General features: G+C 42.1%; 4 protein-coding genes across 15 annotated transcripts in view; 2 read left to right on the plus strand and 2 right to left on the minus strand.

The window, feature by feature from the left end:
- The window catches only part of R3HDM1 (R3H domain containing 1), a 78,449-nt gene extending 77,360 nt beyond the window's left edge, over window positions 1-1,089 (plus strand). For all 12 annotated transcript variants that reach the window (XM_035331963.1, XM_035331971.1, XM_035331966.1 and 9 more), the window contains one exon: window positions 1-1,089. This exon is cut by the window's left edge and continues 319 nt beyond it. In XM_035331963.1, the coding sequence (XP_035187854.1) occupies window positions 1-49 (49 nt within the window). In that variant the 3' untranslated portion in view covers window positions 50-1,089.
- Window positions 1,090-7,402: 6,313 nt separating this feature from the next.
- On the plus strand, window positions 7,403-20,236 carry UBXN4 (UBX domain protein 4). Its single transcript, XM_035331978.1, has 13 exons — window positions 7,403-7,561; window positions 11,475-11,577; window positions 12,453-12,481; window positions 13,113-13,231; window positions 13,741-13,909; window positions 14,333-14,435; window positions 15,753-15,807; window positions 15,953-16,117; window positions 16,899-17,026; window positions 17,795-17,897; window positions 18,236-18,367; window positions 18,706-18,914; window positions 19,632-20,236. The coding sequence occupies exons 1-13, from the start codon at window positions 7,480-7,482 to the stop codon at window positions 19,768-19,770; spliced, it is 1,536 nt and encodes a 511-aa protein (XP_035187869.1). The 5' UTR covers window positions 7,403-7,479; the 3' UTR covers window positions 19,771-20,236.
- An 85-nt stretch (window positions 20,237-20,321) lies between these two features.
- Window positions 20,322-40,855, minus strand: LCT (lactase). Its single transcript, XM_035331979.1, has 17 exons — window positions 39,371-40,855; window positions 38,190-38,269; window positions 36,868-36,951; window positions 35,410-35,512; window positions 35,052-35,127; window positions 33,358-34,045; window positions 32,471-33,116; window positions 29,986-31,545; window positions 29,408-29,676; window positions 28,662-28,952; window positions 27,203-27,401; window positions 26,785-26,987; window positions 26,331-26,440; window positions 24,160-24,294; window positions 23,101-23,324; window positions 22,085-22,321; window positions 20,322-21,427 (listed from the first exon to the last, which is right to left on the minus strand). Exons 1-17 carry the CDS (start codon window positions 40,032-40,034, stop codon window positions 21,216-21,218), a joined length of 5,781 nt encoding a protein of 1,926 aa, XP_035187870.1. The 5' UTR covers window positions 40,035-40,855; the 3' UTR covers window positions 20,322-21,215.
- A 2,076-nt stretch (window positions 40,856-42,931) lies between these two features.
- MCM6 (minichromosome maintenance complex component 6) lies at window positions 42,932-55,566 on the minus strand. The gene is made up of 17 exons (XM_035331977.1): window positions 55,401-55,566; window positions 54,218-54,364; window positions 53,929-54,039; window positions 53,183-53,432; window positions 52,303-52,468; window positions 52,076-52,221; window positions 51,095-51,245; window positions 50,296-50,437; window positions 49,152-49,293; window positions 48,924-49,031; window positions 48,180-48,335; window positions 46,994-47,122; window positions 45,859-46,020; window positions 45,148-45,283; window positions 44,713-44,880; window positions 44,212-44,351; window positions 42,932-43,465 (listed from the first exon to the last, which is right to left on the minus strand). Exons 1-17 carry the CDS (start codon window positions 55,505-55,507, stop codon window positions 43,352-43,354), a joined length of 2,475 nt encoding a protein of 824 aa, XP_035187868.1. The 5' UTR covers window positions 55,508-55,566; the 3' UTR covers window positions 42,932-43,351.
- Window positions 55,567-60,790: the final 5,224 nt, after the last annotated feature.

Consider the following 60,790-nt stretch of genomic DNA (forward strand, 5'->3'; position numbering starts at 1 on the left):
CAAGAAGCACTACGACTTTCACATTCTGGAAAGGGCTAGTTCTCAGTAGCAGTTCCATCGGTGGACTCTCAGCCTTTACTACTTCATGTCCTCCTCCTCCTCGATTGGCTTGATGTTATGGGGTTTCTGCTCTCTTCAGAGAGACTCCTGGGGTGTTTTGTCATGTGACATTAACCATTGAAGAATAACCCAGTGATCCAGCGAGATGAAAAAAAATACAGAGTTGATCCCAGACAATAGCAAGGAATCACCTTTGAGACAGGCAGCTTTCTATAAGGAATGCCGCTGAAATGCCCCCTACTTTTATAATAGTTTTGTTTTATATTTTTGAATTCTTGTATCAGATCCAAAGTTCTATTGTACAGCAGACATTCATAAAATCCCACATTCAGATTTGTATTTTATAATCCCTTTTCACAGCCAGCACGCAGCTGTCCATTCCAAAGCAGGAGCCTGAGGATTGGTGGAGGGGAAAAGAGAACCATGTCCAAGGAATTACACTCATTTTCTAGCAAAGTACCCCAAATCTTCAAATTCACCTGTTCCTTTTCCCTTTTCTTTTTTGTTTTTTAAAGAAAAAGATATAATTTTAGTAACTAGCTAACTCCTTAGATGGTTTTCTTTTGAGATTCATTCAAGCAATGTCAAAAGAAATTACAAGTTGGTTGTACCCTTGAAGGATTTGCTTCTGATCCAACAAGTTTAATAAGTATTTAAGGGGGAATATGAATAGATTACAAAGAATGTTCACTGAATCACATTTTAATATTTCTTTTTAGCAAAAAGGTGAAGAAACTAAAATGTATCTTCACAAGTGACAAAATGTTTGCACTTTAATTGTGTTCCCACCAGTATGAATCTCTTTCTCTTCCTTTTCACGCTAAGATAATTGTATTTGATAAGTGCTGGAAACCTTTTTAATGGTTTAAGTTTTCATCATTTGCAGATGCTCACTGGACATTAAGGACTTAATTGCACATAAAAATGAAACAAACATTTTTTTTTCCAATTTGTGTAATTTGCAAGGCTGTACAATGTGTGCTGATGCAAGCCTTTTTCAGTTCAAGAAAATAAATGTTTACAAACAAACTTTTTTAGTGCACTTGTTTAAACTTCTAGGATTCTTCTGAAACCTGGATGAACACACTGATGGTTTGGATCCCTTTAATGTGAGAAAAGAACTTGGTAATAACATAAATACTAGAATTTCTCAAAGAACTACTATCTGTTCCTCTTCTTGAAGCATTTATTTATGCCAGCCTCCATTTTTTTAAATGTTTCCTTATATATATAAAACTACGAAGAAATTGATCAGAGACCACAAGGTGCTGCTCTTTTTTTATTCTTAGCATGAGCACTGATTTGCTTTGTATACAAGTAATAACTTGTTCCCTTCCTTTACAGCTGTACTTTTGTAAAACATGCATTTGTAACTTCCATAAGTGGAAACTTGAGGTAAATGTTATATTTAAAAAATGTATTTTACAGAGGGAAAGAATTTAGAGGCATTAATTTTCACCTTGTTCTGAAAATGCTACTGCTCAACAACCGACTGTAAACATGTGAAGTGGTAGTAAGAGTCCTATGCATGTTCAGATCCTTCATGTGATTAATCAACGCAGAAGAAAATTGATCCATCTGGGAAGGATGCAGCCTAATGAACAGGCATATGGGACTTGATCCTGCAAAATGAGGTAGTGACAGGTATTTACATGACTGAAGGTACACTTATGCTTGGATGCTCTCCTGAAGTACAGGGAAAATGTTCAACTTCAAGCCCTTAGCCAAAACACAGATCTACTTATCAACAGATAAGCAGATCCACTTTGCTAAGTCCATTTTGCTAAAAGGATGGATGTTTCTTGGCATTCAAGTTCACTTGTTACTACTTGAATGAAGAGTCATACCTGAGAGGATGTATTTCTTCCTCCTGAGGTGGGAGTGCTGTAGCTTACTGCACCCCAAGCCAGTGCCTCTATCACCCCCAGGTTAGGCAGATTACAATATTCTGCTCCTCTGGACAGCACAGAGGTGATAACACAACCATTGCACAGGCTACATCACTGCTGCTTGTCAATTTTCCAGCACTAGCTCAAGATTACTGTTTTATTCCTGTAAAAGTAGTTAACGAATTAAATGTCTGTACTGACAGGTGTTGAAACCCAGAAAGGCAACTGCTTCCTGTGGCTAAACATGTCCAGGATATTGTTCTATAGATGTAGAAGAAGAATGAATAACGGAGAGTTTTCACCTATTCTGAGTGACCTAAGAACACAGCTAAATGTAACATTAAATATTTCCAAAGGATGCTGCATGACTTGCGTCATTTAATAAACTTTCCCCATAATAACCAAAGGGAAGAAAACAAAGAGGACAGAGGTAAGCATGGAGAACGTGAGCGAGGCAAATGAGGAGGAGAAGAATAAGTCTCAGCCAATATTTCTTAACAAGCGTGCTGTAAATTTGAGTGAAAGTTACTCCAGAAGAAAAAAAGGATTTAGTAAGTCAGTCATTGTATTCTAATACAAAGTCAGTCAAGTATTCTAATCCTGAACATAACTCTTACCTGCTCCTACTACAGACAGGTCTGCCTTTCTGGGCATGCTTCCTTTCCTGTTAACTAGGGGCCGTTAAAGTTTTTGATCTGGATATGCTGATGTGTACCTCATTGATTATAATAGGACTTCAAGGGTGTTAAAGGCCTCTGATGTCTAAAATGGGCACAAACTAAAATACTTCTGCTTTATGGTCTTTGTTCATTCCAGATGTTGTACCATTTCTTCCTGTCCCTAGCAACTGACCAGGGTTCATCAGACATCAGCTCTCAAACTTGTTGAACCAGGAGCAGCCACACTTCCCTGGCTTTTACACTTCTGTCCCTTTTGGTTCCCTGAAACACCCAAGTCTAGGGTGTTTCCAGAAAACACAAGATAATCTGGCTATTATCTGGCTATTACCTACCCCCTAAGTGGTAAGGCTACTACTTCAGTTTTTATTAATGCAGTAACGTTACTGTATAGAATACATCCCTGAACTGTGGACAGGTTCAATGTTCCTTATAAAAGTACGATGGAAATGATTGCTTAAAATCAAGAAAACAAGCAAGCCCCATCCTTTGGGAACACTGAAACATCCGGAAGAAATACTCAGTGCTGCAGAGCTGCCAAACTCTGCCCTCGTGTGCTTCATGTTTCATTAAGTCTGGAGTGGTATAAAGTAAAACGTCAGTAAACTGCTCTTGCACATTACCCCAGACTCCTCCCTGAGCAAATGTAACCTATTTTAATCTGAAAGCCTCTTCTTTTGCTCACACGTGTAGAAGATGACTGTAAAAAGAAAAGTAGCTCAACATCATCTACAAAGAAAAGACTTGAATGTTGTTGTGTACTGGCTACTGAAGACAACAACTTGGGTGTTCCTACCTGCAACCGCCCCTAACCTCACGGGGCCTGGGCAGACAGAAGCCCATCCCTTATGTTTCAAGGTCCAGCTGAGGACGGTGGTACAGAGATGGGAGTTAGTTCTGTTGAAGCATGAAAAGAATCATTTAGTATTGAGGAAGGCACTTCGATATGCAGCATGCCTTCCACAGCGAGACCAGTTTTGTTGTCCTGTATTATTCAAACAGCTCTATACCCTTTTCCTATCCAGTGATGCAAGCCATTTCCCTCTGAAGGTAGAATAAAGTTACATTCTCATGCTTCCACACTCATTTGTGCCTTAAAACTGCACATCCGACATGTTTGTTGTTTTGAGCTGATGCAGTAGTAGCTCGTTTGGATGTCTGAAAGGGAGTCAAAATTGCAACTAACTTCTGTGAAGATCTAATTTAGCTCCATGATGTTCTTTTTTTCCTAAAAAAAAAAAAATGGTGTGGGCTGCAATTCCTTGTATTTAGCCCTGAGGCAAGAAACACTTGTATGAAGTTTTAGAGAAAATTGATCAAACCACTTTTATGTTAAGGGTCATGAAAAATTATTGTAGCTCAGAAAGGACTTATTTCAATCCCTTTGGTGTTTCTACAGCTCAGTCTTGTGCTGTATCTTGTGACATCACTGATGTGCCATCTCTATTCGAAGTCTTGATCCTGCTCACATCCAGAATGTTTTGGGTTTGGATATTTTTGGCTAATGATGTCAATAAGCATAAAAACTAAACAGTGCACAATGTTAATGTGACTTCATTTTGGAAGTCTTAACTCTCGTGTGTAGTCGAGAATCCTTAAAAGGGTCCAATTTCTAAAACCTGAAACTTAAGACTCTTTAAGCTACCTTATTCTGGAACTGAAAGTCACTGTACACATCTGAAAATTTTAGATGCGAGGTCCAGCGTAAATGAAGTTCTCTCTTGGTTGCCTTGAAAATGATGCAGTTACGTTGTTACCATAACATGTACTAGCCTCCCTTTGGTTCAGTGTCTGCCTTCTGTGTTTAGGCTTGTAGGGCTGGAGTTGGGACCTGACTGTCTGGCAGCCCCTTGTTAGCAAGGTTTGTTTTTTATCCTGCTCGTATCTACTTGACTACTTTGCAATGTTAGCAGCTTGTCAAAAATTGTCAGGTGGAAAGTGGGTTTCGCTTCAGAGATGATTAAGAAGCATTAAAAATTGGTACAGGGCACAAAGACTGTACCAGTTGCTGCTTCTTTATTTTTCAGTCTTACTGTTATAGCAGACAAGCCTAGTCATTATATGGGCTGCATGCAACTGTAATGAACTGTTTCTGGACTTCTGAAGAGAAATCTGAATGTCAGATAAGACTAGTGCTGTAAACCAAAGAGCTCTGTAGGAAAACCTGTATGTTGCTGACACTTGTTTGCTTTTAAAACTGGTAAAAAGTATAAAAATAAACTGTGCTGCTGTGTATAATTCTTAACAGTGAAGTTTATTGTTAATTCTGATCCCATGCCCCAGTTAACTGCAAATCTGAGTTAGACTAAGGATTGGTGATGATAAACCACACTGACAGCAGTGAAACTTCTCAGATGTAGGCACAGCAGAGGTAGAAGAAATGCGAGAAGATGGCTGCAGTATGTAGTGGCTTCAACCCTAAATGAGCTGCTACATTTGTTTTCCTAAAATCACTTGACAACTAACTTAAAGAAAATATATACATATGTTTCTAAAAATGGACTATTGCACATCATGCACAATTTACAAAGGACCTCAGATGGAACTTGAAATGGGGACACAGACATTCTTCTTCTTTCTAACACCTAACTTGCAACTTTTTTTTTGCACTAGCTATAAGATTAGAAAGATGGGTATGCAGCACAGCCTTGCCCTTCTTACGGTTTCCAAATTGGTTGCTCTAAGAAATAGCACCATTAAGTGTGCTGTGACAGCCTACAGTATTGGTTGATAGATACTCGGAAGTACACCACAGCTTGTCTCCACGTTCAGTCACATTATTTGCCTTTTAACCTGGCTTAAATTGATACTTTGAACTGTTAATGAACCACTGATTAGTGTCAAGTCACAGTGCAATTAAAAATAATTCACTAATAAAGATATTTTCCTGTACAAAGTCAATCTGCACTGTTGTTGCTGCTTTTTATTGCTTGGTGGTTTTTTTTTATTGTTTTTTTTTTTGAGAGGGGATGGTGATTCACCCATCTCTTAAAATGTAAACTAGTCTCTTGCATTGTTTCCCATACTGATTGCCAAATGCAAGTTTTGTGTATTTATCTTAAACTAGCTGAAATTTCCCCAAGAGCAATAGAAGTGATTTCCATCAAATCTGGATCCATATGTTCTGAAAAGTTTCAGACTTGCAATAGCAAATGGTGGATTGTGGGTGGACTGTGAAGCTACCTCACACATTATGCAATGTTGCGATTACAAGTAATTTGGGAAGCAGGCTGGATGTGAGAGAACCCTTTCAAAAATCAGTTGAAAGAAAGGCTCAGGAAGGTTCCCTAATCCACGTTGTTTTTCTTTCCCGTAGGGTTCTTATTTGTATCCCTGCCTAGTGTCTGAGGAGGTGTAACCCACCCAACTCCATCCCTCTGCCCTGCACTACAAATGCTCCCTATGCATGGAGTGTTCTGCTGCTCAGGGACACCTGCTCGAGGGGCTCTCAGATTAATTAATTATGCCTGTAGAGGCATGTGCAACTGCAGCAACTCAGTGACCCCACAGTTAGAGAATTATACTCGTTACATTTTAATTATTTGAAAATGCAAATACTTCTTCATGATGTAAAGATTTTACACCCCCACCAGACGTACACCCTCACAAAAGTCACTATTCAGTCAGTAAGCCCTTCACTTTTATGTTTTAACAAAATTCCTTTCTTGAAGTGGTATAAAGTTTTTTGAGAATCATACTTGCAAAATAATTTCCCGAACAAGTGGTGTTCAGCACCTCACTCACCCTTCTCGTGCAACTCAGCTTCTAACTGGAGGTTCCAAATGCAGGGCGGGCAATAAATGCAAACTGCAGCTGCTGGGAATGCCGTGAGAATGAGCACAGCAACCTATCAAACTTCTACATCGAGCTTAAGATGCTTGTAGACATTATACCCTAACCTCTTCCTTTACATGAGGTGCGTAACAGATACGGCTTTTTGTTCATCTCTAAAAGATGTGTATTGTTCCCATTGCTACCATCCAACCTTTGGCATTGCTCTTAAATCCAGAAAATCCAAAAGATGCAATCTCAGCAGAAAAGCTGCAGCATTCAGCACTCGGTGACTTTCAGAAGCCTGCAGAAGCGCAGTGTGTGTATACAAAACTTACCCACTAAACAGGATGACCGTGGCACGTTTTCCACACGCTGCACCTTGAGACAGGTAACACAATTTTTGTGTGTTGTTAACATTGGTTTGCCCCTTGCCATTACTGAGAAAGGCCCCTCTTTTAGTCATCACTCTCTGGTACTTTTCTAACTACACTTCTGGTTCGGTGTGACTGTGCTCTTCCACTGCTCTTTGACAGAAACACACACTCGTTAAGATTGGAAAAGCCCTCCCAGACCATCTGCTCCAACCACCCCCTACCACCAGTATCACCCACCAAACCCTGTCCCCAAGCACCACGTCCAACCTTTCCTTGAACACCCCCAGGGACGGTGACTCCACCACCTCCCTGAGCAACCCGTCCCAGTGCCTGACTGCTCTTTCTGAGAAGAAATGTCTCCTCATTCCCAACCTGAACCTCCCCTGGCGCAACCTGAGGCCGTTCCCTCCAGTCCCGTCGCACACTCAGCACGCAATTCCCCCACTTTTCCCTCAGGAGCGCCCCGCGCTCTGCCACCCCTTCTCCCCCTCCTTTCCCCCAGCTTTATCCCGGCCCCCAGGCTCCAAGATGGCGCCCGACCCTTCCCCCGCCCCGTCCCGGCGCGGCCAGCGGGCGCCAATCGGGAGGCGGCGTTCGGCGCACGCACGCGGGGGGCTCTTGGGGGCTGTTGGGAGGGGGCGGTGCCGCGGCGCATGCGCCCCGGCGGCGGCAGCGGCGGGCCGGGAGCGGGGCCGTGCGGGCGCCATGTTGTGGTTCGGCGGCTCCATCCCGGCCGCCATCGCCGCGGCCAAGCAGCGCAGCGCCGTGTTCGTCGTCGTCGTGTCAGGTACCGGGGGGCGGCCGCGGGGAGCCGGGGAACGGGGGACGGCTCTGCCCGGCCCGGCGCTGCCCCGGCGGCCGGCCCGGCGCGTTGTGCTGTGTCAGGGCCGGGCGGTGCGCCCCCGCCGCCCTGCCTCGGCTCCGTGAGGGGACGGCGGCGCCTCACAGACCTCTCGCGCGCGGCCCCTCACAGACCCTGCCCGAGGCTGAGGCGGCTCCGCGGGTGCCCGGAGAGCGGCGTTTGTCTGTGGGTAGGGAGCGCCCCGCTGGAAACCGGGGCTGGAAAGGCAGGTGGTAGGCGAGAGGGAACTCCCGGACAGGTGTGGGGCGACACCGGCATCTCCACCCTGCAGCACCGCCCGCTGGGACCGGCTGGCGGCCCCGCTGCCCCTCGGCGTTACAGCTTTCTGCTGGGTTTCCCAAACGTTTCAGATCCGTGGAGATTTTTAGCAGTAGCTCAGAGCCTAGGACTGCTTTGGACTCGATACGTGTGCACGGGGGGTTGAGAAGTGAACGTCGTGACTTGTTTACGGGGTTTTTGTGAAACTAAAACCGCGCGCAGAGCTGTCCTGTTCCCTCAGGTGTGGCTGGCGGCTGGGGAAATGGGGCAGATGCAGAGTGGTGAGGAGCCTCTGATTGCAGGGACTGTAGCCTAGCTTTGATGTTGTAAATACCGTGTTTGTTTTTATAAGCCCTGAAGAGAGGGGGGTGCTGCTTAGGGAGGCTGTACCCCAGGGTGACAGGTCCGAGTCCTGCTGATGTCTCCTAGGAGCCGCAGGATGGGGCAGGCAGCCGGTGCCACGGCCCTGGTAAGGGGAGTGGGAAGCCCAAGAGCCTGCTTTGACACCCCTTGTGGGCACGGGGTGCTCAAAGGATGCTGAGTGCCAACGCTCCGTGCTGGCCATGATTGGGGTTATTGCTCGGGTAGATCCATGTTGAAAACCCCACGCTTGGTGGTGGCGGTGGCCTTGGGTCTTTGCACTGCATGCTTGGCCGTGGGCATAGAGGAGAAGAGTTCAGGGCAGCTTCTGTGCAGGTGTGCTACTTCCAGAAATGCTCTGTTCTGCTGCTGTTTCGTGCGCTTTGCCCGATAAACTCTATGTGGACAAAAATAAAGGGGAAGTTAGTAAGAGAAATGGCAACTATAAATCAGTTGTGATTTTAGGGTGGCCACTGTGAAGGACAGTTATTAGATTCAGTCCTTATGGAAATTACTGAAGTCTGTTAGGTTCACTTTATTTGCTTTGATTTCTGCTACCGTCTGTCTGTGCCTCTCATCCTGCCCCCTGCACTTCTCTAAACAAGACCTAGAACATGAAGAACTGGATTGTTTGTTCTGATTCTAGAATATTTTGTAGCCAAGCAAGGAATAATGTAGCTATTTATCTTAATGATGAGGAGGTCCTGTGTGAGACTGCAGTTGCACATTGTTCAGCAAGTTTTTTTTCTTTAACATTTTTGTTCACAGCTGTAATCCTCACACTTCTAGTTTAGTTTTTAAACCTTCACAGCATAGTTCTGATGATGCGGTTGTATGAGCGTGTTAAAGATCCCATCTCGTGAACGCCCCTGGTACCTTGGAAGAGGTTCTGTAGATGATTTTTTTGCCTTCAGGGTTAGAAGACTCCTTTAACGGTTTGAGTTACTTCATCTGAAGTTGTGTTTTTTTTTTGTTGCTTGTTTTTTGTGTGTGTGTTTTTTAATGAAACTTCCTCAGATGCCTCCTCTGTTCTGACTGAGGTGTTTGAGATTATCGTTTCCAAAAGTTTGGCATGTTCTGATGCACTCATAATCAGTGCATTTTCAGGACTGGAAAAGGAAGGGGAATGTGTAGAAAACACTTCAAGCTAGAATGTTTGTTTTTAGAAACATTTGTAGAAAAGGTTTTGCTTACAACTTTATTTTTAGTTGATTTTTTTAACAGAACCCTGATTTTTAATCCCAAGTTATTTGTTAGTGTTTTCCATCCAAGCTTTATCAAAGCACTTTTCAAGTTGGCTGTGTGGGATGACGCGAGGAGGAGGGGGTGAGCAGCTCAACGTTCCAGCCCGCGGTCAGTCCCTGAGTGGGCAGTCCTTACCCCGACTGGGTAGTTATGAAACGGTGAGCGTTTTATGTGAAGTCAGCTGGACTCGGCTTCTGTAAAGGAGACATTTTTCCCTGATGACTGTGTGCTAAAGTTGTAACTTAGGACGTTGTGAATTTTGTCAAGTCCTGTTGAGCTCAACCTCTGGACTTCTGATACTTTTGGGCACCGTTTTCAGAATGTAGTTACTGCTACAACACCATGACAAATGAACCTTAGCCCTCAAATGGGACAGGGTGATTAAATCAAAAAGCTATACGAATGGTTATTCCGGGGGTAGTGACAACATTAAACCATGCTCCATGACATATGATTCTGTAACACACGAGTTACCAGCATTTTCGTTGTCGGGGCACATCTCTGAGATGTTCTGTGAGTGATCCCCAACCTGCTTTTGTCTTTCAACATTCTTTTGCCAACTGCAGCAGTTGTTGGGATGGACAAGTTAGCGTTAGGCAAGCACTGAGATATTTTTAGTAGCCTAATCGGATGAGCACATGTGCTCCGAAGAAGTGTGTGCTGTGCAGGGGCTGCCGGTCCCTGAGCATTTGGGAACGGAGAGGAGGCTGCGCTGCTCTTGGCACGGCAGCTGCATCCATCGGCCGCAGTGGGAAGCGCTGCAGCTACAGGAGAATGAAAGGCTCCTGGGTAAATCATGCTAGTTAGTAACTCGGGGTGTACAGACTAAGAGCAACGGAGACGAGTGCTTTCTTAGTGTCCACAATCCTTCCAGTGAAAAGCCATGTTTCCAAAATCAGTGTATTTTAGATGCCTTTCTTACTGAGCAGTGTTGTGTCCAGCCAGCCATAGCCTTGAGGGAGCAGGGCTTCACAAGGGAGCTGCACAGAAAGCTCTGGTTTTTAAGGAGTGAAAAGTACTGCATGAAATAGCAACTGGGATGAAACAAACAAACGGTTTGTTGTTGTCGTTGAATAATGGACTTGTGTGCTGGAAGCCAACGTGTGACTCAGTTCTTCATCAAGAGCACAGGCAATCCCAAGCTGCTAGGAAGTACTAGAAATGAAAGGTAAACAAAAGCTTGTAGGTCAGTTTGCTTGTTGAAAAGTAACAAACTCATGTGAATGTATTTATTAACCCAAGTCCTCACTAAACCAGTGCTTCAGAAGGTAAAAGGATGACTGGTGTTGTTTCACCTGGTTAAAATACTGTCCTGTGTGCGTCCCCAGTACACTTTCTGTTTCCCTGGCTTAAGTAGCTCTCCTACTGCTGATCTGGTTCCGGTGGGCTCCTGACTCCTTTTAAACAAAATAAATTGATTTTTTAACATTATTAAACTCTGAAGCGTTGTTTGCTGAATTATGTTTTCCAAGGGGTGAGAAGTATAGTTCTGCCTCTGTTAGCAGCTGCTGCACCAGCACGTATTTAAATTTGTAAGGAAGGGCAAGCAGAGGATGGTAGGTGAAGGCTAACGCTGGGGAGGCGCAGTGGTTCACTCTGACTGGGCTACGAGCTCTCCTCGTGTATTACGAGTGTACACCAAAGCAGACTGTTAAAGCATGACCGTATTCCCTGTAACATGAAAACGAGGCCCGTCACAAGTTGGGCAGTGAGATGGTGCCATAGAGCTGATCTCCAGACTCGCTGTCAGTCCCAGCCCCTTTATCCCTCCTCCGTCTGTGTGGTCCAGTCCCTTCTGCTCATGTGGTGCATCAGCTGGAGTGATTTGCCTTCAGATTGTAGTGAAAAAACTGAACCCGTTTGAAAATGATTTTTGAGTCTTTTGCAAAGCCGATTTCAAGCAGTTGAAGCTAAGTTTAAATCAGACAGGAGCTGTTTGTGGCATGGTTAGCTTCACACGTGCTGTGTTTTGCAGGTGAGGATGAACAATCCACCGAGATGGCTGCGAGGTGGGAAGATGAGAAGGTGACCGAGGCTGCCTCAGATGGTTTTGTTGCTATTAAAATCGACACCAAAAGGTTTGATCCTATTCTCATTCTGTTTCTTACATGATCTTCCTTTGATGATGATGAAAGTAGGAGGCTTTTGAAGTGCTGTCCCTGATTTGAAGGTAGTGTAAATAGCGTGTTCCAGAGCGTAAATGAGTTCAGTGCTCCTGGAGCCACTGGAGTTGGAGAAAATTCAAAATTTCCAGGTTTCCCGTGTGCAGAATATTCCTTGTGTATTTCCTGCTGGATTTCAGTATTAGAATACTAGAGTATTAGAATATAGTAAAGAATATTTGAGGATGTCCTTTGTCAACAGGAAAAGATAGCAAAAAAAGGCCAAGTGAAAAAAAGGAATCAAAATGCAAGTACTTGCAAGGCAATTCTTGGTTTGCCCAGCTACATCATGAATTTGAAAATTCTTAGCAATTCAATAAGATGTGTCTGTAAGGCCCCAGAGAAAACACTTCTGTCTTGTGACACACAGTACAGAACCAGTAAGGTTCCTGGCTAAGTTACTCAGTTCTGTTAGTATGAGCACCCCAGTTCTTGCGCAGAAAGCACGTTGACATTTCCAAAAGTTACATTATTTTGGAATGCTCTATAGGCATTTTAGAAGACTTCCTGTCTTACTTGCACACAGTAGACTCGATTTTTTTTTCCTGAATTGCTTCTTAGCATCACTTCCATAAATAATAATCTGTAGTCAACTGTGACAACCAGGGATTGTCACCATGTCAACACTTATGCAAAATGTTAATGAGAAGATGTGAGTTTTAGAGTGTTCTCTCAAGTATTTAAATAGTTTTGTGTGGTGGTAGGACAGTTATTTTTATGTTGAAGGACTTAATTTAAAGTTGTTGCGAAGTGATTCCTTCTCCTAAACATGCGTCTTTTCTTCCAAACAGTGAAGCATGCCTGCAGTTTTCTCAAATTTGTATCCTTTGAAAACACTTTAGATACTGCATTATGATCACAGTTAATTGCAAGCCACAAGTTAATGCTGTTCTTAAGACAAATAATTACAGGCAATGTTATTAAAAGTACTTCTTACTGCACAAAAATGTGTAATAAAGGTGTAGTTCAGAATTGCAGAGGAGGAACAAGTGGGTTGGGATCCACAGGTATGAGGTTAGGTGGATGTCTGCCTGTGCTAAGTAGTTGTTTATGGCTCAGAAATGCTGCGTGATGCTGAGAAAGGGAGTGTTGTACCTTAGCGTGCGTCATCGTGGTATTGTAAAGATTTCGGTATTACCTACATAAGAAGTCATCTCACTTTAAAACAAAATCTTTCAGCTTCAAAGTGTAGTTGGTTGGATATGCCTGTGATGGAGTAGTTTATTTTGGCTCAAACCATTTCAAGAAAAAGAAGAAATACCAATCAGTTGTACGTAGTGTTTTCCAGCATATTTGGTAGCCTTTTTTCTTTCTCCTCTGGCACTTAATACTAGCAGCAGGTGGAAATAGAGTATTGGGCTAGAGGATGCTGCACAAAGGACTTCTGCTTCTGTTTTAAATGGTACTCTATAAATTTTTGTTGTTTGTTGCCCTTAACTGTTGCTGTGCAGATCCTGTAGTGTGTGTTCCATCCAGTTTTTTTATAGGAGACAATGGAATCCCTCTGGAAGTAATTGCTGGCAGTGTTTCTGTAGAAGAACTTGTTACCAGAATCCATAAAGTCAAACAGGTAATGCTGCCTGACAGATGTGATCTTTCACGCGGATACGGATAGCTCACATGTTCAAGACAGGCCTTTAGCGTGTCCCTTGGGGAAGTCTGAATTATTGGCTTTATATCCCTCCAACAACAAACCCAGCAAACTTTAAATTCAATACAAAAGTTGAACAGGTTTGAAAGCACTGTGCAGAAGTGCTGCACTATTTTTTGTTGTTTCACAGATCATTTTTTTATATTAATTTGTGTAACATCTACAGAAACGAAGTATATCAAGAACCCTAAACCGGAACATGCGATGTACTATAAGCATAGGTAGTTTTTATCACTTTGATTTCAATTGTGAGACTACAGTTAGGAAAAAATGTAATGTTTTGTGTCACGCTGAACAATATAGGATAATTCTAGTTTTATATTTTAAATAGGAGTGATTCTCCAAAAATAATTTAGTGGCCTTGGCTTTTGAACCTGAGGAAGACAGCTGAAGTTTCACAGTCTGGCTTTTTCACCCCAATTTCCTAGATGCATGCAGAAAAAGGGCGACATCTGGAAAATCCAAGTCAGTCATCTGCTCCATGTCCCTCATCTCAATCTGATGGTGCTCCAGAAAATGTACAATCCACAGCAGCAGGGTCCTGTGACTCTCCTGAGTGCGTTACGTCAGAGACAATAAGGCCTTCTGCTGGTAATGGTTAGTATTTTTACCAAAATGATACATGATTTGTTTGGAAATTGCTTTCCTTGTCTTAAATTGTTGTGTGTTACATAAAAGATAGAGCGGACTTGCTGAGGAAAAACTTGAGTATAGCAGATGCTTCTTGCAGAACTTGTCATTCTGCTCCTGTTGTAGCGCTGTGGCATACCCCGTTGATAATACAACACAAACTGTGTGTGCTGTCTTGTGATAGGATTCGGTAAAAGGTTTGTCTGGGTTAGTAACCTGAACCAAAAAGAGGGGGATGGGGCACAAAGAGTTTAAACAGCAGAATTTCTTATCTTCTTGAGATGTTCTAGCTGCTGCTAATTACGGCTAATAATGAGCGTTTAATAATACTTTTGTGATAAGAAGCCTACCTTTTCTCTTGTGCGTTACCTTCCTGTAAATCACTTGAAGATGAAGCAAATTCAGGTCAAGCAAGCCAGGAAGCTGCTCAGTCTTCAGGTGCACAAGCGAGTGATGCTCAGCCCGCGAATGACCTTGCACTCAAAGTAGAAAGGTAACCCTTCTTTTGTAGACTTCCAATGTACTGCATTTGTTTCTCAGGAGGCACTTCTATTTTATTTTGATCAGACAGGCTTAATTACAGGATTTTGGTGCTGATTCTGTTGTCATCCTTTTGCCATCCAGGCATTTATGTGGCCTTATCTTTGTTTGGATGTTTGAGATAATACTAGGGTTGATATAAAAAACAACTTTTAAATTAATTTCTTGTGTACTCTGAAAGAAAAGGGTGATCTGGAAAAATAACATTGTCATTACTTTGATACAACTTTCAATTATTTTGATAGAACTTGAATTCAGACTGTTTTGAAGGAGTTAAAACACTGAACGGAAAGTATCTGTAAGACAGATGCTGTTTATAATATCCTACCTAAAACCAGTAACATATACATAGTAAATATATTTTAGTAGTATAAATCATCATATTTTTAAAACTTCATATTTAATTTCAGTGTTATTCCAAAGAAGTTGGACAGTAAGTGTCATTTTATTTGGAACTGCTAGGAAAATGCACTGGCAAGACTGATAAGGAAGTATTTTAATATAGATACTAACGTTCCTCTTTTAAATGTGCATTAGTGTTAAATTGTACTGTATTTGCATATACCTAAAGAAATTCCTTTGGGGGGAAGAAAAGAAAGGGCTCTGTGGTAGTTACCATTTTCTTTTAAAAAGGCAAAACAAACTTTTTGTACAAACAAAAAGAAGTTTCTCCTATTATCAGACTGTTCATATTATTTGGTCGTGCCTGTTCCCAGACTTTAAACGTGTTGCACCTCAGTATGCTTTTTGAAATCAGTCCTCATTCTAAGGCACCTTTCTGGGGAAATGAGACACACACATGTGCATCTGTGTTACAGCTGTGAGCTATGTGGTATTTGTTTTGCAGTTTAGGAAGTGATGTGCAGAGGAAACCCAACAGGTTAAATACTTCAGAACAGATTGAGATTTGTGTGATGCTTCTTTTACCACAGATCAAAAATAGTATTGCTTACTGTATGTATTAAAAGGTGATTCAACCATATGAAGATATAAAATTATTCATTTTCTGAGAAGAAAAGGATAGAAGGAATGTGTTAGAACTACCATTTAAAAACTGGAAGCTAGGGGGTGGGTCCCCACCTCATGGTTTTATGGACTGCACAGCCACATGTGGATGGATCATTACTCTTACACTAGGGTTTAGCAACGTGTCACTGTTCATTTTCATGTGTTTCCTTCTTCTGTGTTCTCAAATGCATCATCAAAAAAAAAAAACAATTAGTAGTAGATACTGTGATTTTAAGACTTTTCACTTTGTTTGTAAATTTAGGATAACAAAAAAGCTTGAAGAAAGGCGAGAAGAGAAAAGGAAAGAAGAAGAACAGGTAACATAAAAATGTAAAAGTGCTTGCAGTATTTATTTAGATACCCGTAATTCCTACTATTTAATTCCTATTGAAACAAATACATTTCAGTCTTGTCCAAGGCAATTTTGTGGTCCTGTTCTTATTGTCTCTGTTCTTTATGCAGAAAGAAATTAAGAAAGAAATAGAACGGAGAAAAACTGGTAAAGAAATGCTAGAGTACAAAAGACGGCAAGAAGAAGAATTGACAAAACGGATGTTAGAGGAAAGGAACAGAGAAAAGGCAGAAGAGAAGGCAGCTAGAGAGCGTATAAGACAACAGATTGCAATGGTAAATTTTGTGTTTTGAAAGATAGCTTGCTGCTTCTTTCTCTTGCAAGGGCCAATAGTGTACTAAAAAAGTAAATTTTCTTGTTAGGGGAAACATTGAAAGACCTTTATTTTTTCTGTTTGGAATACCGTGGCCTTGTATGGTAACAATCTGTGCATTTGTGGTTTTTAGTAGCACTTGTGTTTAAAATGAAGTTTCTGCTTTCATATTCATTATACTATCAGAATGAACACAGCAACTCGTCTTCAACATTGTTGGAGCCAAGTGGTGGATTATCATTAAATATTTTTTTAAAATACAATTTACCTGAGATCTGAAACAAGTTTCAGGGAGTACTTCATTGTGGAGCATGCCAAGGAATGCTGGCTTCAAAATGGCAGGGGTTATTTTTTGTTGTAGGTTTGTATCTATACACCACCACCCCTAAATACAAGCAGTTCACACCAATTGAAATTCCACCTTATTTCTAAGTTTTGGCCTAGAAAACTTAGAACTGCAGCAATGCAACTTGTAAGATTGATTTCCCTTTCTCTTCCCTGGAACGTTAAGCTTCCATGGGAAGACCATCTGCTAACTACGTGGATGAAGTGACTCATTGCAAAGCGTGTGTCATCTCAGCTAATGACAGGATCGTGCAGTTTGCAGTGAGCACAGCTCTGCAGCCTGACAGCCTTTCCTACTCGTATCAGTGCAGTTGGGTTTTCAGTGCAGGTTGTGTTTTAATGAGCGTTAAGCTACAGTTGATGGTAAAAATGAAGTTTTGTGTTTGGTCTTTCCAAAGGATCGTGCTGAGAGAGCGGCTCGCTTTGCAAAATCGAAGGAAGAAGCAGAAGCTGCAAAAGCTGCAGCTCTTCAGGCTAAACAGGCTGAGCTAGAGGCCAGAAAAGAAGCATCTCAAAAGGAACGAAGGTGAGTTGTTGGAGAGAAAGCAGAAGTGTATGTTTTGGGGAAGAGGTTAAAAAAAATGTTTACATAAGCTTTAGGAAATTAAATAGTATATCTTAATCTATTAATTGATGCTATGTTGGAGCGTTTAGTGACATAGAGTAGCTTTCTCTTGCAGTGTTTACTCATAGCTATCTACATGAATGTTACGTTCCCTGATAACTGGCATAATTTAAACATTTCTGATGGTGGTGCTCACCTCCTCTTGTTTTTTTACTAGAGCTTTTTCTGTCTGAGCTTTGATTTGAATGCCATGCACAACATGCTGGGTAGGGAGCTGGACAAGGTAGCCATGTCAGAACCATGCGTGCTGCAGGCCCATTGATGCAGCTGTGTGCGCAGTAGGCTTGGAGCTGTGCTGGTTTGAGATATCAAATAGAAATGCTGGGCCTTCGGTAGCTGAGAGTAGTTACTTGCCAAACCAGTCTAAATGTCAGTGCCCTCGTAGTGTAACTTCTCAAAAAACAAAACAAAAAACAGAAGTAACACAGGCTACACAAAATCTTGTGTGGTTTGTATTTCTTTCATGTGTTTACTAAGTTCTGCATGATCAATATAAGCGTCCTGTTTGAATATTGGAGGGTCTCGGACTCTGATAAAAATGCAGAGGAGATGCGTTGTGATATGTAAGCAGGGTCTATCTAGTGTGGATCCAATTTGTAAACCTTCTATGCTGCCCGAAGTAGGATGACTGTGCTGATGTGCTGACTGACCATGGTGCATGTCCTGCAGCCTAGTTGCCAGGATTCAGTTCCGCCTGCCAGATGGATCTTCCTTTACTAACCAGTTCCCCTCTGAAGCACGGCTGGAAGAGGCAAGGCAGTTTGCTGCACAGGTAAGGCAGTGTCTTGTTTCCTCAGCAGTGTGCTGATTACAGTGTGGTGTAGTAGCAACTAGCTGGTGATCATGGTGGGATTGCCACCAGCTGCTTGCCTTTTTGTTTGAAGGGGGTGTGGTTAGCACCCTTTTCCCCTGCCACCAGCTGCCTTTGTATAACTGCAGCATGTAAGCAGTGAGAGGTAAGGTACGAGAAATTCTCCATTTCTTCACAAGGAGATCGTTATTTTGATACAGAACTCTTGGTCAGTAAAGCAAGGGGTGCTCAACTGTATTCTCTGTGATTGCTGGAAAGTGAGCAGTTAGAAATAAAGCATTTTCTTTGTATTTTCACAGACGGTTGGTAATGCTTATGGCAATTTTTCGCTGGCGACAATGTTCCCCAGAAGGGAATTTACCAAAGAAGATTATGGAAAGAAATTACTGGAGCTAGAGCTGGTACCCAGCGCTTCAGTGGTGCTGCTGCCGGTAGGTGTTGGGGTTTGGTTGGGTTGTTTGTCACTTAACCTGCAAGCAGTGATACTGTTGCTGTCTAGCTGCTTTTAGTCAGCCCTTAAAAATTTGGCTTGAATTTTGGTCATTCCTTTGTCTAAGATTGCATAATCAGTGTAATTTTGGTCAGGACTTACTTGGACAACGATTTTTTTTTTCTGAGATGGGTATGGGGTGGTATAGGGATTTGTTTAATGTGTAACCAAAGGGGTTATTTTCTCACATCTACTGAACTGCTAAGTTCGGTATGAAGTACGCTGTCTAAACAAATAGAGCTTTAATACCTGAAAAGTCTGCTCTGTGTTCATGTCCAGGCAGGACGACCGGCTACTTCGGTTGTTCAGGCTTCAGGTGGAGATCTGTGGAAGTTCTTGGGCACAATACTTTATCCCCTCTTAGCAGTCTGGAGATTTATTAGCAACTTCCTGTTTACAAGCCCACCTCCCTCACAGTCTGCTGCGAGAACTGCTCATCAGCAAGACCATTCAAATCCTTCAAAGCCCAGCAACAGTGAGCAAAGCAGGTAATCAAAACTATTTTGGGTGGCCATTTCTCAAAATACTTGTTAGAAATATTTTTGTCATATGTTGGAGAACTGCATGTCTGTCCCTCTCAAACTGCTGCTCTATCGTGGCATCTTCTGGCCACCATCCTTAGTATGGCTAGAGGATAAACTGGTGGCTGGTAAACTGCACTGCTGCCTTGATGAGGATATCTTGATTTTTACGTGCACGATTAAGCAAACCCCTTACCTGTTTGCTTTAAGTACAGAGTAGAAAAAAAGCATTGTCTTGACGCAGTCATTTAGGACTAGGGAGTTCAGCTGTAGCTACAACTCTGTGTGTCACTTGAGCTGATGCTGTTTGGAAGGTAAAAATTTTGAAAATGAGATGTCAAGTTGTTACGGTATGGTTGTACATGAAACCCAAGCAACCTGAGTCTGATTTTGGTAGTTAAGGTTTTGTATTGCCTGGAGAAGGAGAAATCCCTTGTGCCAGGAGAGCAGCTCTGCTGTTGCACGTGAAGCAGCTGTGTATCACCTCCTCCTTTCCAGGGAAAACAAGATTCTGTCAGTTTGACTGCTAAATGCCAAACTTTCAGCTGGGGATAGCTTCCCTGTGAACCAAAGGACTGAAGAAGCCTGTTGTTGGCAAGATGAGGAGAAGGCCTTGCTTGCACAAAAGAAGCCAATGCAGTAACTAGGGGAAAATGTCAAACTCCACTGTCATTTGTACCCTAGGCAAACCGTCAGGAAACGAGTCATGGAGAAACGGGGGGAAGACTTCAAAAAAGAAGGCAAAATCTATAGACTGAGGACTCAAGATGATGGAGAAGATGAAAACAACACTTGGAATGGCAATTCTACACAACAAATGTAGTTTTGAGTAACTGCAGTAACCACGTCTTTTTTTTCTCTCCTTAATTGATTTAAGTCAACTACAGCTTCTGGACAAGTGGGGCTTATTTCACACCAAGTGAGTTACTTAATTCTTATTCCTGCAGGGGAGGATGGAATAGAGTTGCCTAAATCAAGGGGGTGGAGCCGAAGCTTAGAAGGCAAGTTAAGACTGAAAATCTACATCAGCTTTCATAATACCCTACTGCCCTTAGGAAGGCACTTTTTAATCTTTAAATATTCTGCTACATAAATTTAAGCATCAGATATATTAATATAAAGGTCATGGGAGGGGAATGACTGGTTGAATGAGGGTTTCAGAAGCACTATAAGTAGCAAATCAGGTAACTAATTTATGTTTAACTTTTTTCTTGCTTCTGCAACTGCAAGCAAAACCTTGTAGTTTTTAATTCCCCAAGCACTCAATAAAATATTTTCCAGAAAAAATAGCTGTCATTTCTTGTAACGTTCCACAAGTACACATGTTACAACCAAGTAAGCAGCTAGGCTTAGACACTAAAACTTAAAATACAGCAAGCAATCTTTTTCATAGAATCAAAGGTTGGAAAAGACCTTCAAGCTTTTTGTTGCAGTTTAAAGGATCTTACTTGGGAGTTGCTCCTGTTGAAGTCCGGTCAAACGTGTATGGAAGGGTTTTGCATCCACGAGATGGCACAGGGAGAAAAGTACTTTCTTCTTTCTCACAGAAAATAAAAATATTCCTGGAAAGAAGGATTGTAATAGAAGAGTGGGGAAACTTATTTTGGAAGTGGGAACAGAGCTTTCCTAGGTGGAATTGTGCATTTATATTTTTTGTATAGCCCTAAACATTACAGGTGTTCTGTGCTGCTTCAGCCTTCTATTTAAAGATGCTTCAGTTAAGTATCATGCTCTACAAACGTGAAGGCAGAGGGCTAAGGCCAATTTTCGTTTTTTAATAATTTATGATAAAATTCAAAAAAAGGAAAGGAAAAAAAACATGCTGTACAGTAGCTGTGAGAATAATATCCTCCTCCAGCTGTTTTTAGCAGCCCTACCTTGTCTTCAAACCATTAAGATTCAGTAGAGCTCCATGGGGACACTCTTGGATGCCTTGAAGAGACCAGCAGGACCCCAGGGAAGGTGGTGAAGGACAGCAGTTGAATGTTCAGGTTCAAAATTCTTGCACAACTTGGAACAAGCTATTTTAGTTTTGATTTGAAGAAATAAAATCAATAACAGATGGGAAAAAAAAATCAATCAACAAAACATTTTTTCCTTCATATTTTAAGCAAACAACAAAAAGACGGGATGCCAGTTCTAAGGCTTCCATCCCCTCATTAAGGTGCAGTAGTACGAGCACTCAGTCGCTCTTTCTGCTGCTGCAGAATACAGTGTGATGGGGTTTCATTGTTTCAGGCTGTTCCCCATATTCAAACCGATTGAACTTCACATTTTACTAAGTTCCATGTGTGATTGTTTATGGGATTTTTTGGATAATGTCCCATATTTATACGCAAGAAGAGCCAGGCCCAGTGCTCCAATTCCAGAAAGAGCAAAAAGCACATAGAGCGCGACTTCTGCACTCTGTGACGTTAAATCCAAGCCCAAGAAGCGCACGTTGTCAGCCAGTTCCACTGCCGTGGGGACCGTTGGTGTCACTGTGCAGGGGAAGACAACAAGAAAGTATTAGTACCCAGCCCGCTGTGAACTTACTCATTTAAGTGTGCATCGCTTCTTCCTCCCTCTGCGGGAGGCTCGGTGCTGCTGGGCAGGGCCCTGGCTGCACCTGTAGGTCTTTGGGATCAGGGACTGACACAATTCCAGCTCAGGGTAAAGGCACAACCTGGGGTTAATAGAGAGCTCTTGAGGCTGGAACACCCCGAGTGGCAGGGGTTGCTGTTCAGTTAATGTACTTGGCCCAGAGAACACAAATGATGGAAGTATTCCCAATGCCTCTTAAAATGCAGTCAAATTTACAAACAAACAAAAACACTGCAGGACTATTAGATAGGCGTGACTGGGGAAACGTCGTATTAATCAGAGAAAAGTAGAATGGCCTAGCTCTTTCTTTGCCGTGTCTTCAGGACAGGCACGTAGCTAGGTGCTACCACAACATCTTTTTAAGTTATTCTGGCTTTGCAAACAGAAATGACCTAAATTTCACTTCAGTCCTAAGAAAGGCTGTCCATGAGACAGTTTGTTATCAAAGCCATTAAAAAGATTACTGTAGAAAAAGCTGGCGTCTTTTCGGACCACAGATTACAGAATATGTCTGGGTTTAGCATCAGACGCGTGATTTCTGCTGCATCACTCACCTTCAGGCTCCGGTTCCAGACAGGGATGCGGGCCCGCTGCTGGATCTGGAAACCCGTTGCAGCTTATGATCTGCGAGTAGTACCTGGCGGAGGCCTTGGGGAGCCGCGGCAGGCTGGGGTCCGTGTAGTTGACGTGGTAGAACCCAAACCTCTCGTCGAAGCCCACGGCCCACTCAAAGTTGTCCATCAGCGTCCATGCTGTGTAGCCTCGCAGGTCGACGCCGTCCAGCACAACAGCTGTTCAGGAGCACACAGAGCAGGGAGGCTGAGCGGGCAGGCAGCACAGAGCTGCCCCTCAGCCCACAGTGGTACAAACAGGGCACAACACAAAAACACAGCTGGGTGCAACACAGCTATTACAAACCCAGCCTTGGGCTCACCACCTCCCCATCCCCACCTCTGGCACGTGCTGCTCTGAGAGGTGGTTCAACTGCCAATGTAGAGCTAGCCATCAAGCAGGGCAGCTCCATCAGCCCTGGAGACTGCTTTTCTCTGCTCCAAAAAATCAAAGTTCTCATTCAGTAAGCAAAGGTTTAAGAACAGGGAACAGAACCTATCAATACGCCATGAGTGTTCAAACAAGTGTTCATGGGGCCCCCACTGCTAAAAGGCAGTAAACAAGTGCATTGGGAACACCCCATGGCAGAGCAGCAAAATTGACCACAGCTGTAACTGAAACCAGTTCCTTGTGTTTTTTTGTTTTAAGTAGGGTGCCATTTATAGAACCAGCAGCAAAGAACCCTCTCTTGCCACATGCAGCTGTACAAGGAAGCTGCCCTTATCCCACTCTACTAACCCCATGGTTTGCTCTGCCTCCATCTTTCCCTGCACAAGCCTCAGCCAGCCATGCCCAGTGGCTGCTAACATCCAAATGCTCAGAGGAGATACAGAGTAACCCCGTGTATGTGTAGTTGACAAACGCCTTGCCAATGGTCTTTCAGCTCTGTACAGCTCACTTTGTACGTGCCAGGGTTGTTGGGCAACACTGCTAATCAGCTTTAAATAGTCACTCTTACCTTTCAGTGCTTCGTTAATGTAGTTCCGATGGTAATGTATCCGCCAGGTGTCGTTGAAATCTGTGTCTCCCCGTTCCGATACCCCATTTTCAGTCACATAAATGGGAGGGTCACCATACTCTTCCTTTATCCACCTCAGGAGCTTTCGGAAGCCAAAGGGCGTCACCTTGAGCCAGAAGGACCCTGAGTTCAGCCAGGTGCGGTCGGTTACTGAAGCGACACCCCTGTAGAGGAGGACACTGATCACAGTCCTGTCCCTGGTGCCCAGCCCTGTGTCACTGCTCGCCTGAGAACGCAACACAGCTCTGGGGAACAATGCAGTGACTGAGCACACAGCCCCTGCAGGAATGCAGGACAGATCCCAGCATCCTCTAAGGGGTAGCCATGGGGTAGTACTGCAGCAGCAAAGTGCAAAGGAATGCTACCCCAATTCCACACAGTTTTGTGAAAATGGCTTAGAAAACAGCTAATATTCACCCTCATGAGTGGTCCCACAATTACCTTACTTCTCAGCAGAGAAACGCCTAAACTCATATTATTTACCTTTTGAAACTTAGGAAAGAAATCAATATCTGAAAAAATCTTGGCTTATGTATATTTACCCATTAAGTGATTTAGCTACTTAGGCTTTAAATTTCAGCTTACCCAATGTGTGGAGAGAGCCAACAACTGTTTAACAGCAAATGCAGTAGTACCCACAAACCAGGATAACCTCCCTCTTTAAACTATGGACTGGGGAAGGAAACACGATAAAGACTCTACAGCTGATACCACGTGGGAGACTCAGAAGAGCTGATTCCTTCCTTTTAGCAGATGCTCTCATTTTCCTCGTTCTATTTTAACCATTCACTTTGGGTCATAAAGAAAGGGCTGTAGCTAGCCTTCTGCAAAAATCATGGCATCACAGGTATTGTTTGGGGGTATTTTCCCTAGTATTGGTTCTAAGAGCCTAATAAATCTGTCTCATGGCTTTATGCGCTGTTAGCTTATATTGCTTAGTTGGTCCAGGCTCCAGACATGCACATTTGACTTGACCGATAATGTACATTTATATCTTACCTATCAGAGTCATATGACAGAATGCCAGTAGAATAATTAAAGTTGTATGCTAAAACCGTAGTGTAGTGATTTAGACCAAAGTAGTCATATGTGCCTTTAATTCTTTGCTTTTCACTTTCAGTGAATTCTGGAAGTCTGCAATAGAAAACAGAGAAAAAGCATAAACCCATAGAAATGCAGCTCTTTTCAGGATTTCCCCTTCTTTTGTTTCTACCCCTCCCTCAGTCCTGGTGGCTAACTAAACGAAGCTTTTGCTAGAATTCAGGCAATTCATGTTGCCTGATGTAGAGGTCCCCAGGAGAGGAACGGCCCTTCCACTGACCGGAAACAAAACACTGCATGGTTCACACTCAAATAAAAGGTAGTGGCAGAAACACAGCCTCAGTGCAGAGCTGCTGGCAGCCACGGGGCTCCACGAACCAGTAACACTTGCACTACAGCAGGCAACAGAACTAAAGACAAGGCTGTTTTTTACCAGTCCTGCTGTTTTCTCTTGCTGTGCTTGCGCTCAGAAGTACTTTTGAGTTAGAGAAGTCAGAAACTTTCCCTAAGAGCACCTGCAACACTGACATGACTTCATCCCTGTATCCCTTTGTTCTGGGACCCAGAAAGTTTAATTGGCACAGGGTTTGTCTTCACTGCAGCAGTCTGTGGACTGTAACACTGAGATGTCGAAAAGCCCAGAGGAAGGATAAAGGAAAATAGCCAACAGACATGTAAATGGAAATACAGCTTGGCAATCTCTAACTACTACTGAGCACCCCCCTTTTCTTCACATGCTTGTTTATAAATGTGTTTGCATAGGGCAAGAGGCTTTGAAGTAAAGATATAAAGTGGCTTTCAGCATGAATCAGGGCAGCATTGAAAAGAAACAATACAAACAAGCTCTACAGCTAAGAAAATCAGATGAGGTGTAAGGCACTTCTGTACTCGTGACTTGGAGACCTACTCAACTTTCAGCTTGATCACCCAGGAGGGAGCTGGAACAATGCTGCCAAGACACCCAGCCATGAAGAAATGCAAAGAACACAGGAGAAGCGCAGCAGAGAGCTGCACCGTGATCTTCTTGGAGGAAGATGGGAAAATCCAGAAGAAACTGGGAACTAACCAGGGGCAGGGGAGCTCTGCTGGTTAATCCCAAAGCACTTGGTTCCCTCCAAAAGGGAGGCCTCAGAGAACACCTCCCTTTGGGATCTCAGCCCTACATGATCACTGCTGTGGTGACCGAGCAAGAAACAGTCAGGGACACCCAGCGTGCCCTGAAGCAAGGAGTTTTCAGTTTCCTTTTAGCCAGAAAATAGAGAAAATTCTCTTGGGAATTCAGTCCCTAGGCAACCACTGCTCAACGTGCACTCCCGGCAATCCTGTGCTGCTTAAAGAGTTCGCTCTTAGGCTGAGGACAGGACTTCTGCCCCAGAGGGAGACACTTGGGCACTTCATCTCATAAAGCAACAACCAGTGACTGTGCTATCTTATTCATGGTAGCAACAACCAGAGAAAAAACAACATAAAAAAAACGCGAAAAAATTCAAATGTTTTAAGCATGTAACAACATGACTTAACTCTTGAAGAGACGTGCCACTGCTGCAGAGCACACACCAACTCTTCTGTCACCTCCCTCATTTCAGAACAAGGGGTCTTACCAGAGAGGGATGATCACCCCCACACCTAATATACCTCCAGGAAATTGTTATTAAAATCAAGAGGGGGGAAGAAAAAGTGCTTTCCTGGTATGTGTCTAGAAAGTGAGAGAAAAGGAAAAACATCCACAGTGCAACACCGGTAGTGAAATAGGGTTGCAAGCAATTAACTGGAATGGCAAACCAGAAATGTAATTTGGAGGCACCAATGAGTGCGGTACATCGTTTTAAGAACGATTAAAACACATTTATCACTGTCAGGCAAATCACAGCATCTAATGCAGATCATTTATTACATCACTCTGAGCTGCCAACCTAGTACCCCAAAGGTAGAAGAAAGATTTATTTATATTAGTAAATTTAGTTTGCAAGAGAGGCAAAGACAGGGACCAGAAAAAAACAATAGTTTTCCCATGAGGGGACACAGATTTTTACCGCACCATTTCACCAGAATCCTTCCACTTAACAGCACCATCAGAAAAGCAGGTTTCAGCACAGCAGGCAACACAAAAGCAGTGCCTGTGCTCTTACCGAGACTGCTTCAGACCCTGAGCCAGGCTTCGCTCCCGAATCCTCGTTTTCATCACTTCGTTGTAATCGCCGTTTTTGAAAATGGGGTGAGCAAACCAACCTATGAGAAACTAACCCAGGAAATATGTATACGTTAGGTATCAAAACAAGGGACTTCACTATTCCTCTCCATTTGCTGCTTTACACGTAGTACCAGATTTATAATGAGCAAGCACGTAGAGATATGCAGGGATGCCTGTGTAATGGCAACACATTTATTAAGCTTCTGGGACTGCAGTCCTGTTTTGTCTCATTTCCACTATGTACTTGATCAGCCACCAGAAGAAGGTGATGTATTAGAGAAGCATCACTGCAAGGAAACATATCTGAAATGCCAGCCTGGGCTCTGGGCAGTTCCAGATGCCAACCCAAACGCCGCGAGCAGGCAGGAGAGCTGGGGCTGTGTGCCTCCTACCTGCAGGTACCGCCTGGCAGCGTCCCAGTCCTCCTGTTTGTGGGGGTTCCTTGGTTCTGCCCAGTCTGAGTTGATGGTGATGGAGATCAGTCCTCCCTGTTTGGCCCGGTATGTCTCGTTGTACAGGTGCCAGGCTTCTGCGTGGGCCTTTATTAGGTTGTGCCCCACTATGTAAGGGGCTCGCCCCGGCCTAACAGAGATTCCTGCAGAGAGAGACAGCACGAAGCTGGAGCAGCCATCCCCAACTTCCCCTTTTGCTTCCTCCCAGGTGAACACACCCAGGACACCCAGAGCTGCCCTCCTGTGAGAGAAATAAGCCAGCTGCCTGCTATTAAATGAAACGTGCAGCACCTGGGGCCCAGCCCAGGGCTGAGATACTGCTTCAGCAGAGCTTTGAAACCATGCTCAGCAGCCTCACCTGGAGCAGCTGTCCCGAAGCCGTAGCCGAGATATGCCGTGTTGTAGGGTTCATTGAGGGTGATCCAGAACTTGACTTTATCTCCCAGCCTCTGGAAAAGGAGCTCAGCATATTCCTTAAACCTCTGAACTATTGTATCGTTCTCCCACCCACCGACGTTCTGCAGTGCCTGCGGGAGGTCCCAGTGGTAGATAGTCACCTGCGGGGAGCAAGCAGAGAAAGGACTCAGCCAGTCATTCCTTCCTTTCAGGGATAAGGACAACAAACCAGCCTCATTTCCAAGCATAAACCCTGCTTGGATCTGCAGCTAGAAAAAGGCTTTCTTCTTTGTTTCAATCAGAGTAGCTACTTGGCAAAACTATGAACAAAGGAGTAAAACAGTTCTCCACAACATTTGTAATTATCTATACTCTTGCACTCGTTCATCCTACCTGTCAGTAGGTACATTTTTTGTAACTTACTTATAACTTTGTAATTAATTTTTAACTATACACTTTTTATCGCTTAATCTTCTCCCAAGAACACATCCGAACCGTGTTAAGTACCCAATTCTTATAAAATTCATTAATTTATGTAAAAAATTCCCATTAGGAGGGCCTGTCCCACCTTGGTGACACTAATCCTACAACTTACTGACATATTAACCAAATATGTGCCAAATCTGTCAGTGACCTATTAACCAAAGCACTCCCAGCAAGGAACCCAAACACTCTAACTTAGGACCAGAGTCCAAGCTGAAAGAAAGCCTTCTGGGCTAAGCGAGGAGTTTCTTAACGAGCTGTAACTCAAAAAAACAAGCACATAGCAAGTGGGAACAAGGGCTGACAATGTAGAAGGCACATACAAGCACTGCTTGGGCTTCTAGGAAAGGCCAAAGCCTTCCCAATTCTGCAAGTCCACTGCAAGCAAAAAGCTCAGAGAAAACTTAGGTGAGCTGCTGAAAGGCTGCGCAGTGTCAGGAGCACAGAACAACCTCCTTGCCTCGCCTTCCCCAGATGAGCACCACTGTCAGGGCGGCTTGGGGGGACCCGGCCAGCAGTGGGGAGGCAACAGGTCAGTGGTACTTGGGAAACAGCAAATGTGTTTGGAAAAAGCCACCAGTAAGGCTACTGTGATCTTCAGGATAGTAATTGCGAATGTATCCCTATATTCCTAGCACATTTACCTATTCAAAGAACGTTTCCTCCTGGCAAACAATGAAAAAATCTCTGTGAAGGAGGGAGTGGACTTAAACACACAGGCATGCTCTGAGTGTCAGACTTGGGTTCTGCTACTTGCCTACACAGCAACGGGTCTTAACGGGTCTTGAACAGACTGGGAAGTTTGTAAGGAGTGAGAGTTTCCCACATAGGGATCAGCACACAGGAATAAACCAGAGGAATCTGAGAGTCAGCATCACATCTTTCAACATGAACTTAATTCTCAGCTCCTGCATTCTTGGATTTCCACTTTTAGTTACCTGAGGCATTATGTTGGCTGCCAGAAGAGCGTCAATCAGCCTTTCATAGTAATTCAGTCCCGCTTCGTTGACGTATCTGGTGGTTCCATCTGGGAGAATACGGGACCAGGAGATGGAAAAGCGGTAGTGAGACACCTTGAGGCTTTTCAGCATTTCCACGTCCTCCTCGATCTTGTGGTAGCTGTCACAAGCTACGTCCCCATTGTCATCATTGCTGATTTTCAGGGGGGTGTGAGAAAATTGGTCCCAAATGCTAAGTCCTTTCCCGTCTGCTCTCCATGCTCCCTCAATCTGTAATTGAAGATGGAGGAGGAAAGGGAGGAACCATTAGTAACCCCAAATTTACATCTTGACCCAGCAAAGAATTCAGCCTTTTGGCCTTTGCCAAAACACACCACATGATGTGTTGACTTATCAGCTTAAGCCTTGAAGCAGTAATGTTTGCTGCACCAAACTAGTAAGAGCTCCTGGGCCTCACGGCACAGAAGTTTAACCCAAGTACAGTGTCCCAGGGAGGTGTTGTGTCAGTTCAACCCGCTGCTCAGTGTTTGCTGGTTCCTGTGAAGCCCATGCTGCTGTCTCAATTCCCATGGTACAACCACGCCGTTAAAAGGGAAGAACTTGGAGGTAAGTAAGGCAGTTGTTACAGCAACCCTCAATTACCTCATGTTACAAAAGCTGTGGGTGTCTTATCCAAAATGTATTAACAGCCACTGGTACCGAAGAGTCAGCCCTCATTTCCTAACCTGGTAAGCTGCTGTCGCTACACTCCACCAGAAGTTCTTTGGAAACTCCCCATATAGAAATTCGTCCTCCTTGGGCAGCAGGATGCCATTATCATGGATGATTTCTGCATAGTACACAGCCGAGCGCTTTGGGGTTCTTGGCCTGTTGGGATCATCAAAATCGACCTGGTGCAGCCCAAATCTTGGATCATAGCCATTCACCCACTCAAAGTTATCCATAAAAGACCAAGTGTTGTATCCTCGCAGATTAACACCGTCCAGCTTGTAAGCTGAAAGACCAGAAGCAACGGAAGAGCATTAGTGATACATTGTGCATCAAAGGAGGTCACTTGCAAACACACACACACCGCCAGCTTCACAAAGCTGACTGACACTAGACAAGAAAGACCATGAAAGACCTCACAGTCAGAGGATATGAACGGCCATTCAAAGGAGAGCATAAAAAAACACTGTTTATGTTGCATTCAGGATATTTAAAGACTGTTAACAGGTGCTTTTAAAAACTACCTGTCGGAGGAAGATAGCGATGAAGAATTTAGAGGAGTCACCCACCAGAGAACAAAAACAAATGTTTCTACCTTTTAAAGCTTCATCGATGTATGTTTTGTGGTACAGGATCCTGGTATGGTCGTCAACATCTGAGCTGGTATTTACCCCCACCCCGTTCTCAATGATGTATATCGGGGGATTGCCATACTCCTCTTTGATCCAGTTCAGCAGCCTCCTCAGCCCCCAGGCCACAGCCTGATGGCCAGGAAGAGCTGAGGAAGGCCAGGAGCTGTCGATACTTGTTGAAACTTCCTGGTCATATTCATAAGAGAAGGGCTTCAGAGGGGTTGTTGTGTGGGTTACCATTTTGGAAGTGTAGGTGTTGAAGAAGAAGACATCTGCTGTGCCCCGGATGTAGTCACGTTCCTCGGCTGTGAAAACGGGTAGGCGGGATGACGGCAGGTTCTGCAGCTCGCTCCTGTTCCCAACTTTCCACTTCATGACCTCAGGGTAGTCGCCGTTTTTGAAGACTGGGTGGGTAAACCACCCCACCAGGAACTGCAAGTACCTGTCTGCAGCTTCCAGGTCCCTGGGGTCACTCGGTGTCTTTGGCTCGGCCCAGTCGATGTTGGGACACAGAGAAATGACACCTCCCTGGCTTGCTCTGTATTTGTCATCATATGTGTGGTACACCCTGGCGTGAGCTTTCAACAAGATGTGTCCCACCTTGTAGGGAGTGCTCCCGGGGTCTTTGACGTTGGGTGGGAAATCTCCCAGGCCATAGCCAACCCAGGCAATGACTTGGGGTTCGTTGAATGTGATCCAGAACTTCACTCTGTCCCCAAAGGTCTGGAAACAGAAGTCTGCAAAACTATCAAAGAGTTCAATCAGTGCGCTGCTCTCCCAGCCCCCGATGTCCTGGAGGGCCTGGGGCAGGTCCCAATGGTAGAGTGTGACAATCGGGGTGATGCTGTTTGCCACCAGTCCGTCAATGAGGCGGTTATAGTAGTCAACTCCGTGTCTGTTTATTGAGTCGTTCCTTCCGGTGGGGAAAATTCGAGGCCAGGACAGAGAGAAACGGTAGTTCTTTACCCCTAGGGCTCTCAGCAGGTAAATATCTTCCTCCAGCTTGTTGTAGCTATCGCAAGCGATATCACCATTATCATTGTTAATTATGTTCCCTGGTACATGGGTGAAGTTATCCCAGATGCTGGGCCCTTTGCCATCAGCGTCCCAGCCTCCCTCTATCTGGTATGCGGAAGAAGACACACCCCATGTAAAGTCCTCCGGGAACGTCCCGTAAAAGTATGTGTCCCTTTCAAAGTCTGTTTGAGATGAAAACTTCTGCCAGACAACCTTTGACTTGGAGGGGACTTCTGATGCTGGTAAATTTGGCAACTTTGATGGCATGGGTAGGTCAAACATCACCGGCGCAGGGAGTCTGTTTGAGACTTGGGGTGGGAAACCATTCTTTTCGATAATGCTGGCATAGAAATAAGCGGATGCCTTGGGAGTCCTTGGTCTGTTGCTGTCTTCAAAATTCACATGATGTAGCCCAAATTTTAGGCTGTACCCCAATGGGCCTTCAAAGCCATCAACCAAGGATCGAGCAATGTATGATTGGACGTCAACCGTGTCTAGTTTCACCGCTGCCACAGAAACAACACAAGACTGTTAGTCAACGGGACATTTTCTGAACACAGCACCGCCTAACACAAGCACAACAGTGAAGGGTAACAGGGTGACAGCCAAACATCTAGGAATGGTCTTCCAGGGAAAACAAAACAAAACTGTTAGAGCACCTGGCTAGAAGAGCAGTCAGCACTGTCAGAGGAGCTGGTCAAAAGCTGAGTGATTAAAATGCATCAGAAGAGAAATATTTGAGTACAGGACACTTGTGCCACTGGTAACTCTTTATCAGTGTATTGGGAACTAGGTCAAGAAGATCAGAAGCTCTATACTGATCACCAACATATTTAATAAAGTTTTCTGATGCTATTGATTTGTGTGTCTGAAGAGAGTAACAGTAAAATCTCTGTTTGAAGTCTCAGATCTATAATTGTCCAGAACTTCAGTCACAAGCATTATTTTTTGTGTCAAATGGATACACAATTTGCAAAGATACAGCCATACCTTGAATCTCACTCAAAATATTTGAGACACAAACATCTCCCTAAAAATTCTAACTCTCAGTGCTGCAGGATGCTGTCAGTTAGATCAGCCTCGTCAGTAAAGACTCCATTCAGTCCTGATCTATGAGATCTCTGTAGGTAAGGGCCTGCCTGCAGTCAAATTATTTTCAGGAGAGATGAAATACATGAACACTGTTCTCACAGAGACTGGCTTTAGGTTCAAGGCTGTATTTGCATGTATGAAGGATCTGTTCCAGGACAGAAGCAGAGTTCCATATCTGCTCACCAGGTAGGCTGAAGTACATGGCACTGCATATGCAACAGGCAGCTGATCTCATATTCCCACACAAATGGTGATGTTTTAAAGCTAATCACGGTGGAAGAGATGTATTAACCAGTTTCCATTACTTAAAATTAAAAAAAAAAAAAAAAAAAAACATACCTTTTAGAGCCTCATTGATGTACCGGCGGAAATAATCCACTCGCAGAGTGTCGTTAATATGATCCCCTATGGCCTCTGTTGGCATACCATTTCCTGCTATGTAAATTGGGATCTTTGTCCCAGTGTATTCCTGGGACACAAACTTCAGCAACCTTCTTAATCCCCAGGGGACCACGTAGATCCAAGCTGAGGCAGTCTTTGGCCAAGCAGGGTCCACATGCAAGGAGAAGTTCCCGATGCTCTCGTAGCCTGGTGTACAGGTCCCATTAGTCACGGCACTGACCAGGCGGGAGGTGTAATGGGAAAGCCCAAAAAAGTCTGCAGTCCCTTTCACCCAGGCTTTCTCCTCCTCTGTAAACAAAGGCAGCTGTGCAACTGTCGTGGAGCACTGCTGGTTTACCTGCTGGATCTGAGCCTTCAGGATGTCTGGGTAATCACCGTTAACAAATATGGGGTGAGCAAACCAGCCGAGCATGAACTGCAGGTACCGCTCCGATGCCCTCACGTCCTCGGAGCTGGTTGGAGTCTTGGGTTCAGCCCAATCTGAGTTCAGCACCAGCCCCACTCTTCCCTGCTGCTGAGAACGGTATTTGTCGTCGTACAGGTGCCAGACCTTGGCGTGAGCCTTGAGAATTGTGTGAGCCACCTGGGGGCAGAGAGCAGAGGGATGGATGTGTGTCACACTACTTTGCAGGGTTTGGATTAAGCGTAAGAATCTGGCTGATTTCAGAATGGAAAATAAAATCTAGCATCCTTGAACTACCCCAACCAACAAGCAAACAACTGTCTCAGAGGCCTCATTAGGCTTGCACATAGTTAAAAGTACATAAACAGAGAACAACACAAAAATGGCAGCTGCAGGATCCTTGTTATTCCTGCGTCCCCACCTTGTATGATGCTACTCCTGGGTCAGCAATTCCTGGAGGGTGCTCGCCAGTGCCGTAGCCAGCATAGCTGATAACCCAAGGCTCGTGGAAAGTAATCCAGAACTTGACCCGATCCCCAAAAGTGGCAAAGCAGAAGTCTGCGTAGTTCGCAAAAGCATCTATGATGCTGTCATTCTGCCAGCCACCAAGGACCTGGAGAGCTTGCGGGAGGTCCCAGTGGAACAGAGTCACCATGGGCTCAATGTTAGCGTCCAGCAGCCTGTCAATTAACTGGCTGTAATAATCCACAGCCTTGGAGCTGATGGTCTCATTGGTGCCAGCAGGGAAAATTCTAGGCCAGGATATAGAAAATTTGTACAGCTGGGGATGAAGACCCCTCAGCAAGTAAACATCATAGCTGGTTTTATAGTAGCTGTCACACGCCACGTCTGTTGTCTGGTTCATGTAGACATGACCTTCGTGCCCAAACCGATCCCAGATGCTCTCTCCTTTCCCATCCTCTGCCCAAGCTCCTTCAATATTAAAGGCACCCGTGGATGTGCCCCAGAGGAAACCATTCGGGAAAACATCTTGCAGAAAAGAATCCCTCTCCAATTCAGACTGGCTAGCAAACATTTCCCAAACTGTTTGATAGGAGGAGCGAGGGGCGAGAATTGCATCTGGGTTCTCCTGTAGAGTACTGGCTACACTGAAAACAGAATAAAAAGGAATTACAATCTCCAAGGTAGATGCCAGTGCCACAGAACTTGCAAACAAGGAGGATGAAAGAGTTGTTTGGTCCCACTCAGCTCATCTGCCACTTATGGTACAGTCCCTTTGTAATCTATCAATCCAATCTCCTGCCACCCCGCTGGGAGATGAAGGTGAAGTGCAGTGAGCCAACTTCAGAACAGCTCAAGAGCTATGCCATGTACCTAATGCACTCTTTGTAGGCAGATTTTCATAATTCATTACAACTAGGTCAAAGATGCAAACAAAATCCTCACAGCATGTAGCAATTTCATGTGCTCATGAGTTTCCGTGGGACATGATAGAACTAATCAGTCCTGCCTCAGTAGTCCTTAGCTTCACCCTAGGCAGCTGCATCCTGGGTTGCACCAAAAGCAGCATGGCCAGCAGGCCACAGAGATGGTCAAGAGGCTGGAGCACCTCTCCTATGGAGACAGGCTGCAAGAGCTGGGGTTGTTCAGCCTGGAGAAGAGAAGGCTGTGGACAGACCTTACAGTGGCCTTCCAGTACCTAAAGGCAGCTGCCAGGAAAGCTGGGTAGGGACTCTTTCTCAGGGAGTGGAGCAATAGGACAAGGAGAAAAGGTTTTAAATTAAGAGGGAGGATTTAAATTAGTTATGAGGAATAAATTCTTTTCTATGAGGGTGGTGAGGCCCTGGCACAGGCTGCTGTGGCTGACCCGTCCCTGGAAGTGTCCACGGCCAGGCTGGATGGGGCTTTGGGCAGCCTGATCTGGTGGGAGGTGTCCAGTTCAAACTGTTCCATGATTCTGTATCTCCTACATCTCTGGGGGCATGAACTTCTCTCCTAGGACAGGTGTTATCTTAGGTATTTAAATCCTTTCAAGTCCTTTCAGCAACTATCAGCAGATTTTACCACTAAAACTGTCATATATCTGCCTAGCATATTTGTTCCTATAGGACACCTCTTTATTATAGTATCTAATTTAAGGGAGAAAAACTGTACCTTAAAACACGAGATGAGAAGTCCAATAGTTCATTCACATCATACCCAATTGTACGTGCCTTTTCTTTATTAAGAGCTGAAAACACACAATAAGTGATGGGCTTAGTCACAAATGAGATACCACAGACTGCATGACACCACTTTATATACAATTACACCTTTTGAAACAAGGGTGTTTTGTTTTTTATTAAAAAGTAATAGCTCTTTTTCTCAGATCCAGTATGTTAGCTTTTTATATTCCAGGAAGGTTATGAAAGGAGCTATAAAATTATTTTATGGTCTAGACAGGACAATTCTGTAGTTTCCCATTCAGAGCCTAGCTACTAAACTCTCCCACTCCTTGAAACAGATCACTCACCAGTGACAATGGCAGCTACTCGTATGAATGGATTCTCTTCCAGGGAACCACAGTCAAGGAATTTTAGAGTGAAAATCAAGATCTCTATGTCCTTCCAGAGATTCTGCAAAAACAAAATTAAAACAAGGAATTGTATGAAAATAAACATTGGCCAGCTAGTAAAACCATCTTTTAAAACAGAACAGGAAACATCTAGAGGACTGAGAATCAGTAATAACGTTGTTCAGAGTTAAATTCATAAAACAGAGTAAGCATTAAATACCATCCCCCACTTTGATCCAAAAAAAGCCCAATGCAAATCAAAGCATAAACCCCAGAGACTTTTAGTTTGACCTCCCTTTGACAAGCTACAAAGCAGTACCTTGCGGTAAATGTTTGAAGCATTCCAGATTTTTAGAATTATTATAGCATGCAACCCGAGAGTGAATGAGTCAAATAGCTCCTTATTCTGCTCTTTGGGTGCAGTATGACTTACATATTTTAAGAATGCAATCCATTCTCAGATGTGTAGTATCAGGTACTAGCCTATAACATCAGTGACGTTATTGCTGCTATATGATCTAATCCTTTCACTAATTTGTCCTAATTAACATTTCTAGCATTGCCTTTACTGATGAGGAGTTGTGAGGATTGGTATTATAGTCACAGGACCAATCCTAGAATAAAACAAGATCTAAGGTAAAGGTATTAGCCAAATTATTTATCAAATCCTTATGATGTGATAGAGGTTTTCCAGTCCTGGACAAAATAATTATGCCTTTTCAGTTACCAATGCATCAATAATGATCACTGACCAAGAACATTGCCAACACTTTCAAACACCTGTCTTTGAGTCAGAAAAACAACAGAGAAGTAGCAGCGAGCTGTATGCAGCTGTTTCCTAGCATAGCTGCTGCCTGAGTTCTCACAGCAATCAGAACTGTTTAGACATGCATCAAGAAACACGTTTCCCTTCTCTTTACAGTCTGTATCTACAGTCGACCTCTATAAATCTATCAAAAGCTTAAGGATTTTTTAGACATTTATTAGTTTTCCAGAGATTCTCTGTGGGGAGTCTCCACTTCTTGATCTACAATTCTGGCCAGGCCATCGCTTTACCATTTACAGGGAATAAGTGACCCGCCCAAATACACAAAGCAAAGAGAGTTAATGTAGAGCCTGGCATACTCCTTTTCAGGCTGCTATTGCCTATGCTACATGATCCTGAGGCATCTCTGCAGGCATAGATGCTGAAGGATTTAAGACAGTAAATTAATTGTCAATTACTTTGAATTCAGTGTGAACTCCTGTACCTGACCTCTTTGCAAAATAACTTGTTACAGATGGTCTGTAAGGCTCAGCAGAATTCTAAGAACAACGATGGATTTGTTCTATCTGCTCTGCACTATTACTAGAACTTCAATTCCCAAATGTATTCGTGAAGTGAAATGCTCATTTGCACACTGTGCATAATGTTACCTGGAATTCACTCATTTGCATGTAGAAATCTGTTTCGTTTCCACAACTGTACTGAATGTTGAGAGACAGAAAGTCTACTGAATCCTGGAAACAAGAAAAGGGAAAGAATCATCTGGGAGAAATATATTTTTTTTCAGGCATTCTGTTCAAAATGAGTAAAGTTGTTAAATGTTAGATACAGGTACACTGCTGAAGTAAGAAGCCACACAGCTATGTGGGACAATACACTGAGTACGAACTGAGTGGTGTATGGAAAGATGCCTGTCCTTCTAAACAACGCTAAATTTAGAATTAAATAAAGTTGTAAGAACATTTTATGCATTTAATATTCCTGACTTACAACTGATTCTTTAAATTAGTAAGATTGGTTAATCAGAGACTAACCAGACAGAGAAACCTTTATCAGCATGTGTTTCAGGGAGGCTTTATCAATAATCCTCTGCAGAAAGTCCACTTCAGAAATCTTTAACTGTTATACACTACCACTGTTACTCCACTAAAGGTCATCATAGTCAAGGGAATAGATAGTATTCTTTTATTAAGCTAGCTGCTGAAGTAGGCATAAAAAAATTGATAAGCTTCCAGTTTATTTTTCAGTCCAAGGTGTTTTGTTTTTTTTTTTTTTCTAGTTTAGTCAGCTCATTTAGTACATCTTTCCTCCCCATACAAACCACACCTTGCTTATATCATTGAAATATCACACCTGCGTCACTACTTATCCTATTATTGAATTTTGAAGGGCTGTGCATACAAGCCAAAAACCTGCATTGGCACTTGTTCACTGCATCCCACATCAACATTATCTAAGTGAGAAGAAGCACTGAGAGAGGGTTTGGTCATTACAGAAAGGATGTCATCATCTTTGTAGAAAGTAGGTTTTCCTCATTTTGTGTTATCCCTGTACAACTAGACCACTCGTAGCACAGCTCAAGCTGTGCTTTAACATATTAACTACTATTTTAAAAAAGATATTTTAAAAATAAGTTTTTTTTAATTTGGTTGTGCATTAAGTAGACTTGTGAATAAAAGAGCAATGGGTATACCTTGTTATTTAAGCATATATGTTGATAAAATTGCCAGTTATGAAATATGTCTCCATATATTTTAATCACTGCTCACAGGCCAAGAAGGGATGTTCAAGTATTTTTTTTAAATCAGAGAGCTTCACAATTGAACTGATCAAACAAATAAAATTTCCACTATTGGTCAATTTGCTAAAATTGTATTTAACTTGCAATAGACCACTTGATCTTGTATATAAACATCAAGTGAAATGAAATAACATTGAAATAATTTTGGAAATCATTCTATTAAGGTGTTACCTGAAGAGAAACTGAAAGCAACTCTGATGAAGCACGATCCAAGCTATGATCCATTCCTAAAGCAATGGACAGCTTTCCACCTTGAAGAAAAGGAGGCAATCTATTAGTAGTGTATTAAGTGTTAATGAAGAATTTTGGTTCACTGTAGTTATTTTAAAATCCATTGGAACTCTTTGGATTTGCGGATCATCAGCCAGTGCCCTTGGTAGTTGATTTCAGAACATCCATTATTTTATCAATGGAGAGTTGCAGAAAGTAGAAATTCAAAGGCAGAGCCCAAGGAGCCTTTTTCAGTGAATCTTAAGATGTTCATTAGCAGCAATTACAACAATGTTGTTTGCAGGATCTGAATAGGATCTGAATACAGCCATCCAACAGGAACCATTCCACTCCTTGGATAATTATAATAATTTTCATGCCTTTGTGGTTCTTCTGTGGTGGTTTATTTTTAAATACCCATTCTGTGCTGGACATGGAGAAAAAAAAAAAGAAAGACAAACAAACAAAACCCCCCAAAATACAAGGAAAGTACATGAATACAAAACCTGCAAACTGACAGTTGAACATGGCACTGGCACAGGCTCCCCTGATAGGCATGGCTGCCCCATCCCTGGCAGTGCCCAAGGCCAGGCTGGATGGGGCTTTGGACAACCTGGTCTGGTGGGAGGTGTCCCTACCCAGGGCAGGGGGGCTGGAACTGGATGACCTTAAAGGTCCTTTCCAACCCAAACTATTCTATGAAGCCTGTGTTCTGAAACTTGATCATTAAAGCTTTGTTATCGTACACACACCAAACAAATAACAGAATAAGATATTTTATTTGCATTTTAAGTTAAAAGTAACTATCTTGTTTCTTGTTGGTTTATTTAACTATTTAATACATTTCACTTCAACTATAATTTCACTTCAGAGAAATTATATATAAATATACACGCAGAGATACATGCCTACATTCTCCCCAACTACTTTGGCTATCATTTCAAATAAAATGGAATTACCAGTAATCATAAAAAATTATTAAAATAAGGTAGTTGAAGGTACCTGTTACTCAAGTACTTCTATGCAATTCTGAAAGCACTGACAGCACATTCACAGAGATTACATGCAGCAGTTGCAATTTAATCTCATTACAAACTATTTGTGAAGAGGTCGTACACAAAAGTCCCTCTGCCTATTCTTACCTGCCAGCGAGTATTTCTTGTGGTAGACGCTGTAAGCTCTGTCATGAGCAGCAGCCAGGGCCCGGACACAGAGCTGGGGCTCATCGTAAGGCAGGCTTTTCAGGACCTCTGGCAGGTCACTGAAAGTGAGCCATACATCAACCAGACCCCCAAAAACACTGAAACTAAACTCTGCATAGTCCACAAAAAGGTCAGCAAAAGCATTGGTTTTGTTGCCTGCAGCCTGTGCGGCCACATAGCCAGGGATGTGCTTGTGATGCAGAACTACCACTGGCCTGAGGTTTGCAGCAACCAGCGTCTCAAGCAGCTGCTGGTAGCACTGCACTTGAGCTTCGTCTGGCTTTCTGGCATCCCCCTCGGGAAGAATGTGTTCCCATGGCAGGAAGATTTTGTAATGCGTCACCCCAACCTCATGAAGGTGGGAAAAGTACTGGGGTAGCTCGGAAGTCGCAGGATCTTGTTGGCAAGGATAATCACGGACTTCAGCCACAGCAGGGCCTGGAGCTTCTTCGGGTAGGATGTGGTTTTGCAGCTGGAGTCTCTGTACAAACTCCCTGGGTAGAGGTCCAGCAATGGCCACAGAGATCTGAGCTAACTCCCCATCTATCCCAAAGCTGGGATAGGCTAACATGAAAAAGACAACTATCCTACAAACCAGCTCCATTTCTGGATCTGCTGCACAAAGTTAGCCCACACTATTTATATTATAGTAGAAGTAATATTTAACTGAAATTATCTATTACACAGATAAGCCTTCCCAGAACCAGCTGACACTCAAATGATAAGAAGTCAGGACTTTCAGTTGACAGATGAACAACTGAATAGATTAAAATCTTTTTATGATAAACAGATCTTTCAAGCAATTAGTTGGACAAAGGTCATGGGGAAACACTAGGTTCATTTTCTGCAATGTGCAGGTTTCCCTTTATGCTTGAACATAAATTGACACTCACTGACACCACTTCCATTTCACAGGAAGAGAAAGTAAGTAGACAAAGCTTTTCATCTCCTCCCAGCCTTTCTTTCTGGTTTAAAGGGAATTCTAGCACAGTTCTGGATGCAAAAATAACAAAACCAATTATCTGCTTTGCTGGGCCTGGGTGCCACCAACAGCTCAGGTGAGCAGGAGGGGAGGGAGGCTCATTTGTGCTCTAGTTCTTGGGTGTGTGAAAGAAATCTGATAGGTAGCATCTTACCCACTTGGAAAGGTGGTTGTTACATGAATTCAGGCAGCAGCAATGTGTTCCCATTCTAATAAATCAGGGAATTCAAACAATATATTTTTATTACTTTCCAAAGTACTCCTTCTTTCAGCCTTGAGAAGGCATGCACTCACACAGATCACCTACCTAGATTGCTGCAGGAGGAGCTAATTCTACTTTTCTATAGCCAAATACAGCGAAATTGAAGAGCTAAGAACATTTGCCTGGAACTGCCATCTGTGCTGCCTAAGTGCAGAACATGTTTAAATTAACTAAATAAAATCCTACATAAATTATATCAAAATGCCAGTTCTATCTCCCAGTTTATTACCGTTAACAAGCAGTTTTCGTCTAAAATATAGCTAGAATCATTTGGACAATTTATTGCTCTCAAGCAATGTTTTCTTTGTTGTTTAAGTCATAGTAGAAGCTCTCTCAGCTTCTGCTGTTACTCACAACAGCCAACCTCCTTGCTTATACAAGGACTGACTATTTGATTCTCAGCCAACTATTTGATTTTATTAAGAAGCCTTGAAAAACTTGCTGAAACATTGTGCTTGCTGTTCTGAAAGCATAAGTACTATTTTTTTCCTCTAATGGATTTAACAAGCTTGACTAGGAACTTTACAGCACCACCTGCTGCTGATTTCTCAGTACAGCAGTGTTAACTCCAGAAGGAGAAGATCCCTCTCAAATTATGGAACATAAAGAACTGTAGGGAAAGAAGAGGTAGAAAAACATTTTCTCCTTACAAAAACAGATTAATACAAATGCTTATTAACAAAGAAAGATCAAGATGGGGGAATAAGGAACATATAATGAAGAACAAACATTTCTTTCCCTCTCCTTATTTTAAAAGGAAGTTATGAACAATATAGACCAAAGTAAGAATTGTTGCAGGTGGGCAGTTTTTTTTTAATTAAATGAAGCGTTTGCCAAGATGCAGTTTATGAAAAATATTAGCAGAGAAATATTACTGCATATAAAATTAGTACCCATTAGTTCAGGTTCACAAGATTAATCTGTTGATGTGAGCAGGCATCCAGTTCAGTTGGATTGATTTCAAATTGCAATAAAAACTATTCAGACTGTGAATGAACGATTAAATACATAAGAATTACTAATCAAATCTAAACAAAAGTACTTCCAAAAACCATATAAAGTATCACCTTCGGTATATAGCTCAAAGAATTCCTGATGTAGAATTCCTAAGGTGACAAGAGTTTTCCATGTGAAAGGCTGCTAACTGGACACATCATGGAAAGGAATGAGAACATTCCCAGTCTCAGCAAATTCAGGATGGTGTGCTGGAAAAAGAAACTAAGGCGTTAATCCCAGAAGATACGTTAAAAAAAAAAGAACTGCACCTTAAGAAAATATTTGCCCTCAGAAGTGCATTAGAAGTACTCTGTTCCCTTGGGGTGACAGCATTGTTCTGAAATCCTGCTAACATTCAGACTGGAATTAGTTATTTCCTTATTCACAAGTTGAAACAAACAAGGAAATGGTCATAAAATCAGCTTAGAATATTTTCTTTCAGCTCAAATTTTGTTCTCATTTGGTACTCTCCTGATCTACCAACAATTTCCTGGGACATTGAAGGGTGAAGTTTGGCCTTACAATAACACTCAAACAGACCTAAATGTTGACTGCAGCTTTTAACATTCTAGAAGGATCCAAGAAGGAAAAAAGGCCTTATTTAAATATATGATGCCTGATACATTCAGCCAATGCTTTTATACTCTAGTTTGAAAAGATGAATTGCTAAATAACTTAGTCTAGTCATTATTTTAGAATGCAGGAACTTCAAACTAGAAATTCAGGTATTTCTATGTTCAAGTATTTATACTTGCAAATACTTACAAATATTCAAGTATTTCTAATTCTTAATAAATAATTTAATATTCCCATAGTGTAACGGACTTAGAGATCCATAGAAATTTAAGCCAAATTTTCTTATAGAATTATCTATAAACAAGATTACTAATACACACTTTAAAAAATCCCTCGCAAATGATGGCACTTTTCAATTAATTCACTTACGAGTCAAGATATTCCTCAAGCTGGGGGGGTGCCATCCTGACTTAATGCTTTGCTTTGAACTTGACTATTTTGAATTTTCTATTTTATATATGCAACAGGAGCATACACATCTTTATTATATCTGAAAAGAAAGAGAAGCAATCAGAGTTTTTCATCATCTCTTACTGGAGTTCTTAAAACCAACGCCTGTCACATGGGAAATTTAATCTTTAAGACATGAAGAGTTTAGATCACTAGTTTTTCAGTCTCAAAGCACAGGCATAGAAATAGCATCCCCACATACCAGAACCAACAAATCCACCCCCAGAGATCTCCAGACATTTAATGATCTTTTATTTATGTTAATAAGAAAAACATTTAAAATCTACAGTATAAAAAGTTTACCAAATACAATAAGAACAATGAATAAAACATAATTCCCCCCATTTAAAACAGAAGCATCTACATAGCTTGATGCTAAAAAGAGCTAGCGAATGACCCTCCTCTGCATCTGGACGATGGCGGTGAAAACAGAATTAAAAATGAAACTAATAGATGGCATTTCTTTTAAAAATTTTCAGGTATGCTCAGTGTGTATTATGAATCATATATTACTAATTGCATATTGATGCATTACACAGTAAAGCATTCATATGAATTGGATAGCTATATAACAACCATTGCAAGAACGCAGAAAAGAATGCGTTTTCCAACACGTAACTAGTCTGAGTCTGTTCTACAATCCAGATCTCTGCCTTTAGTCTTCCAGCAGATAGTTTGGGTTGACAACCAGATATGGGTCTTCATCAAAAGTCTCCTCTTCTCTGGAACCCCTCAGGCCTGACTGAGACAGCTCTATCAGAATGTGGTCCTGCAACAGACAAGAAAATTGTTTTCAAACAAGAACGGAAAGGACTGTTTTGTGTGCCCTTTTTAAAAAGCAGCTCCTTTTTTCTGCTGGTAGCACCTCTAATTGACAAATTATTCAACCCTTTTAGCTGTCAAATCCCTCTTTAACATTTCAACATCAAAAATCAAAATTTCAACAATTACCTTCAGTGGTAATCTCCTATATGCATTAGGCTTTTAGGAACACATCAGTCTAATGTTTTCATACTTTTAAGAACGAGAAGTATTCTGCCTATTTTCTACTTTGACATTTTTTCTTCCAAAAATCCCAAAATGTAAAACAAGTAACTTCAGTGAATGTACATATTTTGATCCTGGGAAGTAATAATTTCTACTTCAAAGCAATGTTATAAGTAAGATGCTCTAAAGCCAAAAGTTATCCAGTGAATAAAATGTTTTGTTAATATTTGTGTGCAAATACAACTAAAACTACAGAAATACAGAAAAATAGCACTTGTGCTTCTATAAATAAACAGCAGAAAATAAAATAGCAGTTTGAACTTGTACTAATACACACCTCTAATCTATTTCAGTGTTTTCTCTGAAATTAGTTTTAACAGTTATTAAACAAAGATGGCATTTATGCTGCATCAGTCAAGGATACAGAAGCACAAATCATATTTCTCAAATTAAGGAAATCTATTAAAAATGAGTAATTGCAATATATATTAAAACTCTTTTTCACTATCCACGCGTCCTTATACATACATAACGTGTGAGTCGGTGAATGACTCTCTCTATGATCTTCTTTTTATTTATTAGTTCTTCTTCAGATTCTATTTCAGATTCTATTTCCTTTAGATACCAATTAATAAGTTCGCTCTTCTTTAATGATGAATCGTCCTCTTCTGCAAATGAAAAGCGTAAAAAAATCTGATTACAATACCATTCCGTGTAATTTGCATAAACAGAGCAGCAGTAAGATAACTTTCAAACCGTAAGAGAGAAGGGTATCTATGTTAACATTTATAATGTTGAAAAGATAAACACACAATAGCTCTCTTGTGCTTCTTAAAACAACATGTTTTACACAGGAGACTGCTTTATCATGGTTTAATTGGAGAAGAAATGTTCAACACAGAAATGTTTAACAAATTCCACTGAAAATGCAAACCTTGTAAGTTTTAGGTGAATTTGTTTTAATGAAGAGCCAGTTCACACGTGTTGACACAACTCAGTCTGCCAGATCTTTAACAAAGGAATCCTTACCTTCCTCTGCTTTCCTGAGGTGCAGCACAAGAAGATTAGAAATTCGTCGGTATTCAGAGAAGCCCAGCCTAAGAGAAGCTTTGGGTGCAGCATCCTTGTTCGTGTCCTCAGAATGGCCATTGATCCCATTCACAAGACCATTGACCCCAGCCGGAGCTTCTGCTGCACCTGTTTGGACACACGCTCAGGTTTAACTCTGCAACATCGTTTAACTGGCTAATAATCTGAGCCACTAAAAAGTGTGGCACTGATCAACCAGGCAAGTGGAGCCTACAAAGAGGCTGAAGAAGAGAGTTAGTAGGAGGTATCAAGATTCCTAGACCGTATTAGAAGAGAAATAGGTGGGAAACTGAAAAGAAGTGTATACTCAAATAAGGTAAACTATGAAGGCTGGAGGTACTTTCCCCTTTGAAAAGCTCTCTACAAATAATTTACCATTGACTCCATCTTGGTCTTCTTGATCCTCCATTTGCTGCTCATCTTCTTGGTCTAAATTGATGTCAGGAGTCTCAACTCTAATGATGGATTTATTTAAAAGCCTGAAAGCTTCCTTCACATGTTTTGGGTGAACCTGGGGAAGATTTGAAAAAACATGAGTTACATAGGCACAGTGGCTCTTCTAGTATTAAATGTTTCTTTCTCCAATAGTTCCAGTTCACCCGATTCTGACAGTCATTCTACCCATCGCAACTAATTAATCATAAGCAATATAGACCCCACAAGTGAAATTACATCCTACTACAACTATTCTGCAACATAGGTTACAGAAGGAATAAACAGCCTGATGAACCTTTTAGACTTTTGCTATCATGTGGTGTCAGTAATCTTTTTTTTTACTTATACCAAGAATATTTTGAAAAAGGATCAGTGGAACAAGAAACATGGAAGAAACGGGTCTAAACAGAAACGTGAAAAAAAAAGTTGCAACTAATGAGACTCTCCTCTGGAATTGAAGAGAAAAAACTGGACAAATCTTCCTTACTTCAGCCATAAAGAAACTGATGGCTTTTAGCTTATAAGTTGAATTTAATTAAAAAATAACCCACCTCCTCACTCATGGGATTTAAATATGTACATTACCATAGCCACATAGAAAACCCAGAGCTGCCACAACATTTCTATCAACTTTCATGAAAAACCTGATACCTCATCACAGCAGTGCATACGGGCCATAGCTTCAGAAAGCCGAATCATGCTTTCAAGCTGTCGCACTGTGATTCTCCAGGATGACTTTGTCACTCCAGAGCCATCGCGCTGCCGTAGCCGTTTATACTGTTCCACTATAAAGTCCTCGGACTCCTTGGATATCTTTGTGACATAAGATGGTAAGACAGTTTGCCATGTTAAAAGCATTCAAGTTTATGCTTCTTGAATTAGATTAGCAGTTTCCAGACTTTCCTGTGAAACATTTAATTCTATCACACTTACCACACATAAAGACAATGGACAATCATACCAGAATTATATTGTAATAATGATTATAGTAACAGTTAGATGGTAAGTACGTCAACTCATCAATTATAGCTTTTCTTTTTTTAATCAATTTGTTTTTCTGTTCCAGACTTGGTTCTAGGCATAATTCATGCCTATCTCTATCAGATTCTTCTGCATGTAAACACACTCAAGAATACTAACACCAACTACAGCTTTGTGTACATGCTTTTTATTAGCTTTTGTCAATCTGCACATACACAGATCCAACTGGAAAACAAACTTCGCACCACATGAAAATGAAATGGAAGTTTGCAAAACTCTATAAAGGGAAGGTGTCCTCTTCTCCCATTTGAGAAGAATGACATTAGAATAACTTCCAACAGATCTAAAAAAACAGCCATTCCAAATGCTACTTGGATAGACCACAAAAATCTGTACTTAGAGCAGTCTCATGTTCTGTGTTTTACTGTAACAAGAGCAAAGAAATATTGAGGAACAACACCCTTTTAAAATAAATACAAACAATCTGTTTGATTAAGCAAGAGGTCAATAAAATACAAATCTATCTGCATTCACATATTGAATAATCCATGCCCTTGAGGTAAGAGATTAAAGTCACTGATTGTTCTAATATCACCTGGGCTGTCTGGACTTCTGGAGTGCAAAAAAAAAAAAAAAAAAGTGCATGGCTCCAAAATATGTTATGTTTCTGGGTAATAACTGAGTTTACTGCTCCTTGAGAGAACACTACACTAAGTGTCTGCATTTGTCTGAAGAAAGAAAACTACAGTGACTAATCCTTTGGACTTTCTCACACAGATTAATTTATACAAGAAGGCAGTATTACCTTGGGTTTAAACTGTCTTGCAAACAGCAGATACCTTCTGATATCGTCTAATGAATACACACGATCAACAGATTCTTCTACTCTGGCATGCAGATCCACTATACGTCTGGCAATGGCATAGTCCGTAACCTGGGATATTATGGCTCTGTTAGATCACTTTTGCAACACCAACCAAACATCAGAATGACAGCTGTATTCTTCTTCCCCTCCCCTTCCCTCACTTGCACTCCTCCTTGGCTGAGCTAGTCTTTCCAGAAGCAAGACATTGCCAGAAGCCCCAGGAGAATGCTCTGGAAAGTTTCAATAAAAGGACACAGCAGAGAAGGCAAGAAAGGCAGTTTTAAGATTTACAGCCTCTTGGAATTCTCTTGGGTTACAAAAGTTAGCCATAGAACAGGCAGAAAGCAGCACTTCACAGTGTGGGAACCGCTGGCTTTCTTTACAGCCTACTCTCTCTCTTTCAATAGTCCCTTCTCAATTAGATAATGATGCTGAGCAAAACATCTGAGATAACTGTACTGAGACAACATGAATCTCTGCATCTTTTATACTCTTGAGGCAAATGCCACATAGACAAGTGGTGGTAGTCTTAGCCTTAGTGACTGGCAATTTGTAAAACTGACTAATGTTGTTACATTGGCAGGTCAAACCACCACAAGTATCCTTGTATTCAGCAGAGTGTGTTCAAATTTGTACTGCCAGCTTTTAACTTTGCAGGCAGAGAATAAAAGCAGAAGCAAGAGGCTCTCATGAGATCAGTTTCACCTAAAATTGCAGAGGGCCACAGAGATAGTCAGAGGGCAGGAAGGAGCACGTTATGTATGAGGAGCGACATAGCTGGGTCAGTTCAGCCTGAAAGGAAAGCAAGTGCCTCATTGGCAAGATGTAATAGGGCCAGATTGTTCCTGGAAGTACAAATTAACACGAGGCAACTGACACAAATTGAACCACGAGAAATTCTGATTAGATATAACTTTTTTTTTTTTTAATATAAAAAAATAGAGTTGTCAAACACTGCCATAGCAGCCTAGAGATTGCAGAATCTTCATCCGTGAAGATGCTCAAAATTTGCCAGGTCAAGGTCTTGGCAACCTGCTCTTAATGATCTGCTCTGAGCAAGAGGTTAGACTAGAAACGTCCAGAGGTCTTTTCTGATGTAAATTATTCTACAATTGCTCAAAATTACCTCATTACATTCATCCACAAGAATGAAGAAGAGATCAAACCGAGACATGATGGGAGCAGATAAGTTTATATTCTGTTTCAATGACTTGGATCTATCATAGCGCCCACCAACTGGGTTTGCTGCAGCTAAAATGGAGGTCCTGGCGTTCAAGGTAGCCTGACAAAAAAAAAAAAAAAAAAAAAAAGTGTCATGACTTGCTAAACCAACTTATTGCAACTCCAAGAGATCAGCATGAAGTCTTTTATACAGAACTGTAATGATTGTATTACAACAACAGCTCCTCAGAAGAGTCCAAACTCTTTTAACCAGTCCTTCTACCCAGCTCCAATATCATATTCTGCCCAGATACTCAGTTTAGTAAGTCAGTATTAACATAGTCACAACTACTACCAATACTGAAATAAGCCCTTAAAACTGGTATTAATCACCCTGCTTTTAAACAATGTATGTATACAGATCATTCCGCAAGCAAACAAATCTACACCATTTGAGGGTTACTTCAGGGTTTGACTTTCCTCATACTCATTCCCATTTTCTGTTCCTTCCCACTACTGTCTCTTTTTTCCCTTCAGTACAGTTTCTGATTCTTTATGTGGCACTAAAACGTTGCAGGTAAGTGATCTCTGTCTGCCACAGCAAGGCAGCCGCAGAGCTGACATCTGACAAATGATGTTGGATCAGCATGTGCCACAAACACTCAGGTGATCATGGAGACTACACAGCCAAAGGAATAACAGAAGGTACCTTTACTCCAGCTTTAGTAATGGATATTGTCTGCTGCTCCATTGCTTCATGGATGGCTACTTGATCCCGCAAGTCCATTTTGTCAAATTCATCAATGCAACATACACCCTGCAGCAGAAGAATAAAAAATAACAAGTTACCCAAATCCAATCGCATCTGGAATTCGCATTTTGTCATTAATCAAAACCATTCTGGGGGTGCAGAAACCTCTCTAGTTCCTTTACTCACGTTATCTGCCAACATCAGTGCTCCAGCTTCAATGACAAACTCATGCGACTCTTCATCTTTTACAACAGCTGCTGTCAGACCAGCAGCACTGGAGGCTTTTCCGCTGGTGTATACAGCGCGAGGACTGAATTCATCCACGTGCCTACCAAGAGAGGTAATAGTGAGAAACTGTTACGCAAACGTAAAAAGACAGAGACCTGCAGAAACAAGACATAATGCATCACTGCTTTCAAGCTCTAGGGCCAGGACTCATTCCTTCCTTCAGGAAGCAGTTAACATTTAGTTAGGTCCTCCTATCTGTAATGATATTTGAGCGAGCCTTGGGAACTAAGCCTTATCTAACTGCAGTTTGTTACAGGTCTGTTATTCACTCTTGGTTACACCAGCAGAAAAAATAATCCAGACCTCCTCCCACAAGTTTTCTGCTGACTTCACAAGCTCAGGCAGCTCCTCACAGGTCAAGTAGAAGTCACTACAAAGGAACAGCATGAGGCTGCACAGCAGGAAGCACCTACACTGACCACAGGCAGCCGAAGGCAGCTTTTGTGGTGCCTCCACATTTCTGAGATGCAGTAGACCTCAGCCTCACAGAGAATAATCCAGAGGTAGAAGAGCATCATAATAAAACAAAGCCATCTTAAATAAAACTTGAAGAAAAAAACAAAACAAAACAAACAACAAAAAAAAAACATTATAGGTTGAAGATGTAACAACAGATATAGTTATTTCATAATTATTGTTCAGGCTTAATAGCTCTCTAGTTGATCCGTGTTGGGACCTACCAATTTAGATTAAGCTGAAGCAGGGGGAAAATAATCACAATTTTATCCACCTCTAGTATTTTGAGATATGCAATGTTATATATTTTGTAATATTCAATGACTTTCAAAAATATAACTTGTACTTCCATAGTTATCTAAACAACAACAACCACCTCTTAATTTAATTCTTTTTTATTACCTTAGGGACCTGTTGAATTTAGTTCAGCTCAAATAATTCAACCATGTCCAAATTATTCCTGGAAATTTTTCTGAACTCTTTTACTATCTTTTCCTCTGTTTAACATAGGAAAGGCACAGTATACTTTTATAGCTCTAGTCACACTGGACAATATTTAAATATTGAGTTTTAAAGAGATACTTACTTTAGAAATTGACTCTTGGCTGTACTTGGATCACCAACAACACAAACGTTGATGTCCCCACGCAATGAAGTGCCTTCAGAAGTGGTCTTAGGGACTCCTCCAAAGAGCATCAGCAGGACCCCACGTTTCACTTCATCATTACCTACCCAAGAAAAGACACTCAACATGCAACTCCACATTTTCCATATTTTAAGAAAACTTGAACCCACTAGAATTTTAGAGCATTTAGGCACACCCACTCAGAATTTATTCATTTGCTAAACATCCACTAAAAGCCTATTTATATTCTTGATACAGTTTCAAGGAAGAATAACTCAAAAGGCAACTGAATTCCCTTACATTAGGGTGGCTCCAAATATGGACAAAATTCAGCTGATCAAACTTTTCAGACATAACCAATGTAAATTCTCAAGCTAGTTCAAAGCCAGAAGCAACACCAGACATATGCACACATACACATCCATGCACAACAGCACACAGATTTTGAACTCTTAAATCTTTCAAATGATGCCCAAATAAAGTAAAGCTCGTATCCAACTGTCAGCTGTAGCATTTAGTGGTAGATCACCACATAGCAAAACCACTTTGTCTACCTTTGCAACCCGTAACAATTTAACAAAAGAAGTCCTTGGGAATTAGGTTTTCCTTTTCTAGCAAAACCAATTCTAGAGGGAAGAGTTTGAGATAGTTGGTACTGGGCTTTCATGCATTCCCAAAATGGTACTAGAAAGATAACAATTGGAACTAATATTTTCACAAGGGAAACCTCCTTTCTCTGCAACAACAACTGGGCTCTTACCATGGATAGTGGGGAAGAGGCTGGTACACAGATTGTGATAAAGGTTCTTATCTTGGCTCATTTCAAACACCTTTTCCCACTCTTTCACTGTCATTTGGTTTTTAATGCTTTCTGCAGTCTGTTCTTCATCTCGGAGCTCTTTTCCACCAAACTAAACAAGGGAATTTAAAAAAAACGGAAACATGACAAATGTTATCACAACTGAATGTGAATACTGCAGATACTGCAGACAGGAACTTATAAAAATTTGCACTCTAAGCTGAGTAGAACACATACAGAAATACTAGCCTTAGGCTAAGGAAGCTCATCACCTTCTTTAAATAACAAACAGAAAAACAGACAATTCTGTAGTGTGAAAACTGAGTCTAAGCTCAGTTAAAAAGAAAAAAAACAGGGATGCTTGTCTAGAGAGTAAAAAGAGAGCAAAAATAGTACAGCTTCCTTTGGCTAAAATCTGCCTTATTAAGTATTCTTCAACCAGAATTTACATGGCCTTTTATTACTCTGAAATGAGGCAAGAAATTATAGTCTAAAATATCACACCATACTAAAACCCAGTCACATTCAGTGTTACTTATTATCTTGTCGTAGCATCCTAAGATTTACTATGATAAAATAGAGGGAACAAGAAGGTTAGCTTTTTTCCCTGGGACAACAGAAATCAATAGGATTTTCTGAAGAAAAAGGAGATACTGGAGAAATGTATGAAATTTGAATGAAATAAATGAATCGTTTAGCTTTTTAGAATAAATTGATAAATTGGCAAACTCCAATTTCATCTCCATGAAAATTGCTATGAACAGTAAAGACAAGGTAAGAACTTGCTACGTAAATTCAATCAGAATACGAGGGCAGTCAAATGCACAGGAAGGTGGTACATGTACCCATTTAAAGCTTTACTTATCCTCAGCCCCCTAATTTGAGGTAAAAACAGAGTGGAAATCTTCAATACTCTTGTATCTATTTTCTCTGTAGACTCACCCGTGGATTTGTTGGTGCGACGTAACAGGCTAGAAAGACTAGTTTATAGGACAGTTCTCTGACTCCAAGGGCACGAAGTCCTCGGATGCCTTCGGTTTCGTAGCCCTCTGTCCCGCTAAGCCGGGAGCTGGTTTCCGCGCGCACTCCTGCCGTGAGAAGAAGAATCATCAGCTGCCAGAGCAAGCTGCAGGGACGTCACACGGAGGTCAGGAGCAGCAGCAACAAACCTGGTGTTGAGAGCTGAGCCACGTCAGGCACGACAATCAGCGATCCTGTGAAGTCACATTTGTCACCTGCCTGGGCAGACTCCACTGCCTCTGCACGCAAGATCACCTCGACGCTGCGAGGAATGCTGCCTCGCGGCAGCTCAGCCTGTGTCTCCTGAATGCGTACCTGAGGAGGTGCAGAACATCAAGCACTCAGATGTCACCAGATTTCAAACTGCTTTTAAAGCTAAAATAGCTTAAAATTAAATACAAGAAGTGGCATTTGCTGGCTGCCATCCATATCAATCATGAAATTATTTTTTAAATGAAACAAAATCACACTTTACTAACCACTATCTAAGGAATGTTAGGGAAACTTAAGAGGATACACAGGAGCCACGGTGACAATTCTGAAGTTAAGGAAAAGTATTTGGGCAACTTAAGAGTCCAGTTAACGTGACTGGCAAAGCATTATTGTGGAATACAATGTGCTGGGGATTTGGCAGAGTATATCAGTCCAGAAGAATAAAACACTGCCAATACTAAAAGACTCCCCTTTTCATACTTGCATGAAATAATTACACACGATGTACCTGTGACAGGAGACTGACAATGGCTCAAATACATGGGTTTTCCGTGACTTGTTTACACACTAAGTTGTGCAATAAAACTGTTTTGATTCTATTTATGATTTCCCATGCTTACACATAAGGCTTCCACAGACAGAAATAAATTATTTGCAGAAACTCCAATGCCTTTTCTTGAGGTCTCTTTTTGAGGTTGACAGAACCAAAATCAATCCCCTTCAATATGCAGCAGTACAAACAACACCTTGCAACTACCACTGGAACACAGGAACGTCATCACTTGTTGTCCCCCTGCCCCAACCGCCACACTGTACCTTTTGGAAGTCAACAAATCTAGATTTGTTTGTGTCCAGCAGGAATCTCCTTCTGTTGGCACAGACCGGGTTTCTGCAGATATTTGGCTGTGTGTATTTAAATTGCTGTTCCACATCTTTTATCACTGTCTGACAGTCCAGGCACAGGAAGGTTCCACTTACAAGCTCAGGATGAACTGGGTGGGTACGTACCACCTGCCCACTGATACGCATCAGGGAGCCAATTTTTGCTGATGTCAGCTCTCGAATTCTGTTTAAAATGGAAATTCATGGGGATTCAGTTCTTAGTAGGGTTGACATTTCTAGGCCCCAGGTACTACCCAACCAGTAGCTACATAGTTTCATTCAATCTGTGACTAAAGAACAGTTGTAATAGCCAAAGGTTCCTATTTTCCCGTTTTTTTTATTTTATTTAAAATTTTAGATTAATACTAAAGGCCAAACCAATGCAAAGCTTACTTCATTGGTACTTCAAAAGCAACACACTATCTATACCAGCTTTGCAAATAGAGCGGTTACATTAGTTTGAAGAAAATTATGAATGTCAGTATTTGAGAGCCTTTCCAGTCCAGTGTTTGTATGATTCACAAATGAAAAACTGTTTCAAAGATCAGCCCAAAGATCAGGCAGCTTATTCACAATTGTATTGGTAAACTACGTTTTATTCTGATAATCAAAAACATTTTCAGTATCCTTTGACACTTTTCCAGAAGTAAAAACACACAAGGAATGAATCATCATCTTACTTGTGCCTGGTAGGCAGATCTTGGAAGGCAACGTAGAAGTCCTTGTTTGAAGGAACATTTCCATGGTCTCTGGCAAAAGTCTTTACTGCTCGGCAAAGATAAGGATAAACCCTGAAATACAGAAAATAAAAGTAGTAATTATGAATCCATTAAGAAATAAGCTTTTTTCTAGTAAAAAAAATTTCTTTAATATGACGGTTTTTGGAGTACAGAAAGCAGATAGCCTCAGGTAATTTATAGGCTTGAGATGGCAGCACTGGTCAGCTCTCAGATAACCTCTACATTTTACCTGTAAAATTCCTCCTGAACAGTGGTAGAGAGCTGCTGATTGAACTGCTCCAAATCCACAAAGCTGACGATCAGCGTGTTCCGCTCTGGCCGAATCAGTTCTTCAGCATCACGCAGGTATTTGACTTCCCCATCACTGTTCTGGAACCTGAAAGCGAGTACGATCCAGGAAAATGTTTGACATTTGTACATCAGGCAGCAGCAAAATACTTCTGCCATCAAGAGAGGAGAAGGAAATGATATGTGCTGAGGAGTGTGCAAGGAAACGATGGCATCCCCCATTGCCTTGTAAACAGCTTTTCCAGTGATGCTTTTCCTTCTGTCCCTAATCCACACACTCCTTGCAAACACACGAATCTGCTTCTTGCCCCACTGCTCTACTACACAGACTTTCAGCTGTGATCTAACCGTGACCAGCATCAGTAGGACAGGCTTTGTTCCCTTAGAATCACGTGAACAGCTTCCTTGGGACATGGTGCTTAGGGACATGGTTTAGTGGGTGACAGTGGTGGCAGGGGGACAGTTTGACTACATGACCTTTGATGTCTTTTCCAACCTTGTTCATGAAATCACAGAATGGCTGAGGTTAGAAGGGACCTCTGAAGCTTATCTAGTCCAACCCACCTGCCAAGAATCGTCTAGAGCACATTGTACAGGATGGCATCCAGGTGGGGTTTGAATATATAATAGAAAAATACTTAGAGATGTTTCTCCAGAGGAGACTCCACAACCTCACAGGGCAACCTGTCCCAGTGCTGCCACCGTCACAGTAAAGAAACGCCCCCTCATATTGAGCCTGAACCTCCTGTGCTTCAGTTTGTGCCCACTGCCTCTTGCCCTGTCACTGGGCACAACTGAATAAATTCTAGTCTCGTCCTCTCGACAGGCTCCCCTCATGTAAGATATTTATATGTATTGGTGAGGTCTCCCCTCAGCTTTCTGTTTTCCAGGCTAACCAGGCCCAGCTCTCTATTAGCGACTCTGTGATCGTTGTTTGCTCCAGGAGGACCCCTCAGAAGCCCAAACCCCACCGCAGCTCCCCACCGAGCCCCTGGAGCACCCCAAATCCCCACACGCCAGCTGCCCAGGGAGCTCCCCACAGGCCGAGCCACCACCCCAGCCCCTCAGCACCGCCTTCCCTCAGCCCTGCCCGCCAGCCGCCGCCCCAGCCCAGCGCCGCTCACTCCTCCAGGAAGGCCAGGAACAACTTCTGGCACTTCTCGGCCACCTCATCCCGCAACTGCTGAGGCGCCGCCGCTGCCGCCCCACCGCCTGCCGCCGCCAGGTCCATGGCGGCTGCCGTCCCCTCAGCCCCCTCGGCCCCGGCCCCGCCCTGCCGCCTTTCCCGCCTCGGCCGCGCCAACCAATCAGCGGCCGCCGCCACGCCCGGTCCCGTCCCCTCACTGAGGTTTTCGCGCCAAACGCCTCAAAGAGGAGGGGCCTCGGCGCCACGCTGCCGGCCGCCATCTCGGCCCGCCCGCCGCCATCTTGGGGCGCCCGCAGCCATGTCGGCTGTCGGGAGGGAGGGATGGTGACGGGGACCCGGCGCTGCCCCTGTCCGGCAGCCGCGGCTGAGGGGCAGCTGCCGGCGGGGACAGCTGCCAGCGGGAAGAGCTTTAATATCTGGGAAGAATGGGTCGCAGGCGTGATGCCACCTGCAAAAACATCCATCTGCCAGAGTCTGTCATGAAGGCAGCCAGGGGCTCGCTTCTTGCAGTTCTGAAACTTCAAAAAACATTAAAAAATAAAACCCGAGAGCATGAGCTTCCTGCAGTGGGGTTCCCTTATGTTGCAGTGCCCTTACCGTGTGGCACACGGAGCCTTGCCTTTGCAAAATGGTGAAGGAAGCTTTCTTGGATTTTCTTTTGAAAGATTTGCAGTCCATAAATTCCATGCTTTGTGAGACCATACAAGCAAAAATGGGCACAAAAGCAAGTTGGTTGTCAGGTTTACATCCGTAGAAATCATAATTCACCTATTAATAATTTTTTCTGTTGAGTTTTCATCATTTTTCTTTACCAAAACAAGTCTGCTGCCACTCTATGCAGATAGTGATAATACTCAGACAAGGAACAGTAAATAATTAAAATCTTGTGAGGCAAGTTGTATAGATACAGCTATTAAGAAAACATGCCTCTTTTTTTTTTTTTAATCATTTTGTTGTCATCTTTTGCTTTTGTCATTTTTGCCTCATTTTTCTCTTAGTCTTTAGTCTTCTTCCGTCTCTTTTCCAGAGCCTGCCTTTTTTTTTTGGACTCCTAAACAAACAAAAACAAAAGCAACAACAAAAATCACTCTTATTTTTCCAGAATTTTTGTTTTCAGTCTCTTTTTCCAGTCTTCCTTAAAAAAGAAAAAAAAAAAAGTTTATCTTTTTTCCAGACTCCCTTTTCTCCAGATGCCCTTTTCAGAGTCTGTTTGGGAAACAGAGATCGGAAAAAAGTGTAATTCCCTGCCCCCCAAGGTCCTCTCATTTTTCCAGAGTCTCTTTGAGAAAAAAAAAACAGGTTTCCCCGTGCTTTTTCTTTTTTCCACAGATTTTTTTTTTTAAACCGCAGAGTTCTTTTTTTCCAGTCTCCATTTAAAAAAGAGACTCTAGGATTTGTTTTCAAGAGCTGCACTTTTTTTTCCCCCTAGAGCTGCACCTTTCCCTGCCCCACTGTGTTTTTCCAGAGCCTCTCTCTATTCAGTCTCTTTTCCTAGAGCCTATTTTCTACTCATCTCCTTACACAGTCTGTTTTTGCAGCCTCCCCTCCCCTGGTCTCTCGTTTTCTGTGGGACTCTCTGGAAAAAGGGGGGTAATTTTTTATTTTTTTTTTTTCCCAGACTCCCTTTAAAAATGACACCACCACCACCACCACCAAAAAAATAAATAATAAAAAAAATTCAGTCTCTTTGTTAAGCCTCTTTTTAAAAAGGTTGTTTTCCCCATGGTCTTTATTTTGCCCCACGCTCTTATTTTATTTATTTATTCCCAGAGGCTGTTTGGGGAGGAGAAGAAAAATAAATAGCCCAGTGCATGTGTTAGAGTAAGTTTCAGTTTTTACTTACGTACCTGAGGCATGACTGCTGGTTAAATGTGAACAGCCAAGATACCGAAGTGCTGAAGTGGTGGTGGTTAACACTGACAGGTCCCCAGGTTGCCCCAACAGTCAGTGCACAACTGATGTATGTAGACGAGTGTGCTGCTGCAGGTGAGTCACTCCAGCTGGAACATAGCGGCTCTTTGCTGTGGTTTACCAGCAGCAGCCAGCCTATTTGTGCTCTTGTACGTGTTTTGTAGGAGAAAATCGGCACTGTGTTGCACAGGACCTCTGTTCCCTCTCACCTTCATACTTCTAACCCTTTTAAGCAGCAGGGTGGGGGAAACCACACACAACCCACAAGTGAGACCAGAGTCTGAAAGACTCCTCAAGTTTTATTTGGAAACTGAAACACGCAGGGCTTAGCAGCTTCCCTAAGAAAGATCCTGCGAGGGCAGCCTATCAGTTTCATTTTATCTTCCTTTTATTATCAGGAAGGCCTTAAGGGACAAAGGATGGTGAAGTTACTGGCACAATCAGTGTGTGAATGAAGCACTTTGCCTTTTATGTAAAGTAATAGCTGATTAAACTTACGTAGTTCCTGCATGAATGTGAGTCAAAAGAACAAATCGTTTCAAGCTTCAGAAGTCTGCAAGAATATCGGTGGTTTTTTTTTTTTTAACAACTTGAAAGCATCTATAAATCATCACAGCGATGCAAGATTTTGAGTCAGCTAATAAGATTAAAGTAAAGGAACTCTTTGAACTCCTTACAGATGATGAGCATCATCTTAGAAAAGGCCCTTGGTGTCTAGTGGAACAAATACGTTTAGAGCTTCTCTGTTACAGATAGTTATGGATTTGGGGAATACCAGTAAAATAGAAATCATCAATAAAAGGCTGAAGCAAAAAGGTGAAATCAGAGGTAGTTTAAAACAGACACTTGTTCATCATTTTTGCTTGCTTTTAATCTCTAGGTCATTAACAGTACTTTTCCCCTCTCTATAGACAGACTCTTAGAAATATAAATACAAAGCAGGCAACGGATTCTGTGTTGCCCAGATATTTTAGTATTTTATCCTTTCACTGTAAGCTGTGCTTCAGTGAGTTCAGTGGTTTTCCTTCATAATGAAGTTCCTTCACTAAATATGAAACTGTAAAAGAACAAGCTTAGCAACTTTTATAATCATGGATGGAACCAAATCAATGCCTATTTTGTAAGTATATAAATAAAAAATGGAGACCAGCACGTAGAGGGAAAAAACAGCAGCTAAAGTGGGTGCATCCAAGCAGATTACCGTTGCTGTCAAGTGATTCCGCAGAAACAGCAGATGGGCCAAGGACACCTCTCCTCTTTTGGATCCTGATGCAATGGATGTCTGTCCATGTGGGTTCCAACTCCACACCTAGCACTGCAAAAGGACTGGGCCAGTTTGTAGTAGGATCACACCTCTAACAGGCCTTGCAACATAGCCTGGGCAAGAGGCTGGATTTCTGGAGTGACAAGGGGATCACAGTTGTTTTCTGTGTTGGAAACTGAGGTGAGCCTGATGGAAAACAAGTGGCAAAACCATACTATTGGGGCCAGTTTGGAGGCCCCACACATCCTTGGCACTATCCCAAAAGGGTACTTGAAGCATCCAAAGGGGTATGAGTGTGCCTTTGGTGTAGCTGCTGGTGTAGGTGCAAACAAGAATAGGGGTTTGCCCTATTTTGCTTGGGAACTAGCTGGACATTGGTCTACTGCTGGGAGGTGGTGATTGATTGTCTTTGTATTCATTATTTTGTTTTCTCTGTTCTATCACTTCTTCACTTATTAAACATTTTAAAATCCACACCGGTTTTCTCATTTTACTCCTCCCTTCCTCATCTCCTGTCCCTCTGGGGGCTGAGTGAAAGGCTGTGTGGTGCTTAGCTGCCTCCTGGGGTTACCCCACAACAGCAGCGCACAGCCACTGGCAATCAGTCCTGCACTTAACTTCTAGAAAACCAGCCTGAGTCCTCACTCCTGGTGGGCAGATTCAGACAGCTTGCTGAACACAGATGGGTTTTTATAGGAGAATAGTGTAGTTAAACTGCAGAAGTAAACTAAGGCTTTCTGGTGTTAGCTGATAACCAAAGACTCCCCGGCTATCCCTTACAATATCGTTTTTATTCCGAAGTATTTTTATAATGGCATTATAATGCCATTTTAATTAAAATTATAAATTATCTCTAAAATTATAATTATCTTCATCTGTATATCATGAAAGAAAAAAAATCATCTTAACTGGTGGAAAAGCAGCAGCAACTGGGACTGTGTAAAATGCTAACTTACAGCTAGAAATAGTGGAAATAAAGGACTACACAGGTTTTCCAGAACTATCAAACCACAACTGCTACCTATCAAAACAAGATGTAGTTCTGAATAACGATTTGGAGAGTTTTAACCAAATTCTAACACTGTGCAGCACTTATGTATCCTGTTTAAATGACATCCAGGACAAATGCATTTTTGCATTTTGATTTATGATCATAATTATTCTCAGTTAGCTATGAAAAAATGCATTAAAAATTCTGCATACAAAGGAATCGAGGCCTCCAGCCAAATTCAAGTTCTTTTGCAGCTACTGTGAATAAATCAAACTAAAACATGAGCTTGAATAACTCTTAACAGAACTGGGATAAGCACAGTTGTTACAGGAGCATTGGTACAAAACTTGCTGCTGCATCTAGAGCAATGAACTTAATCTTCAGAATATTTTTTTTGTTGGCATGAAATGTAAGCCAGTAATTTTGCTTATTATTAGGAGGAAGCGCTTCCAATCTGGAATATATTACCAACTCTGTATGAACAAAAGTAATTAAATTAATTCCAGTTGGCTTAGCTGAATAAACAACTGTTTTGAAACTTGGATTTATCAGTAATAAGTCTGTGAAGATAAGCTGTACTTATAAGCCACTTAGCTTTGTAAAGTACAACTGGGTACACTGTAACATTTTAAATGAAAGTAAATAATTTGGGGAAGATTCCATGGTAAATTAATTGCACAACATTCATAAGCAAAGCTGCAAAATACGTTTTTCTTTGGATTGTGTGACTTCTAAACAAAGTTTAACTTTTACATTTCCAGTACTTTACCAAACTGACCTTTAGTATTCCTGAAATGATTGTTTTATAATGGAGAACTTGTCACAAAACATGAAAATTAAGTCTTGTTCAATGGCAGCTGCAAAAGATGATTTGCCCTTTTGTGAAATTCTACACAACTTATACACAGCCTCACTGACCTTTCCGTAGCATAACCGATATGTGACTTCTCTGACATTTAAAAATCAAGGTAGCAACAGTAACACAGACTGTCTAAACTACACCTCCTACTGAAAACTCTTTAGCATGGAAAATGTTAAGCAAAAATTAAGTCAGGAGTCACAGATACGTATGAAAATCACACTAACTGTATTGCAGGGCCCAAGCATGGATTGGAATCCTTTGTTCTTTGGCATCAATGCTTAAATGTTTTAAACTTGAAAAACAACCATCAGATAAAGTACATAAAAGGAAGTTCCAAGT

This window comes from Oxyura jamaicensis, chromosome 7, assembly GCF_011077185.1.
Source record: "Oxyura jamaicensis isolate SHBP4307 breed ruddy duck chromosome 7, BPBGC_Ojam_1.0, whole genome shotgun sequence".
Classification (NCBI taxonomy): Eukaryota; Metazoa; Chordata; class Aves; order Anseriformes; family Anatidae; genus Oxyura; species Oxyura jamaicensis.

Excerpts from the sequence above, each read along its gene's own strand:
- UBXN4 (XM_035331978.1), top strand. The coding sequence starts at position 7,480 with ATGTTGTGGTTCGGCGGCTCCATCCCGGCCGCCATCGCCGCGGCCAAG. Across the intron at positions 13,232-13,740 it reads GAATCCATAAAGTCAAACAG|ATGCATGCAGAAAAAGGGCG; the intron begins GTAATGCTGCCT and ends CCAATTTCCTAG. Across the intron at positions 14,436-15,752 it reads CTTGCACTCAAAGTAGAAAG|GATAACAAAAAAGCTTGAAG; the intron begins GTAACCCTTCTT and ends TTGTAAATTTAG.
- MCM6 (XM_035331977.1), bottom strand. The coding sequence starts at position 55,507 with ATGGACCTGGCGGCGGCAGGCGGTGGGGCGGCAGCGGCGGCGCCTCAG. Across the intron at positions 50,438-51,094 it reads CCTCTTCCCCACTATCCATG|GTAATGATGAAGTGAAACGT; the intron begins GTAAGAGCCCAG and ends TTTCTTGGGTAG. Across the intron at positions 47,123-48,179 it reads TTGTGGATGAATGTAATGAG|GTTACGGACTATGCCATTGC; the intron begins GTAATTTTGAGC and ends ATAATATCCCAG.
- LCT (XM_035331979.1), bottom strand. The coding sequence starts at position 40,034 with ATGGAGCTGGTTTGTAGGATAGTTGTCTTTTTCATGTTAGCCTATCCC. Across the intron at positions 28,953-29,407 it reads TAGCGACAGCAGCTTACCAG|ATTGAGGGAGCATGGAGAGC; the intron begins GTTAGGAAATGA and ends CTTCAATTACAG. Across the intron at positions 21,428-22,084 it reads TCTGGAACCGGAGCCTGAAG|TGACACCAACGGTCCCCACG; the intron begins GTGAGTGATGCA and ends TCCCCTGCACAG.